Raw genomic sequence first — 57109 nt, forward strand, 5'->3', positions numbered from 1 at the left:
TAGAATAAGCAACACCAACCCCAACAAAAACTAGCTGTGATATCAGGTGGTCCGAAAGGGTAAGCAGATCCTGCTCCACAAATGGCACCCATCGTGTTGTATCTGGTAGGTCACATTCAAATATGCCAATCTCTAAATTGCTCTGTACAATCAGTCTGTCTCCAATGTCATTCTTTTTCAGTAACAAAATATTAAGATACATCCACCACTGAGAAGGTTTCTGGCATGATAAAGGCACATAAACATAAGGCAAGGAAAAATAATTTTTTTCTGATATCTTATCCACTTTTAATCTGCATCGGTGAAATAACAAATTGAAAGAATATTCTTTTCTACTTTTCTTTATACAAACTTACTGAAGTACTGTTATATTCTCTAGCATCGACTTGATTCTCAATTTTCTACTAGGTTATCAATAAATTGCTTTGATGAGCGAAGCCAGATCCCAATTTTCAGTGAATAGAATTTTTATCACAATTCTTATGACAAAATTTTTTATCAGCTGATTCTTAAGACAAACTGAACATCTACATTCTTTTTTTTACTTCCAAGTACTTTTGCAACAACAGAAAATAAATTACAACCATTACATGTTATAAGTTCTTCATGAGCAGATAAATGGTCTAATAAAGTGTTTTTGTTCATGTTCCTCTACCTGAAATCTTTAGAAATTAACATTTAACATGTATTTAGTTTCATTATTTTTCTTTGAATACCATCTCCAAAAGGTATAAAGGTCTAGTTCTGAGAAAGAAAAAAAAATAACAGGCAATATATTATATTTATTCATAAATACATCATATTGCAAAGCATTGGGTTGCATTCTTATAATCTTAGTTAAGAAACACACAACAAATTAAAAAACATATTGTTTAGTATACTCTATTCCATTTTGAACAGGTTTTTTTCCAGCTAAAACTTTTCCATGACCCAAGGAAAAAATCCATCCAAGCATATAAAGCACCAGGCTACATTACACTGGTGATAATGTAACAGTTTCTTTATCTTTTAAATCAGAAAAAGCAATTTGTCTACAAATAAGATTGATAAATAGTTTCAATCAGATGATCAGAGAGCTTAATTATTTATAAAAAAAACATTGCAAGAATTAAAAAAAAAAAAAACTTCAAGGAAAATTTAAATTGGAAAATCTCTTATAAAAGTAACATTCGGCCTTCAAAAAAATAATGTTAGCCGTTTCCCATGTTATGGTGATAAATGCTTGTTCAGCAAAAGCAAATAATCAATTTTGGCTTGTCTTGACAAAAACATTAATCATACATGTTGCACCTTTCATTTCATCAATGTCCCCTAAGCAAAAATGAAATACTCTTGGTTATTTTCATCCAAAAAGTGATAAACGCTTGGTCATCAAAAGCAAACATTCAATTTTGAGGTATATCCTGAGCTCTTGAATTATTCAATATTAACAATTGCTAATCACAGGAATGGTGAAAAGGTTTATAACATGTAACAGGCATTAAAACTTAAACATCTCAACAAAACCATAATACAAAACAATCCACATTAAAAAGACAAAACTAACAATATTAGAGACAGAACAGTAAATCATACAGTTTCCAGAATAACACAGGTTAAATAAGAACAGCTATTTGATGCATCTTACTTCTATCGCTCAAGAAGTCTTTAAAGAATATAATTATCTTTATAGTTTCTATACAATATATCATGATTCTAGATAAGATAAGATAAATAGCCAAAGGTCTGAAATTTCACTGGAATTCAATACGTTTCTTTACCTATGTGTTGCATGATTTTCAGTTTTGCCTCTTATAAAGATAGAGCACACCATGTTCTCTATAAAACTCTTCCTACAATCAAATGAATTATTCTAATTTAAACTATGACTGATTGAACAGCATTTTTTGTCATTTTTGCCATTTTGAAAGTATTTAACAAATATAGACATGAAGTGGACAACGAGTCATGTATTCTTGTCATCAAATTGTTGATTCACTTTTTATCATGTCTCTCTTTTCTCATTTTAAATGATAACAAGGAAAGAATAGTTTATTAAACAACTGTCATAATTTTACAAAAAAAACAAAAAAATCTTTTACTTTGATCTTATAACATGCATAAGTAACAAATATATTCATTACAAAAATATAAAAGAACACATTAGTGTATATAAAAAATATCACAGATTGGTTTTTTCATGTGTTCTTTAAACTTAGATATTCATGTTTTTGAGCATTGCATATTATTAACTAGTTGTTTCATACATATTTTTTTTAATTGAATTGAATTAAAGAGATGATAAAAATCTGAATTAGGTTAATGTAAATAAACAGTGTTTTACAAAATAAAAGATCCTTCCTATAGTTTTCTGACAGTATATTTATATTATAGTCTGAATTCTCTAAATCTTTAAACTGATTTATCAAAAATCCATTTTTTGTTTGTTATTACATTGCCTATTTTGCAATGTCCATCTATCTATGCATACACTTAATCCCATTAGACAGTTTCCAGTATACTATGCCTAGACCCATGCAGTATATACACTTTTTTTTAAAACTATTACATTTTATAATGATAATACTGATATAAATTACTATTTTGAAGAAAAGAATTTCAAAGATCAGATTGTATTATCTCAAAAAGTTCTGTCTTTAATGAACAGAAAAAACTCTTGAAAATAATCGTAATATTAATGCCATTCAAAAAGTCAAAATGGCCTCCAACTGAGTAAGTGAAACTTATTCTATCATAGTAAATAGTACATTCTGTTCAAATTAACCATCTTATCCTTACAAGGTAACACATTCTGCAAACAACCAACCCCTTTACAAATTTCATTTAATGATATTACTAAGAGGAATTCCCTACCTTTAAATTTATCAATTTCCATTCCAGTGATAACAAGGGGGGATAACAATAAATAATGATAACAATCTTTGCAGTGAAAATATGACAATAACAAAATGGTTCACTATAATGTTTACACAATCTCTGAGATGTACTGTTGATTAACAATTGATGGTACTATGATTCTTGTTTGGGTTGCATTCTTCTTGGTCCCCGACCTGCAGGGCCTTTTGGTTTGGCAAAGGCTTGTCTTGCAACATTCTTCTTTGGATGAACTTCATCATATATGTAGGCCTCTGTTAATTCTTTTGGATCATCTATTTCAATCTAAAATACATTTTAAAATCAATTTTAAAGTTAAAGCTATTCCAGAAAAACATGAATGAGAGAGAAGGACACCAGGATTTCTTTCTGAGGGTCAAAGGGATGGAAATGTTTAGTTTTCTAACCAAAGAATACTGATGGTAAACTGTCATTTCAATCAACTTAGTGAAATCCAAGCATTGTCACCCAAAGTGTGGCAACCATCAATTTGTTAAACTAGCTTAACTTAATATAATCAAATTGGTGTTCTATCCCTCTTTACTGAGAACATTGCATATAGAAGTTAGAACAAAAAATACCAAGCTCAAAGTCATAACAATGTGTCCATGTTGTGTGCTAAGTCATGAAGTAAAATGGAAAAGTAAGTGTATGATGCATAAATATAGATTATACCACTGCATCAATGTGATACGATATTTATCCACTCGAGACAGTTAAATTTTCAAATTTAAAACTTAACTGTCGAGAGTGGATACATATCGTATTACACGAGATTTGGTGGTGGAATCTGTTTCTCTAATGATTTTCAAACAATACGCAGGCAAACTTATTCCTTCTTTTCGAATGATCTGCAAAAAGATGTGTTCTTTCCATGTGACGTCATCAGGCATAGTCGCCTTTTTTGTGCCGTCACAATAGGAAATTCAGAGGAAAGCAAGAAAATTTTACGTCATAATCGAATTTAAACCAATGCAAAACTGAGATCAAACAAACCAAACGTTGATTAAATTTTTTTATACAATGGGTGCAGAAAGGGATAAATCAACAAAGAATTAGAGAAACAGAAGTTCATGACACAAAATCATTACACACACAAATGAAAAACCATAAGTGAAGAAATCGAACAAGTCTAAATTTATGCCACATCAATATATTCTCATCCAAAATATGGTTGAGCATTCATTATCAATCTTTACACAATCTGAAATAACCTACATAATTTATCATCAGGACCAAAAAATTGGAAAGCTAATAGTACAAATAATTTGAAAGTTTAGAGAAATCAGAGAAGTTGAATATTGGTAGTTTGTACAGTCTGTTTTACTATTGGAGATTTGTAGTGACTTCTGCTACTAGTATCCTTTTTTTTGTATTATTCAAAAGCTCGAAATAATTCTAAACAGCTGTGTCGCTCACCTTGGTCAATGTGAATATTAAACAAAGGAAGCAGATGGATTCATGACAAAATTGTGTTTTGGTGATGGTGATGTGTTTGTACATCTTACTTTACTAAACAGTCTTGCTGCTTACAATTATCTCTATCTATAATGAACTTGGCCAAGTAGTTTCAGTGGAAAATGTTAATAAAAATTTACAAATTTTATGAAAATTGTTAAAAATTGACTATAAAGGGCAATAACTCCTTAGGGGGTCAATTGACCATATCTGTCTGGTTGACTTATTTGTAAATCTTACTTTGCTGAACATTATTTCTGTTTACAGTTTATCTCTATCTATAATAATATTCAAGATAATAACCAAAAACAGCAAAATTTCCTTAAAATTACCGATTCAGGGGCAGCAACCCAACAACGGGTTGTCCGATTCATCTGAAAATTTCAGGGCAGATAGATCTTGACCTGATAAACAATTTTACCCCCATGTCAGATTTGCTCTAAATGCTTTGGTTTTTGAGTTATAAGCCAAAAACTGCATTTTACCCCTATGTTTTATTTTTAGCTGTGGCGGCCATCTTGATTTGATGGCTGGGTCACCAGACTCATTTTTTAAACTAGATACCCCAATGATGATTGTGGCCAAGTTTGGATTAATTTGGCACAGCAGTTTCAGAGGAGAAGATTTTTGTAAAAGATAACTAAGATTTACGAAAAATGGTTAAAAATTGACTATAAAGGGCAATAACTCATAAAGGGGTCAACTGATCATTTCGGTCACGCTGACTTATTTTTTAATCTTACTTTGCTGAACATTATTGCTGTTTACAGTTTATCTCTATCTATAATAATATTCAAGATAATAACCAAAAACAGCAAAATTTCCTTAAAATTACCGATTCAGGGGCAGCAACCCAACAACGGGTTGTCCGATTCATCTGAAAATTTCAGGGCAGATAGATCTTGACCTAATAAACAATTTTACCCCCCATGTCAGATTTGCTCTAAATGCTTTGGTTTTTGAGTTATAAGCCAAAAACTGCATTTTACCCCTATGTTTTAATTTTAGCCATGGTGGCCATCTTGGTTGGTTGGTCGGGTCACTGGACACATTTTTTTAAACTAGATACCCCAATGATGATTGTGGCAAAGTTTGGTTTAATTTGGTCAAGTGTTTTCAGAGGAGAAGATTTTTGTAAAAGTTATCGACGCTGGACGATAACGGACTCCCGACGCCAAGTGATGGGAAAGCTCTTTGGGCCAAGTGAGCTAAAAATGAAGTTTTAATTGAATTCTTCCATGGTCTTTTGTGATTTGTAATATCTCATTTTTTTTTTTATATGAAAAGGTTAGTTAATATAAAGTTTTATAAATAGAAATGTTTTCAAGTGTTGAAGTCAATATTAGTGAGATGAACTTTCCATCTGAACAATTACAGCTTCAGCATCTTTTAAAAATGTGTACGTTAATTCTTAATAAAATCCTAATATATCTGACCACTTGCCCCAAAAATTAATGTTTCTATAAAATATTACATTTTTTTTTACCTTGATCTATCAACTTCATAATTACAAATGATAACCAGACGCGTAGCTGCCTTTACGCAAAAAATCATTTGCTTGCACATGTTTTTCACAAAAATAAAAAATAAAAAAAATCCTGAAATAGAATTTCGAATAGTCTTTAGTCTTTCCGGATTATCGTGTCTGGCGTGTCTGTACTTGCAACTACAATCACGACACAAAGTTTAACCCCGGTAGAAATAAAAATAAAAATGAAGAAGCTAGATTTTTATTTTAGCAAGAAGGCAGCGGATAACAAAAGCCAAAACGTTTTATCTAATTCGCCCAGCAAAGATGTAAATGAGCCATGTACATCGTTTTCACAAGACGTTACTGCAAAGAAAATAACATTGTTTGACCCCCCTTATCCTGATATGTCTAGCCTAACAAATGATGAGTTGTCAAAACATGAAACAAAAGTCAACCTACTGCAGCATATCTGTGTTACAAATGACCTTCTACCGTTGTTGTAGAAACCTCTCATTTGATTTTAAAATGACCCTCGTAAGAAACACCACGGGTTTCTTGCAAGAAGCAGGACCTGCTTACCTTCGGAGCACCGGAGGTCGCCACATTTTTTCGGGGTCCGTGTTTTTCATCTGTAGTTAGTTTTCAATGTTGAAAGTTTTTGCTTGTCATTTTGTGTCTTATCTGTTCCCAGGTTTCCAAATTACGAAACCCACTAGGATGTTACTATCGTTTCTTGAAATATGGTATAGTAAGAAACAGATAGGGTATTTATCATTTTCATCATAAAATGGTCCAAAAAAATTTTCGCCTCTCTTCGCTCGGCTCAAAAAATTTTCGCCTCTCTTCGCTCGGCTCAAAAATTATGCTTGCACTTTATTTCAACTCAGCTACGCCCCTGATAACACATTCAATTGTAAATAAGATATAATGCTTACTTTGCAAGTAGTTAATGTTTTACATCCTCTAAAAGAATAGCTGTAAATTTAGACAAATCTTACAAACTCTTAGAAATACTTACATTTTTAACTACTTCTAAACCTAATTGTTGTACATTGTCAATAAATGGAGCCTTACAACTAGAATATAACATCCTTTCTTTTATAGAACACTTATAGCCTGGCATTGAATATATAAATACTGAAAAGAAAAGAATAAATCCTATAGATATGCATGGAAATAATAAAACAAAACAATTACAAATATAAGAACACAAACAATGTACACAGGTAATAAGGTAATACCTAAAGTTTCCATTATTTTCTCTTGTTAGCTTAAAAAAGTTCATTTTTGCTCATGCATGAAGTTGCCATGGAAACCAAATTTACAGGTTATAGGTGCATTGTTGTCAAATATAATTTATACATGTTTCTAAAGCTTTCGTTAACTTTCTTATAACTAAGCAATGGTATTAAATTGTCAATTTATTTTAGTTTGCAAGAAAAATCCCAATTTGTATCACAAAGATACTAAAAATCTTATTATGGAGGTATAAATTTTAAAATGTGCTAGCAAATCCTGAAATGGTCCCTTACCTATATTTTCCATGTAATCTCCTTCATGTGTATGTTTAAAATTATAAAGATGATATCTACCATGGTCTGTGGGTACATGTGCTTGCAAATCACCTACATTAACATTTTCTGCTTCTTCAAAATTTATTATTTCTTTACTGAGATCTAAACTCTGCAAATAAAACATATAAGAATATAAAATCATTTCATAAATATACAAATCCATCTGTCTTAAATAATTTCTTCATGGTATAGCAGTTTCCTGGTGATGTGATTTAAGGTGGTACCTAACACTACAGGGAGATAACTCTGTAAAATCAGCTAAACGTTTTAATTACGTTGCGTTGTTAAGGGAATATTAAGCTTTTCAATGTTCAAAATCAGTGTTTGTCAAAGTGCTATATAACCAGTGTAATTTTTCTGATCAAACGGTTTGTCAAAATTTTATGAAAATTAAACGAGCCAAATAAATTTTAGTGGAGGTGTTGGGTACCACCTTAAATAGCAATCAATCAATCAACCTTTCATATACTCTAGAGTCATATATATTTGTTAGTACCATTTTTCATGGACTAGGGAAAACTTTCATTAAGCAAAAATCTGCCTATAAAAAATATGTAGAACATATATAATTAAGTACATAATATCAGGATTCATTTTATTTTATTATTGCTATACCCAACAACACTGTGTCTAAACCACACCGGCAAAATTTGTTCGGACTCGATGGTATCTAACATCCGGCACAATGATGGAACATTAATAGACAGAAGAAAGCTAGGTTTCTCCTTATTTTCTTATTTTTTTTATGATATCGAAGAATATATATACATATACAACTATTTTCTATTGTGAGATGCAATATTTTCTACAACCGTTCTATATTAACGGAGAAATAAGTCAAAATGCATGTCAAAATGACGAATTGAGTGAACCTTGCCTCGAAATTGTTTAATTTCTCGTTAAATTGTTCACATTGTACGGAAAGAAAGGTACGGGAAGATAGATATTGACACGGAGATTGCAAATTTAGTTATTATGAGCATCTCAATAATTGTATTTTTGTGTATGGAACGAAAGAAAAGGGTCCTGTCAAATTAAAATAAACCGGTTTCGTCAATGTTGTTACTACACAATCACCCGGTTTCGTCTATATATATCACCCGGTTTTTTTTGGTTTTTTTTAACAAACAATTTATGAAAAGAAACTTTGGCACGGATCTGAACATTGTCTTTTGAGAATTTAAATATATATTTATTGTAAAGTAAACTTGGCGTGTTAAAATCTATTTTAAACGGGCACTTTTGGACATAGTTAATTATGATAATACACATTTTCCTAATGAAAGGCGTATCCCTTATTTCACTTAACTTCAAACTAATTTTAAATGGAATATAAATACTTAATAGCAAACACTGGTATCTAATTATTTTGTAACATCATTATATTTTCTTTGTTTATAATATTAGTATAAAATTGAGAAAGGAAATGGTGAATATGTCAAAGCGACAACCACCCGACCATAGAGCAAACAACAGCCGAAGGCAACCAATGGGTCTTCAATGTAGCGAGAATTCCCGCACCCGTAGGTGTCCTTCAGCTGGCCCCTAAAATATGCATAATAGTACAGTGATAATGGACGTCATACTAAACTCCGAATTATACACAAGAAACTAAAATTTAAAATCATACAAGACTAACAAAGGCCAGAGGCTCCTGACTTGGGACAGGCGCAAAATTGCGGCGGGGTTAAACATGTTTATGAGATCTCAACCCTCCCCCTATACCTCTAGCCAATGTAGAAAAGTAAAAGAATAACAATACGCACATTAAAATTCAGTTCAAGAGAAGTCCGAGTCTGATGTCAAAATGTAAAGATGAAAAATAAAAGGATGTGTTTTGATTGTGCCATAATTTTAATTTACTATATACTATATTATATACACTTAGTTTACAATATTTACTATCAATTATTAATACATTTATGCATTCAATCATTGACGAACAGTCCCAAACCGACTATAGTCTATACTGTTCTGCACAAATTAATCATGCATGCAGTCCTGCCAGATTTTCTGGTACCTTATATACTGTGTTACTTGCGCACTAAAGAGAGTTTTCACACTTAAGCATCCATAACATAGCAGTGAGATTTGTAACTTTCTCCCCGTTTCTGGTAGGCACATTTATTTTCATAGGCATGTTTTTCACATTATTTTTACAGTTCAAATTCATTTTTTGTACAGTTCAAATTCAATTGAAACTTCAAGATAACTTTCGAAAACATTATCTGACAGTTTTGTATTTTCAATGTGAATAAAAGTTGGTTTGCAAAACATGACCGTCATTTATATCTAGGTCTTATTAAGAAGAAGTGACGGTAACCACTTATCCCATAAACATTGACAATTAGACAACTTTCTTTTAGACACAAAAAATATGTTGAATTAATCAAGTTTAGGTCAGCGTATGCCTTAAACAATGAGAAAAACACACAAACTGCATGAAAGCAAGCTATAACAGGGCCCTAAACTATAAATGTAAAACAATTCAAACAAGAAAACTACCTGCCTATATAATGTTCAAAACGCATATGGTATAAAGCAACCAAAGACAACCATGGAATTACAAGCGTGTGATTCGGGAATGGACTAAGTCAAAGTGTTGTCGCTGACACAAACAGTACAACAAAAGTACAAATAATAAAAAATGATGAAAAAACCTTAACTCGTCCGATGACAGAGCCTGTATAGCAAATGCGCTATGTGTGCCAAAACTTGTATCATAGTTAAAATTATCCCTTAAATATAATAAATATACATGTATTCGCAGTTTACTATGAAGTCCACTATCACTGAACTAGTATAAATATTTATTAAGGGGCCAGCTAAAGGACGCCACCGGATGCGGGAGTTTCTCGCTTCATTGAAGACCCATTGTGGCCTTCGGCTGTTTTCTGCTCTATGGTCGGGTTGTTGTCGCTTGGAATTTGTATGAACTTTTCATGTTGATAGACATTTTTAAATAATCTGGTTTTTTTTTTATTAAGATAAGCTGTCCTGAAGTTATGGTGCGACATGTTTATGCTGGACAGACGGACGGACAGACGGACGGACCAAATGACTGATAGATGGAGGAACGGACGGATGGAAGGACGGACGGACGGACAGACGGGTGTATACAATAATACGTCCTGTCAAAATTGGGACGGGCGTGTAAAAACGCAAAGAAATGGAAAAAAAAAACTCGTAATTAAAGGTCAATAAGTTTTATTAGGATATCGGCCAAGTCGATTTCTTTGTAAATTTGTCTGCCTTATCATTTTTGCTATATAACTTTTATATATATTTGAAAAAAATGTATAGAAATCGATAAAAAGAACTTGATATTAGGCATTTATTATAATAAACATAATATAACTCACATAATCCGATTTCCCGGGTGTCCCTGTTTTCTCATTTCTTGCAATATTTTAATTCGGTATACACTTTATAAGATAAGTGGCGAATCTAGATGACGTATAGGTTGCACGCCCCGACCCCACCTTTGGTTGCCAAAACTATATTGATTCCTGTATTTAACGATTTTGTAAAGCAAAAAATAATAAAAATATTGTTCGACTCGCTACGCTCGGCGGTATGTAATAGTTGTTCGAATTACGTCCACTTTGAAATAAACTGGCTGGTTTTCTTTAGTAATGTTAACAAACTAATTATTATTGAATTTTGTCGATGACCTGAGACTATTATACTAATTTGGACATAGCAGTATAGTTACAATAAGGGATAAAAAAATTTATTTTAATGCATGGTATAGTTGTAATCCTACATTCATTTTCTATGTCGATTATGCATGCATATACAGTTGTCTTATTATCAACGTTTATCCTTAAGAAGATTTATTTTTAACGATAGTAGAAAAGATTACATACATAGAATGATTAGATTTCTTATAAAGGTGTCCATCCTTTTGTGCGAGAAAATCACATATCAATTGTGTGTTTCGATTTTTAAGACCGTAAACTTTAATTTCAAGTTTAAACATGTTCAACATATTTTCCCATAACTCATATAGAAAACGCATATTTAGAGAGCTTTAATCTCAATATGCTGTTAAAAAATTTCGGAATGCAAAGTAAATTAAAATATTTGTGTTCTATAAGAGTAGGAATTCAAGTTTTTGCTTATTATTTATTTGAATCTGAGACTCATATGAATAATAAGCCGTTGTCCGATGAACGAACTTGTTTTCCAACGACCCACAAAACACCTATTGAACGCTGAAGTTAAATAATCAATTATAATGTAATGCGATTATGATTTTTTTTATTTGACCAAACCGGGTTATGCATTTTGAAATCTATGACGAAACCGGGTTGTATATATTGACGAAACCGGCCAGTTCCATTTTGACATGACCCTTTTCTTTCGTTCCATACACAGAGATACAATTATGGAGATGCTCATAATAACTAAATTTGCAATCTCCGTGTCAATATCTATCTCCCCTTACTTTTCTTTCCGTACAATGTGGACAATTTAACGAGAAATTAAACAATTTCGAGGCACGGTTTACTCAATTCGTCATTTTGACATGCATTTTGACTTATTTATCCGTTAATATAGAACGGTTGTAGAAAATATTGCATCTCACAATAGAAAATAGTTGTATATGTATATATATTCTTCGATATCATAAAAAAAATAAGAAAATAAGGAGAAACCTAGCTTTCTTCTGTCTATTAATGTTCCGTCATTGTGCCGGATGTTAGATACCATCGAGTCCGAACAAATTTTGCCGGTGTGGTTTAGACACAGTGAACAAGTCACATTATTCCCATTACTAAAAAACACACAATAATTTCTGAAATAGATAGTATGCTGCAACTGGAAAGTCAGTAACTGCTGGTAGCCCATTGTTAATTTTTGTATAATTGTCATTTTGCCTAGTTTCTTTCATTACCTATTCTAACAATGGACTCAGACTTCTTTTAAACTGAGTTTTACTGTGCTTTTTGTTGTGTGTTGTTTTTTATATATATGGCTATGGGTAATGGGGGGGGGGGGGGGGGGGTGTTTGAGATTTCATTTCACATTTTTAACCCTGCTGCATGTTTGCGCCTGATGACTTTTGGTAGCTTTATTGTCTTGTATGATTTTTAATTTTAGTTCAGAGTTGAGTATGACGTCAATTTTCACTGAACTAGAACACATTTTTTAAGGTGACAGCTGAAGCCAGTCTATGGGTGTGAAATTTTCTTGCAATGTTGAACCTATTAATGGCCGTAAGCTGTTTTCTGCTCTTTGGTCAAGTTGTTGTCTCTACGACACATTCTCCATTTTCATTCTCAATTTTATTTGTCCTAGCTATTACACCTATTTAAGATTTTGTCACCTCATTACAGTTGCTTTAATAAACATGGCTGTATTAATTCTATTTGAAACTTTGTAACTTACCAACTGTAGATAATTAAATTGCCCCTGACCTAATGCATCAAGTTTATTCAAAGCTTGTTGTGATATAGGAAAGGCTACTCCTGATATGGTTTGCATTTTGGTATCTACACTAGCTGTATTGATCTGGAATAACATTAAAAAAAAAAATGGAGTGAGTATATTTGAAAAATATCTTATTCATTCAATGAATAATATATAATTTACCCTTGATATACATGTCAGCTAAAATAGGTCAGAAAATTAGTCAAACAAACCTGCTATAAAGTTCAACTCTATGAGATGAAAACCTGTCCGGGCATGTATCTGTACATGTATTTAGCTCTCTTTCTGTGAAATGTGTAGTAAAACTTATGCATTTTGAACTTTCAATCAAAGGTCACTGCTATTGTGAGGTCAGTTTTACCAGCCCCAAAAGGTGACCTATAACCACGGATTTAACTCTTCCATAAGTTAATCTTCTACAGTGTAGACATTTTTCAATTTTTTGAAATGAATCTAAATTACTTATAATCACAATCAAACTCTACTAATTAATGAAAATCACAACATTAGCATGATTTGTCATAAGTTGTGAACTCATTTCTAACAGCGACCATTGACAGATTTGCAATCAACCCCAAATTGACTACAAGAAAAAAAGCTTATTGTAGTGATAATTAAACTTTTCCCCCAAATCAGGTGGTGTTTACCTTGAAGTAAAAATTTCGGCAAATTTCACTGTTCTATAGAATAAATACAACAGCTACAGTTCTCTGTGGAATTCATTCAATAGAAAATTTGAATTTCTCCTTGAATAGCCAATCATTCATCTAAAATTTAGGAAAACCCTCTTTGAGATGAAAATACATCTGACTATATGCAGTATGGATTTTGATCATTGTTGAGGGCTGTAGGGTAACCTGTAGATGTTAACTCCATTAGGTCTCAGGTAGAGAGTTGACCAATTGCCAATCATACCATATAAAATGGAGAATGGAGAATAAATTCTTATTTTTATATAACCAATATTGAATAAAGATACATTGCATGTGATAGTGTAAAAATCATCAACAGAGAAAACAATACTTCAGGATTCATCAAGCAACAGGCATGATAGGGCAAAATGAAAGACAAAGCCTCATATTTTTTCTTTTTCTCAGCATTTACTCAGTGTCATGCTTAAAAGTTCCATGTGGTAAAACTACTATTTAAATCATTTTATTATCATCTAAGATATGTTTATTGATAAAATATTTTTCCTCTATGACTTATACTGACTTAGCTCCAGACCTTTAAAATATCTAGAATAGGGTAAAAGTAAATACTGATATGTTTGTTTAGCACGTTTAGCCTGGACAATTCTTACATTTCATTCAAACAATAGCTCATACCTGTAACTTGTGAGATGCAAATAACACAGGATAAATTCAAAAATTAGCAGACGCAAAAAGCACATTTGTGTTTTCATTGCATTTTGCTGACAGGAATTTTTCTTTTTTCTTTGAATCCTGTACAACGTTAAGTTGTTGTACAACAACAAAAGCAATACTTAAAAAGAGTTTTGATTTTCTAATGCACTACATATATTTTCCTTGTTAGTTGGAGAAGTATATGATTTAACAACATCAAATAATATACAAGTAAAACAATAAGGGGAAAGGGCTCAGTAGTTTCATGGCTATTCTTTATAGAGTATTGGGGGAGGTAGGAGGGGTCTTGATCCGGAAATCCCGGGCTTAAAAAACGAAATCCTGAGGTCATGAATTTAAATAAATTAAAATCCCAACATCCCGAAATTCAAAAAAAGAATTCCCAGATCTCGAAAGGGTCAATCCTCAAATTCCCGAGCTTAAAAACAGCCGATCCCGGAGTCCCGATAAAGGTCCTATATATCCCCCCTCAGTATTGAATAAACAAAAATTCTATAGTATTTTTTTCTGGGTAAATCAACCACCTTTCAATCTGAATAAACTGGGTGTTAGATAAACATTGGCTTAAACAGATTTCATGGTGCTAAATTCATATCTCCCAAGTCACTGTACCTGAGTATTGGAAAGGTTTGTAAAACCATGCAGAATATAATTCTTTGATGCAGATTACTTACATCATTTCAAGATGTACCTACCATCATTTGGACCATCTGCTATATTATAAAACATTATTACAGAACAGTCAATTCTGAAATTTTAGTTGCATTTAATATTGTGATTGATGTGCAATGAACAACATGCAAGATTTGAGGAATTGGTGGATAAAAATTATGCAAACAACATTCAAAAGGAATTTTTTTTGGTGGAAACCTATTCCATCCCAAATTTTCACAATATGAAATCTGGGTACTGGATTTTCTCACTGTGTTGACTACTAATTGGTGTTTGTGGCCTTCAGCTGTTTTCTGATCTTTGGGTGTGTTGTTGTCTCTTTGACACATTCCCCCTTTCCCAATTTTATTACAAAAAACTGAATTCATAGTACTTTCATGTATATATTAGAACGTTTTAAGGATCATTCAAACAGTAATCATCGTGATAACAATCTACTTCAATAATATACTTAACATGAATAAGCTTAGTTGAGGGGTATATTCCAATGATACATCATAATAGCAACACTAAACTTGAGTGTGTCAATAGTACAGAATTTCCCCAATCGCACTATCATTTTCTATGTTCATTGCACCATAAAATTGGGGTAAAAACTCTAATTTGGCATAAAAATTAGAAAGATCATATCGAGGGGGCATGTGTACTTAGTTTTAAGTTGATTGGACTTCAACTTCATCAAAAACTATCTTAACCAAAACCTTTTACCTGAAGCAGGACAAACGGACAAAAAAACAAACGAACAGACTGAAAAACATAATGCCCCTAGATGGGGCATACAAATAAAAGACTTTTAAAATGTTTTAGTTGAATTAAGTTCATCTCCCATGTTTAAATGATGAAATCAAGCTTTTATGTTGGAGTTAAATATCCATGTACTGTAAAACAATTACAATTTTACTTCACATAAGTCATGTAAGTGGTTCAATGAGTAAGTATAATCTGATTTTATCATAGAAGCATTCATCTAGTAACTTTTGTTGAAACCTATATACTAATCTGACATATATTACATAAAATATGAACAGTAAAAAAATAACTAAAATATGTAGGGGGAGGGTTTATCTAGTCGCAAAACACATATTAAACACTCTTTACCTCAGTTCTTTTTATATGTTGTTTTTCTTCTTCTGCTTCAGTTAATGGAGCAGGAGCATGCTGTGCTACTACATGTTTCTTGTAACCATTTAATGAGATATCTGCCTAAAAAACAAACAACATTTTACATTAAAATAATGATCTTCTATGTTCTCCTAATCATGCAGCTATCTTCTTAGTCCCATAGTCACTTGCTTCCCATTTAACATTGTTTGCGTTCAATAGCTATTAATTGTGATTACTGATCCATAAAATCACAGGTTACGGTCAGGTGAATACTGTCTGATGGATACATAGAAGTTTCAATGCATACCAAATATAATTATCCTATCTCTCATAATAATTGAGAAATTCACATGACAAAAACACTTTTTTTTAGCCGTCACTGAACCATGAAAATGAGGTCAAGGACAATGGACATAAGACAGACAGAAACTATGTCACAAAAAGTATCTGCATACAATGTATGAAGTAACCAGGTCTTCTTCCTTCTGAAATATAAAACTCTGAACAAATAGTTTAAGCTGCTGTCTACCTAGCTGCGGAACCGTAGCTCTTAGGTCCTTATGTTATTTTTTGACTATTTGCGGACAGTCAAAAAATAACATAAGGACCTAAGAGCTATGGTTCCGCAGCTACTGTCTACCCCACAAGATAGAAATACTGTAGTCTCGCATATCGCTGCAGGCAAATAAAAAACACAACAATAATAATTATGTAAATGAAAATTCTGACACAAACACAACAGAGCTACATTTTATGTCAAATTTTAACAAAACCACAACAGTAACTAGGTTTATGTCAAATTTTAAACACAAACAAAACAGGAGCTATGACAATAATTTTTCATACAAAGTTCATGTCTTAAAAGAGTATTATGACTATGCGGTATGGGCTTTGCTCATTGTTGAAGGACGTACGGTGACCTATAGTTGTTAATGTCTGTGTCATTTTGGTCTTTTGTGGATAGTTGTCTTATTGGCAATCATACCACATCTTCTTTTTTATATTATCACTTGTATGATTTTTTTGTTCTTTTTTATATTATCATTTGTATGATTTTTTTGTGAATTGAGTCCAGATCTTTACAGTCTCTGTCAAATTTGAGTTTGATACACTGTATAGACATCATTATTGTAAATGACTTTATATTGACCTCTAAACGTCCTTAAATTTCTGGTGCCTTTTATCTGACCTGTATCAAAAAAATGTGAATCAATTCAATTGAGAAAACAAACAGCCTGATTTATAAAAATATGATAAGTAAAATATTTCAGACATGAACTAATGACAACTACTGAATTACAGGCTCTTGACTTGATAAAAACTCATAATGAGAGTGACGACGTTAACCATGTTTTTAGTGTTCAACCCTCCTCTAACATAACAGACAGTAAAGTAACAGCTCAAAGCAAGAACAAACTGTAAATTCAGTTGGAAGCCACTTAACTCATTATAAAGAAAGAGGCACAAAAACAACAAATATCAAAATAAAGGACACAAAGTACCTGTCTAATACAGTGAAACCTGTTTAAACCAAAACCTCTTCGGGACTTAATATTGTGTTCGGTTTTGGCTGATGTTCGGTTTTATCAGGTTCACAATTCATACAATTTGATATAATGTGCTTAAGAACATGTTTGGTTTTAACAGGTTTTCAGTTTATACAGGATTCGGTTTAGCCAGGTTTCACTGTAGTACTGTTTTGATTTACTGTGGATTCATTTATTTTCATGGGTACCAATTTTAGTTGTTTGAGGAAGACTTGCATATTTGTGGATATATAATTTCATGGTTTGGACAAAGTCTGCCTACATTTCTTTAGAAAATTTGCAGTTCATTTAATATTTTAATTAGTGGTTCCCTTGTACCCACGAAATCCACGAAAATTGGTATCCAACAAATATTAATGAATCCACAGAAACTAGGTTTCATTGTATAATTACCTTTTCTGTACCAAACATTTCATCGTGTATCAAACCTCCACCAAATTCTTGTTTTAATGTGACTTTTGTTCCTGCATATAACATCTTCTCTTTAATCTTAAAAAGTTTTATACATTAAAAACAGACTTGTGCATATTCATTTGCAAAACTTTTAAAGGGGTTTTGAAGTGATGTCCGAGATAAAATGTGTATAGCCATTTTGGCTGTGAGCATAGATCATATTATCCCAATGTACATGCACAGATTTGCTGTATCCAAATTTGCTTTATGATCAAAAATGAAAAGGATAAAGGATCAACTTATAATAATAATTTGAATATTATCAGAAAGTATTTATAATTTCACAGATGAAATTTATGCAGTATGATAGTGCTACTGATAAAATTGCTTACAAAACTTTAAACTTATTTGAATTAGTATTACATAAATCAATCAGCATGACATGGCTGCTTCCCAAGAAATCTTATTTAGTAGTAATCCATTTATAATAATTTTCATGTGTGTTTTCAATGAATATTGTTTTTATTTTCCTAATTTTGTGTGTAAGTTTTAATATGAAATTACCATGATGACTAGCTATAGCTAGGTCCTTAGCTGTTTGTACATTTCACAATCAGTCAAAACTTACATAAGAGATGTTTATCAGAATAAACAGATGTGAAAAGGTAAGACTTAAAATATACATCATACAAACAGACAAAAAAGTTTTCTCATATTGTATGAAAACTTTTTAATTGATGTACATTTGACTACATGTACAAGGTTTTTTTTTCAGAAATAGAAATTTATAGGAAAGGACAAGAATAATATTAGGTATTTAAATGTACAATGAAACATAACACAGGAGAAATTTTAGACATCAGCATATTTAAAGTTCAAAATCAATGCAGAATGCAAGATATTATGATTAAAACATCATGAAAAGTTGGTTGGATTTAAAAAAAATTACTGACTAACAAAACAATAGGAATATTAAAACTAACAACTAACAGGGGAACATTTTCACTTTTTATTGATAAAAATATGGGACTTGACTTGTTCATCCTCTAATTTGTAATCAATGTATTACAATTTCAATGTAGTGCATTCATGTCATTTATGGCTGTAATCAATTTTTGGGTTGCTGTCTTATCAAAAAAATAGCCCAATATCTTCTTATTATATTCAAACAGAAAAGTCATAAAAAAAATCATAAAGTACACAACAATGTCAATGAAGCATGTAGCACAACAATTTCAAATAATTTCAGACAGAAAATAATTTTCATTAACACTGATTAAGGGGACATGTCCAAATATGCATTAAAATTATTTCAGAGTAAGTCTTTTCATTTCACTGCAAAATTAAAACAAGTGAAACTGCGAGCTACTGCTCACTGATGATACCCCCGCCGCAAGTGGATAATATTAATAGTGTAAAAATATGCAAGTGTTCGGTAAACAGGAAGTTGTCGAGTGATGAATCTGAAAACGCATCACACGGTATAGCTGACTTATAAAAGTCCTGAAACCAAATTTCAGAAATCCTTGTATTGTAGTTCCTGAGAAAAATGTGACGAACATTTTTAACTTGGTTATCATGTGTAAAATCATACAAGTGTTCGGTAAACAGGAAGTAGTTGAGTGATGAATCTGAAAACGCATCACACGGTATAGCTGACTTATATAAATCCTGAAACCAAATTTCAGAAATCCTTGTATTGTAGTTCCTGAGAAAAATGTGACGAAAATTTTCAACTTGGCTATCATGTGTAAAATCATACAAGAGTTCGGTAAACAGGAAGTTGTCGAGTGATGAATCTGAAAACGCATCACACGGTATAGCTGACTTATATAAATCCTGAAACCAAATTTCAGAAATCCTTGTATTGTAGTTCCTGAGAAAAATGTGACGAAAATTTTCAACTTGGCTATCATGTGTAAAATCAGACAAGTGTTCGGTAAACAGGAAGTTGTCAAGTGATGAATCTGAAAACGCATCACACGGTATGGCTGACATATATAAATGTTGATACCAAATTACAGAAAGGGTGGATGTGTAGTTCCTGAGAAAAATGTGACGAAAGTTTCATGGGACGGAATGACTGACGGACAGACTGATGGACGGACTGATGGACGGACGGACTGATGGACGGACGGACTGACAGACAGAGGTAAAACAGTATACCCCCCCTTTTTTAAAGCGGGAGTATAAAAAAAAAATTTCTTGTATTGTTTTTATTCAAAGTTGACTAAAATTTGAATTATATAGTCTTTCTCATCCTAACCAAATATAGGAAGTTCTTGAAATTGACTGTACTATTAAATTGTTATTGCAAGCCCTGTATACTTTAAAAAGAAAATAAGTTTTTCCTCCTTAAAAAAAAACAGCACTGCAACTTATCTGGTTATAATCCATTGAAAATAATTTTACAAAAAATATGGTACACTTCTCAAAGCACCCATATTAAAGACACAGGAAATGAAAAATGAAAGAAACAAAACAAGTGAAACTGCGAGCTACTGCTCACTGATGATACCCCCGCCGCAAGTGGATAATATTAATAGTGTAAAAAGATGCAAGTGTTCGGTAAACAGGAAGTTGTCGAGTGATGAATCTGAAAACGCATCACACGGTATAGCTGACTTATAAAAATCCTGAAACCAAATTTCAGAAATCCTTGTATTGTAGTTCCTGAGAAAAATGTGACGAAAATTTTTAACTTGGTTATCATGTGTAAAATCATACAAGTGTTCGGTAAACAGGAAGTAGTCGAATGATGAATCTGAAAACGCATCACACGGTATAGCTGACTTATATAAATCCTGAAACCAAATTTCAGAAATCCTTGTATTGTAGTTCCTGAGAAAAATGTGACGAAAATTTTCAACTTGGCTATCATGTGTAAAATCATACAAGTGTTCCGTAAACAGGAAGTTGTCGAGTGATGAATCTGAAAACGCATCACACGGTATAGCTGACTTATATAAATCCTGAAACCAAATTTCAGAAATCCTTGTATTGTAGTTCCTGAGAAAAATGTGACGAAAATTTTCAACTTGGCTATCATGTGTAAAATCATACAAGTGTTCCGTAAACAGGAAGTTGTCGAGTGATGAATCTGAAAACGCATCACACGGTATAGCTGACTTATATAAATCTTGAAACCAAATTTCAGAAATCCTTGTATTGTAGTTCCTGAGAAAAATGTGACGAAAATTTTCAACTTGGCTATCATGTGTAAAATCAGACAAGTGTTCGGTAAACAGGAAGTTGTCAAGTGATGAATCTGAAAACGCATTACACGGTGTGGCTGACATATATAAATGTTGATACCAAATTACAGAAAGGGTGGATGTGTAGTTCCTGAGAAAAATGTGACGAAAGTTTCATGGGACGGACTGACTGACTGACGGACGGACTGACGGACGGACTGACGGACGGACTGACGGACGGACTGATGGACGGACGGACGGACGGACTGACAGACAGAGGTAAAACAGTATACCCCCCCTTTTTTAAAGCGGGGGTATAATATGACAGATATCAAAATAATAAAAAATTAGGAGAAAGCAAGGTATATCATTTATAATACAATTCAAAAATACTATTGACCAATGCAAAATATTATATACACAATACCAGTAAACATGCTGTATACATATAGACAGTAATGAAATATACAGTTTTTTTTATACATACATCCTCTACATGAATGAGGAACTTACACTCTGTAATATAAAACATATATATGTGTCATTTGGTCTGTTGAGGCAAGGTGTCTTATTAACAATCATACCACATCTTTTTTATATACAAATATACAATTGTAGTTATGATAAATATATAAAGATAACTACACATTATATTTCATATCAGTGCAGATGTTATTCCAAGACCCCAATATCAGTCTGAGGTGTTAGATAAAGGGCGGATATGGTCCAAAAGATGATATTGGGACTGAATTGACAATCTATTCATTCTGTAATACAGAACTATTTCTATTCATCATTAAAAATGGATTAAGGTATTTAATTTGGAACTAACTTGGAAATATGAAGGCACAATGTATAAAAAAAATTGACAGAAAACAGTAATAATCCTGTGTATCCTAAAAACCAAATGAAGAAAATTAATTAGATTATCTCCCCTTTCTAAGGTTCATCAAGTAATATAACCGAATTATGTGTTTTACATATAAATTCTAAAAATAATTACAACTTACAGGTGAGAAGTCTGGAGACCAACAGATAAATATAAACTGATATCCCAAGTTGTTTTTACTGTCTAGTCTATATAGGATGTAACAGGGCTGTTTTTCTTCAAGTGCTGGTAATACAAATTTGTCGTAATGTACAATTGTTAAGGAATATTCGTCTTCAATAAATTTTATACTCTACATGTTAACTTTTTAGAATGGAGATGAAGAGGATTCAATAATGGATTTGAAGTGGATTCTACAATCTACATTTATATGAAGTTGATTCATAACTATAAATGTGATACAAACATTTTTGAATGACATTTTAAAACTGAAAATTTATTTCAAACCACGTCTTGACGAAGACATATAGATTCCTACACTGTAACAATAATATGACAGATATAATATTTCTACGGTTTATGTAGGACTCTAAAGTGCGATGGTACTCTAAAGTGCATATCCATGACTTACTCAATTTAATCATGATAAATCTTTTAATTGTTTCGCTTTAAATAATAAAATTTAACTGTCTCGAGTGGAGAAATATCGTAATACACGAGTTATAGTGTCGGAATCTGTTTCTCTAATGCTTTTTATCCTTCTTTTTCAAAGTTTCCAGAAACTTGTGTTCTTTATATGCGACGTCATCAGGCATTGTCGCCTTTTTTGATGACGTCACAATAGGAAAATTCAGAAGAAAACAAAACATTTAGACGTCATAATCAAATTTTGACTAATCATTTGCCGAGAACAGATTTTTCACTAGTGAGGAGAAATATTTTTCTAACACCAATCGAGAAATGTGAAAATAGCACAAAAATTAGAGAAAAAGTGTTTATTTATGCTCTTTGATTTAACATCTTTCATAAAATATGTCGCCACAAAAGACAACATCACTCAAATTTTCACCACATGGTATTGGTTTATTATAAGGTCGACATGTTTCACCAGCAAGAAAGACGTCCTTCTGGACAAACATATACATGAAATAAAACGGTGAAGTACACATATTAAGGTTAACAGGAAGTAATGTTGCAATAATGAATGACGACAATATCGTTAATTAAAGAAAGTGTAAGTGAAAATAAAAATATTAAGATGAATAGAAAATGAAAGTAATCCAATAAAGTTATAAACGGTGGTAAGCTGCTATTCAAACACGTCTGTAAATAGTCTTATTGGAAGTTAGTTGTAGACTTTTCTAATCATACATTTGTACATATATATATAGCAAAGGATATCATCTTCCCATGTCCCATCCACATCTTTACTGTCTTGTAGCACCAGCTCCTCTGCAAAATAATAAAAAAGTACATTTTAAAAATAATTGACTTTAACATTGTTTAAAAGAAAGAAGCGTTTTTATATACAATTTTATTCAGTTAATCTGTTTTCAATTTTGTCTATTTGATGTTTCAATTATTGATTTGTAATAACTAGCATACATAGTGTACAATAATTTAATCATGGCTATGTCAAACAAACAAAAATCATGTATCTAAGACTTAAATATTCACATTAACCATGGCTATGTCAAATGAAACTTGAAAAAATTATTTTATGCTTCTGTTGATGTACAAATGTTGTTCTAAGCAGTGATCAATGTTAAAAACTGCTTTATATCATGTATATAATTACAATGTTTAAAATTAACCATCTATAATCCCTATTGAATCCAACTAATATGCGATTTGTGTTTTCCATATTGTTGAAGGCTGTACAGTTGCCTATAACTAATAATTCCTTATGTATACACATCATTTGAACTTTGTTAAAAAGTTGTCTAATTGGCAATCATAATTCATCTCCTTTTTTTTTATAATTTATATGCTTACCATTCACTATGCCAATTTTTATCAATCGTACATGTCCCTCTTTGCATGTTGCAAAATATTCCAATAATTCCTTTCCAGCTAAAATATAAAATGCAATATTTTTTACAGATTTTATATGTAAAATGTAGTAAAAAATTTAAAAGATATACATTCGAGTAATTTTTGTACAAGTTCACAAATTCCACCCGAGTTTTTAGATGTCAAAACATACATTTTGTATCTCAGACATCTAATATTTTTATTGTTAAGCACATATCTTTTTACACCTTTTATCTCAAGAACTTGATCTCATTATAGTTATATTATTAGATTCTTGAAGAAGAGATCACATAATATGGGGACGAAGTCCCCTATTACAGTAGAAAATTCAATAAAAAAAAAAAATCGGGGAAATTTCCCGAATTTTTCATTGTACTAATGAACTCAAAATCGTTCAATTTTTTTTTTGTCGTGTTTTTTAATTTCCAGATCTGCGCAGAACACATATCTCTACTTCCTTCTTACGGTCTTGTTGTCGTGAGACTTTGATTAGTCTAGTAAAATATAGGAACTCGAGGAACACAATACCAATATTTCATTTTTAATCATTCTTTGTCTTTGGTATGAATAAACGTTAGGCCTACCTGATGCATTGCGTTTCTTTGTTTACATTGAACATGACGTCATAACTTAAATAACGTCACAAGTAAAATCCCTAACAACAGAACCAAAATCGGAAACGTTACGGTATTTCCGTATCTTTTTTTTAACAAATATTTAAAATACAAAAAAAAATAATTTAAAGAAACTTCGTCCCCATTCACAGGTAATGCCTGCCTCATATTAATATAACCCCTATTAGGAACCTTAGTACAGAGACATTTTCTAATTTTGCTGCGCTGAGAATCCCTAATAAAGTGTTATTAAGTCTATACAGGAATTGTTATGCCGACTTCCTCACCTCTATTAAACCAGTGCTCGTAGCCTCATAATGCTACATGTATGTCTGCAGCACCATTCCATACACACGAAGCAGGTAATAATTCAATACGAGTAATATTAACCTTTCATAATCCGTAAATATTTTTAAAATACCTTACCTTTAACAATAGTTACAAAATATATAGATATGTTTTGTCAAAAACAGCATTTTTGCTGATCCGTAGGCGGCGCTAAGGCCAAAATAAAAAGATTGTATGTTTGCCCAAACGCGACCGACCCAAAATAAACCCGCCGACTCAAATTCTTTTTTTGACGTTTTTTGGAAGAATTTTTTTTTTCGGATTTATTTTGGGTCCGCTCCGTCATGGTACGAAACTTAATATTTGTCATCTTTGCGTTTGAAAGTAACTGTGAATAAGATTAAAAGAAAGCGTATAAGAGACGCAGTTAATCGATATTCGATGTTCTCTGTTTTTATCTTCTGATTTAACGAACGTAAAGAAGTAAAACATGTGAAGTGGCACAGTTTTTTTACGCTGTAGTTGTTTGTACTACCAAACCCTTACCTATATGCTCAATGTTAATTTCATCGTGTTATCGAATATCTGATAAGAATATTCAGGTAGATTTGTTCAAAACCATGTGCAATCGAATATTTTCAAAGTTATTCTGACAGGAAATGAACCCGGAAGTTGCGAATTTACAATCATGCAAGAAGATTTTGTTTTTACTGAATAAAAAGGAATTATTTCTTGATAAATTGTTGTCTTTAATTATAATCTTCCTTCATCATGTAAATTAGATGCCCTTTTATTCAAATAGTTCAAATTTATAAGTCTCATTAGACAGTCAGCACGTTGCTGTTTGGGAGAATTTGATAAAACTATAATTGCTCACAGAATCAGAAATATAATCTTAACTGAATGTAGATCCTTCTAAATAATTTATTGCAATATAAATATAAATCCCTTTTGACAAGAGAAATCTGACTTTTGTCAGAAATATTTTTTCACATGTGCAAAAGTAAAAATATGTTATGGACGCCATATTGGACTTTTATACAACTTGTGAGGAAGCCTCTAGAACCATGACCTAAAAATAAAGTCTTCAGAAAACGTTAACTTTATGCAATTATATTTTATCAATAATGATTATTTTCAAAAATTTAAACTTGATTATTTAAAGAAAATAAAATTATAACAAATACGTTTTTAGTTTGGAGATTCTACAGAACATGCTTTGGTCTATTTATAGCCAAATTAGTTTACCTGTGTGATAATGTAAAATATAAATTTGTTTTCAAAACATAAAAAAGACACAAACTAAGGATGGTAGATAATAATTCATATAAATATTTTAGGACATTTAATCTATTTTAATAGAAATAGGATTTAAAAACTGCAAACAAATTTAATCATTACATAATCAGCTGATATTTTTTTTACACAAACATCGTGTTGATGGAACTGTTGAAAATCACTTCACAAATCCAACAGCCCTTTCACACAGTTAGCAATTGTCAGGGTTATAAACATATCAGGATACAAATCATATAGTAGACTAATTTATTTATAGAGGTTTTAAATTCATGGCTTTTGGTTGTCTCTACAAAGGTTTGACAGAGAAAAAAAAAGATATACTGTTTTAAGATCTTTTAATATTTTCATGCAAATTCGGATAAAAAAAAAAAAAAAAGAATTTGCCTACCTACCTACCCACACCCAGTCAACATGGGTCAGGTTTGGGCAAACTGAAATATTTTTAATTGTAGCCTAATGTTAATTTGTGTTTCTCTAATTCTCATGAATTGTTTGATTTTTGGGTCTTTTTTCATACACCTTTTTGTCAAAGGAATCATGTGTTATTGGTGGTATGGGTTGTTTTTTGCCTTCCACCATGTCCACTATTTTTCAGGTTTTTTTTATAATTTCTGTTGTCATACGACATAGTTCAATGTCCTTTTTATATATCATAATCATTTAGTGATTGTATCAAAAAAATCTCTAAAGTATCTTTCTATGTGGGTATCCTGTACATAGGCCATAAATATATATACCTGTATATGATAACTAAATACATGATTAATGTATGCCATTTGACTGTCATAGCCAAGTAAACTCTGCAAAGACCCACCCACTTTTCAAAATATATTTTTTAATATTGACGAACACAGATTTTTACTCTTTTAAATGATCTTTTTATATGTAAATGGGTCAAGCGAATCAATCTTTGAACCTAAAAACCACAACCTAATACCTGTGATTCCTGTTTGATGGGACATTTCTGTCAAATGTAACTAATATTTTCTCCAAAGCGGAAGCTAATGGGTCTTTCGGTACACTCTAGACCGGCAACTTTAGTATATCGAATGACCTAGAGGATATTCCAAATGGCTTTTGAAAGAATGTTTTTAATTTGTTAAAAATTTAGCGTTTAGCCAATAAAAAGTAGTTTAACGAAAACGTTTCGTTCAGACAACGACGGTGAAGGAAATTTAGCACGCAATTGTCTGCCACTGCTAAAGTTATTTGAGAGCAATGACATCTGTTGCACACAATTTTAAAGAAAAAGCCAGAACAGGAGATGTTTTAATTAGCGAAAATGTCAATTTTGATGGTCTTTTACTCTCAGATCCTATACTGAAAGGGCTAAAATCTGCTGGTTTTGAAAGACCTTCGCCTATTCAATTAAAAGCAATACCACTAGGAAGATGTGGACTTGGTAATGATTATAGCATCATGCACGTTTGTGTGCTGTCCTGAGCTACCAGGCCGAAGTGAAACTATGGCCAGAACTGGGAATTTTGTAAGTCCAAATAATTATGACGTCTTGAAAGGCTTTTTTTTTTACTTTGATGTGTAAGGCGTCAAAGTAAGAAAGTAAAATAGCCTTTCTAGATGTCATATTTATTTGGACTAGCCTAGGCCTGGGAACACAGTTTTTCTATAGTGCATTGTGTACAGAAAAAAACCCACAAATTATAAAAAAAAAGCACCTGCGCTCTATTTCAAAAAAGATTTTTTCAGTGAAGAGTAATCAGGGGTTTCATTATCTTTCATGTTGACTGGTACTTTCCACATTTCTAGGTGGTACTTTTCAATTTATTCCATGAATATCTTATATAAAAATTCCTACATTTAGGCGGTACTTGTCAATAGCATAGGAGGGTAAAAGTACCGGGTACCGCCTCCTAATGAATGGCCTGAGTAATATGTTTAGGATAAATTGTAAAAAAGTCTTAGAAAGGTATATCAGCTCCTACTCAGAATGTGGACAATTTTAATTTCAGGTTGTTTTTGGCACCTCCAGACATTCTTTTTTTTTACCTTTTCAAACTGGACCAAATCACTGTTTTACCTAAAATTTTATGCCCCAAACTTATTTTCAAAGTAATTTCACCCCCCTTACTATTTTATGAATACAATATAAAGAAAGAAATTTGGAAGGTGTATGATATAAATTTGCAAGTTTATAATACTGCACACTGTCAACACTGCACATTGAGAACTCTACAAAGATTTGTAGACCACGAAAATCAAAGGATAATAATTATATAACTGTATCCAAGACAATAGACTATTTTCATTCTACCGACTTTTGACTCTGGTTTATAATATTTTTCGACAGGTTACCTACGACATCCTGGTACTCGGTCAATTAAGAGCAGTCATGATCATACAATGTAATAAGAAAAATTCAAACATTTAATAGGTGTAATTTGATGGAAAATTTTACTATTTTCTGATGAGTTTGTCCTGTAAAGAAAATATGAAGCAGTATATTTTCCCCAAGAATTGTATAGATTAAAAGCTTGATGTTACTTTTTTTTATGTTGCTCTTACTTGACTTGTTACCAGTATGTCCTAGGTAACCTGGCTAAAAAAATATCAACTTCAGAGTCATAAGTCGGTAATATGAAAATAGTCTATTACAGCAGCGCTTTCATTGACCTGCTGTATCCTGCACCATAATTCTCCTGATAATATAATTATTTAATTATTATATCTTGATAACATTTGTCAATAAAAAGATAACTTCTTAGAAATAAATCAAAATTACAAATAAAGCAGTTGTTGATCGACTCAAGTCTGTACTGTACCGACCTTCTCAGAACCTTTAATTGAGTAGATTATCATTGAACAGAAGGAGATTTTTCTTGAATAGATTTTCTGTGTTCCCATGTTTGAGTTAAATCTTTAAGCCTTGTCTTAATGGCAGAGTAAACTCTCATGTTAATTATGTTAATTATGAATTTAAGAGTTTAATACGCTAATTGGAAAACTTGAAAAATACAATGTATTTCTGCATGATTTACATGATTAAGGTGGTATGTGAGTCTATATTAAAAATGATAAAATTTGTTCATACTTTGCCAAAACATAGTACATGTATATCTTAATATATGTTAAAAAATATAATAAAAATGATAGGTCAACCCACATTTTCTCAAGCTACATTACAGGTTGTGACAAAATGACACATTTTGTATGGATAATTTATACACGAAAAAAAACTATTATGTGACAAGAAGCTAATTATAAATTAAATGATAGAATTGTAAAATTAAATACAAGAAGATAGTGCCTTTTTTTCTGGCTAAAATACAAAATTGCAAATTCCATGGGATAATATTTATGTATCCTGAAAGATACACCACCCTGGCATCATGTATCCTCAAGAATGCATTCACCCTGCACATTGTGTATCCTTGAGGATGCACTTGCCGCGAATGGGTTAAATGGTAAATTACATTAAAAAAATCATAAATTTTCTTATTCATGTTATCATGGTTGTTTGTCAATATATACATCAATTATCAAGATGCTTGATTTCTTGATTGACAACATATTTGTTACGTTCGGAGGACGTGTTTTTCAACAGACTGTCGGCATTCCAATGGGAACAAACTGTGCCCCTCTACTCGCCGACTTGTTTCTTTATTATTATGAGGCTGACTTCATGCAGGAACTTCTTAAGAAGAAAGATAAGAAGTTAGCAATATCCTTTAACTCTACTTTCCGCTATATAGATGATGTTCTTTCACTAAACAATTCAAAATTTGGTGACTATGTGGAACGCATCTATCCAATCGAACTAGAGATAAAGGATACTACAGATACAGTTAAGTCGGCTTCATATCTTGACTTACATCTAGAAATTGACAATGAGGGTCGGTTGAAAACAAAACTTTACGACAAAAGAGATGATTTCAGCTTTCCAATTGTGAACTTTCCATTTCTAAGTAGCAACATTCCAGCAGCACCTGCATACGGGGTATATATCTCCCAATTGATACGATATTCCCGTGCTTGCATTTCCTATCATGATTTTCTTGATAGAGGTTTGCTGCTCACAAGGAAGCTATTAAACCAAGAGTTCCAAATGGTGAAGTTGAAATCATCCCTTCGTAAATTTTACGGACGCCATCACGAGTTGGTTGACCGTTATGGAATAACCGTTTCACAAATGATATCGGATATGTTCCTTACGTCGTAACTACAATCCCCTTCCCTTTCATGAATATGACCTACCGAATTAGACTATTTACCGGATTTGTAATCACTTAAGCAACACGACGGGTGCCACATGTGGAGCAGGATCTGCTTACCCTTCCGGAGCACCTGAGATCACCCCTAGTTTTTGGTGGGGTTCGTGTTGTTTATTCTTTAGTTTTCTATGTTGTGTCGTGTGTACTATTGTTTTTCTGTTTGTCTTTTTTATTTTTCATGTTTTTAGCCATGGCGTTGTCAGTTTATTTTAGATTTATGAGTTTGACTGTCCCTTTGGTATCTTTCGTCCCTCTTTTACATACATGACATAGTAAAAATCTTTTTTCTTCAACCAAAAAAATTAATGAACATGATGAATACACAACTTGCATATATTTATAAAATAAAAATATTTATGAATGGATGTCAGTGTACACTCTGCAAACATGGCAAATATATAGTTTTACAAGACAAAGGTTATTTTTTCTATAGGGGAATTTGGGTTCGACAGCCATTGTGAATTGGATATCACTTGATATCAACTCTTGTCTTTTTAAATTCAATTATAACTTGGTTTTTAATCACATTGATTATGAACATGTTGAAATTAAATAATTAAATGTCATTTTATATTTTGATATTTTTTAGATTTGATTGTACAAGCAAAGTCTGGTACAGGGAAAACTTGTGTATTCAGTGTAATAGCATTAGAAGGTCTTCAGCTTGACACATCTGCTCTTCAGGTCAGTATGTGTAAATGTATTTTCATGATTTTTATACGACCGCAAAATTTGAAAAAATTTTCGTCGTATATTGCTATCATGTTGGCGTCGTCGTCGTCGTCCGAATACTTTTAGTTTTCGCACTCTAACTTTAGTAAAAGTGAATGGAAATCTATGAAATTTTAACACAAGGTTTATGACCACAAAAGGAAGGTTGGTATTGATTTTGGGAGTTTTGGTCCCAACATTTTAGGAATTAGGGGCCAAAAAGGGCTCAAATAAGCATTTTCTTGGTTTTCGCACTATAACTTTAGTTTAAGTTAATAGAAATCTATGAAATTTTGACACAAGGTTTATGACCACAAAAGAACGGTTGGGATTGATTTTGGGAGTTTTGGTTTCAACAGTTTAGGAATTAGGGGCCAAAAAAGGGCCCAAATAAGCATTATTCTTGGTTTTCGCACAATAACTTTAGTTTAAGTAAATAGAAATCAATGAAATTTAAACACAATGTTAATGACTACAAAAGGAAGGTTGGTATTGATTTTGGGAGTTTAGGTCCCAACAGTTTAGGAATTAGGGGCCAAAAAAGGACCCAAATAAGCATTTTTCTTGGTTTTCGCACCATAACGTTAGTATAAGTAAATAGAAATCTATGATATTTAAACACAAGGTTTATGACCATAAAAGGAAGGTTGGTATTGATTTTGGGAGTTTTGGTCCCAACAGAATAAGGGGCCCAAAGGGTCCAAAATTAAACTTTGTTTGATTTCATCAAAATTGAATAATTGGGGTTCTTTGATATGCCGAATCTAACTGTGTATGTAGATTCTTAACTTTTGGTCCCGTTTTCAAATTGGTCTACATTAAGGTCCAAAGGGTCCAAAATTAAACTTAGTTTGATTTTGACAAAAAATGAATCAGTTAGGTTCTTTGATATGCTGAATCTAAAAATGTACTTAGATTCTTGATTATTGGCCCAGTTTTCAAGTTGGTCCAAATCAGGATCTAAAATTATTATATTAAGTATTGTGCAATAGCAAGTCTTTTCAATTGCACAGTATTGCGCAATGGCAAGAAATATCTAATTGCACAATATTGTGAAATAGCAATTTTTTTTTTAATTAGAGTTATCTTTCTTTGTCCAAAATAGTAAGCAAGAAATATCTAATTGCAAAATATTGTGCAATAGCAAGATTTTTTTTAATTGGAGTTATCTTTCTTTGTCCAGAATCAACTTAAATCTTTGTTATATACAATATACAATGACAATGTATATTCACTTTTTACTCCCAACTGATAAATTAAAATAATCTTTACCATTCAGTGATAACAAGCAGTTTTTTTACATCTTAATATTTTATGATGTATTTAAATGAGTAGTTATTGTTGCAAACTCCATTAGAAATTTTAATTGAGATTAGTTTTGGAATAAGGGAAAGGGGGATGTGATTAAAAAAATTGGGTTCAATTTTTCTCATTTGAAATTTCATAAATAAAAAAGAAAATTTCTTCAAACATTTTTTTGAGAGGATTAATATTCAACAGCATAGTGAATTGCTCTAAGAGAAAACATTCATTAAATATTTTGCTTTATATGAATTTTTTATTCTCTATGATTGCACCTTTTAATCATAATATGAATAAATGGCAGTGTAGAGTATACATCAATGAGACAGAAAATCCCCAACACACGAAATAAGACATCTATAATATAAGGTTTTCAACAATAGTCAATTGTGATTTTGTCTATAAAACATTATGACTATGAGCATGTCAAACATAAAATCCTAACAAATCTGGAAAATGTGTGAGTTATTTTTATGGGGACAATATCACATTAGCCATCAACACCAAATTTTCTCAAGGACAGAACAAAATATTGAGATACAGTGACTATAATAGAACACCACCAAGGGCAAATGACTGAACATGCTGAAGGGTTTAAGCTATTGGTTAGAAGTTATGAATCAAATTACTACCTGTAGTGAGATTGTTGTAAGTGTGTAAGCTCATAAAATATTTATGTATAGTTTGTTTGTTAAAATCAAATTTTATTAATTTTATAGGTTTTAATTCTTGCTCCAACGAGAGAAATTGCCATACAGATTTGGGATGTTGTTAAATCAATAGGTCAAACATTACCACAGCTAAGATGCCACACATTTATAGGTGGCATGCCACTTCAAGAAGATAAACAGAAACTGAAGAAATGCCACATAGCTGTTGGTACTCCAGGTATAATTTAAAATCTTACCGTAGGTACTCGCTTATAAGTCGGAAGTTTGGGAGTAAAATTCAGAATCCAGAGAGGGGTACCGACTTATAAGCGAGATCCCAAGACCAGAGGAAAAATCCAAGCTCAAGAAAGGTGGTCAGATGTGAATTTCCTGACCAAAACGACGTTTGTGATATCTAAACCTACATAAATCTCTAAATAAATAGCTTTTGTTGAAAAATGTTGCTGTTATAGACCAGGGCTCACGCTACCAGGCGACTTGGGCGAAGAAGTCGCCCTCCCGACCGTCACTTCGCTTTCCCCGACCCCCAAAAGCGAAAACAAGTCGCCCTGTTCTTGACGATAGTCGCTTTCAGTTGCTTCCGTCATCGGACATTTTCAATTTTTACCAAGTTGATGAAACATCAATTTTTTACTGATAATTAAAGAAATTCAGACATAAACTATTCATTATCTTTAGAAAAGAGGTTGAAGCATTGTCTTCGCAGTGTGTATCAGGTTATTTGATAAAAATACAACTTTTTATCACTTCGTGCATTTTCGCAAGTTCCGGTGCTTGTTCCTCGAAAACGTACATCAACCTAAATTTCGGCGGCAAAATAAGTTTGTTACTTCATTTAAACGTGATAAAAGTTGCCTCCAGTAAATGTTTAATCCATTTATTGCATTAAAACCGTCATGTTCCTTTCCAAATAACTTGTCAAACATCGTTTATTTTTGTAAATTTTCTTGCATTCGTCCGCCATTGACCGATTTCTAAACTACGGATCTGAACCGGACCAGCTATGACCGAAATCCGTACTTTTAAAATAATTACTACGGACGCACGGATGGAACAGCTGACAGAAGAATATTGATCCCAAAGGGGAAAATTATGCATCCCACACGCATTAAGAGACTTTTGGTTACATCTAATTGATTGGTGTATATAATTCCCTATATTTTTTATGAATGTTTCAAACTATTGATTAAAGTTGCTTAACTCTGAGACTATTATACTAATATCAATATATTATGGCCCAGCTTAATAACTTTTATATTTTTTTATGAGAAACACTGAATTTCATACACAAGATAATTTTTAATTAAATTGTAATTGATATAATTTCTTTACATTTTTTAAAATAAAATTATTTTTTTTAGTGCTAGATATTTAGTTGGTAGTTTCTCACAAGAACCTTAATAGTAAAACTTAAACAACTTTTAATTTCAAATGTTACTTTAATTGTAATTTTTTACTCATATGAATTGAACAACATAAAAAGAACATTATTTACATATGGCCCTTTATACTATTGTAAAATCCAAACATTGTAGCGCACCCGCGCGAATGAGCACTTCTCTTTCAAATCTCACCACTTCTCCCTATCAGTTTCAAAAAGAGAAGTCACTTCTCCCTATAATTCTGAAGTAGTGTGAGCCCTGTAGACAATGAGTAGCAACATGACTTTAATAAAACAAAAGAGGAAAAAAGTCAAGATGCTATAGATTGTTTTCTTAAAGTCTTTATGTTCTTTCATATTGAACGAAAAAATATTCCTGTTTCTCTATAGTTGATATGAATATAAACAGTTATTTGTCAAGAAAAACATTACTCAAATTGTTGTTCAAAAATTGTTACATACTATACATAATATAAGGCTAGGATTTTTACATTTGTTGGTTCACCGGTCCGCTGAACCTATTTTTCCGATTTTCAGAATAAAAATAAAATTGACATTTTATGCTCTTGTTATCTTGCTCTGACAAATATATTATCCTTGAAAAATGAATAAACAGTCTTTTTTTATGAAATGAAATGCATTAAACACTAACAGAATTGATAACACTTTGTGTTGTGAAAAAATTAAACTTCAAAAATATTCCGTATTCTGTATGTTTACGTATCTAAAAATAGACCAATCAATCATAACTGACTTTGAAATGTCGTTTGTGCACATAATTTTGCGGAACGAAACCTGTGTTTAAAACCCTTTACACAATAAGTTTGTTTCCCATATTTGTCATCTTCCCGTAAGATGTATTATCTCATAGAAAAATAGAAAATGGACTTGTCCAAACGTGGAAGACGTCAAGTTAGTGTACTAAATATAAACAAATCATTTAGAACTTTTTTGTCTCTTAGATAATAAAAAAGAAATTGACCAATTGGATATAAAAACAGGAATGCATGACAACTGATGAGCCTGATATCCTCTTTTTCCAGTGGAGGAGTCTATGACGTTTTTGACATGAATGTTGAAACTTATTTTCGTACGACTTGTTTGCATTTTTTTCTATCAATTTTCGTGCTTGAAGATCATTATTCACCAAGTTTCCTGAAATTTATAAAGAGCTAATTGGATCTGTTTTTTTCTTGTTTGTGAAATGACGATTTAATTTCGTCTTTGTTGTGGAGACAACCCCCTGTTTTTGGAAACTATTGGACGATGTAATGCAATGTTTATGACAGCTGAGCAATAATATTTGATCGAAACTAAAATTTAAGAAATTATTACAAAATAGCATACCAAACATATTGCTAAAAAGGTGAAATATATTTTTTTTTTTACATATTTTTTCTTTTTTCCTGACCAACCGACCGAACTTTTTCATGGGAAAAGTCTTTAAACCAACAAATTTAAAAAACCCTGGCCTAAAGTGTCAAGATAACTGACAAGTGTATAATAAGTGCAAAAACAGAAATGAATATATATGATGGACACATGATGGTTCAGGTAAAAAAAATTATGGTTGGTGTCAAGTGTTTCACATTGACACAACCTACTTAAGGGTGACTTACATGTACATTTTACAATGACTTGCAACCAAAATGTCTATAAAATAGATACATGTATTTTCAAGTCAAACACTCAATGAAAAGCATTCACTATGAAATAGTTCCACAAAAAAATATATTTTAACAGAATCACCCTGTTTTTACAGTAGAACATCCAGCATCTAACAAAGGGTGTGTTTGAATATACGCCTGAGGCGGCCTATGGTTACCCATAGGTACCTATGGTTTGATATTTTATACACATACATGTAGGTACCTATGGTTTGATATTTTATACACAAAGAAACAATTGCATTCACAACTCAATTCTGTGAATCAAAAATTGAAATTCCATACACAGTAATGTTTCATGTTTTTTTACAGGGAGAATGAAACAGCTGATAGAACAAGGTGTAATGAACATAGAGAATATTAGAATGTTTATATTAGATGAGGCAGACAAACTTCTAGAAGACAGTTTCCAGGAACAAATTAAGTAAGTTGCTTGGGTCAAGGCAAGTGACAGACAGCCTTTAAGTTAAAAACTTTTGTAGGAGATCTTTAAAGGACAGTTTAAGTATCAAAGTCAATCAAAATCCTGATTCAGAGAAGGGTGGTGTCATAATAAACTGCCCAGAACTTATAACTCTATAGGATTATTACAGAAAAATAACATAGATTTGTTATTGTGGACTTAAAAATCAAAGAACTGTGAAAATATATGTATGTTACATGTTTCATAGGGACAATATACATTATTAGTTTAGTTGAAATGTATACAAGTTCTATTGATATTACTAATGCCTTTATGTATACTTAACTAGAGAAAGATATATCAGTTCATAGTTTACCGATTATGCATACTACACCTGTTATTACAGAAAAAAATATGCCTGTAATAACTTAAGGATGTTCCGCTTCTCTACATCACTCCAAAGCATTTGCTCACACATACATCATTCTTTATTACAATGTTTTTGGAAAGATTAGAACTTGTTCTAAATCTTTACTTAGGCACCAGCCTCCCTATCAACAGGACAGGTTAGCTACTGTTACTAAATGTATTCACAGTGAAATATAGTTCCCTATGGTTCTCATGTATGTGCACATAATACACATATAAACTGAAAAAAACTGGGTATGTTATTGGAGCAGTTCATTCAAGAATGTATGTCATTAAGGTGTGTTGATGTGCAGGCTTTTTAAAAAACATTTTGATAAGTCAACTGGGTATTGATTCAACTAGTATGATTGACAACTGTCATTATCACTAAACATTCAGAGACAAGGTGGACCTTTAATTACAATGCCCAACCTCCTAAACTGCCAATCAAATTGACCACATTATCTATCAACCTCAGTCTTACATAATTATACAGACCACTCAGTATACATATAGTTCTTAATACACAAGTATTTGACCTCATAATTGAATACACAAATGTGTATATTAGATGTTTGATATTTATAAGGATGATAGATTTATTTATTGCCAATTACTTTTGCTCTACAGTAAATAAAGTGATTCTGTAAATTATATCTGAAAGATAAATGATTAATGGATTAACATGATCTTAAAAACAAATGAAATATGAATATAAATATGAGTAAATAAAAGGTATTCAAGTAAGGCCTATATATACTTGATAAATTTCCAATAATCATCTGTAATTAATCAACAATTAAATTAGTGCACTTTTTTTTTTATCAGGAATTGGCTTGAAACAGTTTAAAAATTTTAATTATAACAAACCATTGTTTATTAGTTTATTTCCAATCAATCATTATGTATATTTTAGTCATTTGAATTTTTATAAGAAGTGAATATATATTTTTGCAATCAAGAAAGAATCCACATGTCAATAAGATAAGTTTTTTAATTGGTTTACGTTGAAAAAGTACATTTTATATGCCCTGTGTTGAAAAATACTTCAAAAAATTGATAAAAAGGCACTCTAAAACTTTCAATCTTCAATGCCATATAACCTCTGTTTCAACTTGCAAAATGCCCCAAAACAACATTTTTCAATTTTTTTTGTTGAGACTTTAAAGTTTTAAGCTGTTGGTCCAGATTTATGTCTTACAAGGATAGTTGGTAACATTTACTAGAAGAATTTTTGAAATTTTTTGTTCTTTTGAAACATGTTCAGAACCGGCAACATAATTTCGATAAGATATAAACTGCAGTTTAAATAAAATTGTGCAAATTAAGAGACCCATATTATTTAATATGAGCTCATTTTATTTATCCTCATACTGGAAAAGCAAGTTTCCTTCTAAAGACCTGCTGTAAATGCAATTTTCAGCAATAGTGCTTTATAAATGTTCATTTTTCCCCACCATACCTTAATATGAAATAATTCAAACTACTCTTCTAATCTTTCCATGAGTGATTTCCATCACTTTGTTTTGATTTATTGTAAGAAATTGTTTTGATTTATTGTAAGAAATAATTACTAGAACAGGTAATGAGGTTCTGCACAAGCTTCCCAGTAATTCCCAAGTGGGTCATATAATAAGTTACATTTCTTCAATAGTAAGCCTTTTTATTACAGCTAAGTTTATCCCTTAAAATCTTCCTCAGGTAAGGACCTAAATATTGTCAACCGTCAATTATTAATTGGAATGAGTGTCGTAATATCATTCTGGACTCACTCCGTACCTACTGTTTGAAATGGGTAAAACGGGAAAAAGCTGACAAAAAATCTTTGGACTCTTTTTTTTTATTCAGTAATGAAGATAGTTGATATTCGAATACAACATTTTAAAGAACATTTTACTCTTAACAACAACCATAAAAACCCTATTTCGCGTATCAAACATAAACTTAAAAAACTAGTCAAGGAATTTGTTTTTGTCCCGTCTGATAAAGCTGCTAATAATATCATTATTGTTTGACATAAATTTTATATTGAGGTTCTGGAAATCACGAATTTCACCAACATTCCAACTGACTTCATTTTCAGAAAACGACATCTGTAACAAACACAAAATTTTAGCCATTTCTTTACAAGCAGAACCAAATACAATGAAAGTCTCAACTATGTACTGGCTTTCGAAGCTAAACAAAAAACCTTAAAAATATAGATTTATTTCATCTTCAAGCCATTGTTCCACTACTAAATTGTCTATTCTACTTACTAGTACACTTGGTACTATAAAAAACCTGATAATAAATTGTTCAAATAAGGCCTTTGAAAATAGTGGAATTAATTACTACTGGAGTGTCAAAAACTCGTTGGGAGTACATGATAAATTGCATGCATATATGGGTGATTTGGAATCTGTTCAAAGTTTTGATTTTTCTACCCTATATACTACTTTGCCTCATATTCTTATTAAGAAAAAATTCACATCCCTAATTAACTGGCCATTTAAAAAGTCAGAATGGGAGTACATATGTTCAAACTCTTTTAGGTCATTTTTTAGTAGCAATAAACAAAAGATCTATGTCAATTGGACATGCTTTGATACTATATATGCACTTGAATTTTTACTTGATAACATTTTTGTTTCGCTTTGGAGATTCCGTATATCGTCAATTTATTGGAATTCCAATGGGGAATAACTGTGCACCACTTATTGCGGACCTGTTTTTGTATTGTTATGAGTTACAATTTATGACTAAAATTAGCAAAGACCCATTGAAACAACATTTGATACAAAAATTTAACGATACTTTTAGATATTTGGATGATATATTGGCTCTCAATAATGATGACTTCAGTATGAATACTAAAGAAATTTATCCTGTTGAACTTACTTTAAATATAGCTAATACTAACAATAACCACTGCCCTTTTCTCGATCTTGATATTTATATCATTAACAGGAAGCCTAATACAAAAATTTATGATGAAAGAGATGATTTTTCATTTCCTATCGTTAATTATCCTTTTTTAGATGGTGACGTTCCCTTGTCACCATCTAATTGTGTTTATATATCTCAACTTGTACGATTCGCTCGTGTATGTAACAATGTATTAGATTTAAGCGACAGAAATGTACTTATTACTGAAAAATTATAACACCAGGGTTTTCGATATCACTATAACTAGTCAAAACATTTACTAAATTTTATTATTGGTATAAGGAAATAATTCGTAAATATAACTCAACATGCAGACATCTTATACGTTCAGGTATTTCACATCCAATCTTTTATGGTAATATTCTTTACAAAGCACAAAATGTCAGTATTCACCTCAAAAGCTTACAAAACCTTTAAACAGACTTATTAAGAAGGGATATAGTTACGATACTGTTGTCAGGTCATTAAAGATTGCATATTTTGGCTTTAATATTGATTCACTAATAGGGTCGGAACTAAACACATTTATTTAAAAAAAAAACCAGTTGTTGGCATGACACAGGTTATGTTCTTCTCATATATTTTATGATAGTATGATACTAAACCCCTAATGGGAGGGATTGTGCCTGATATTCATATGATGAAGACATAATCTTTCAATCAGTTTAATTGAGGTCTGGAGCTGGCATGTCAGTTAACTGCTAGTAGTCTGTTGTTTTTTATGTATTATTGTCATTTTATTTATTTTATTTTGTGACATCTTCTGACATCGGACTCTGACTTTTCTTGAACTGAATTTTAATGTGCGTATTGTTGTGTTTACTTTTCTACATAGGCTAGAGGTATATGGGGAGGGTTGAGATCTCATAAACATGTTTAACCCCGCCGCAATTTTGCACCTGTCCCAAGTCAGGAGCCTCTGGCCTTTGTTAGTCTTGTATGATTTTTATACGACAGCAAAAATTGAAAATGTTTTGGTCGTATATTGGTATCATGTTGGCGTCCCTGTGGAGCATTTGGTTAATTTTAGTTTCTTCTGTATAATTCGTTGTTTAGTTTGACGTCCATTATCACTGTACTAGTATACATATTTTTAAGGTGCCAGCTGAAGGACGCCTATGGGTGCGGGAGTTTCTCGCTACATTGAAGACCCATTGGTGGCCTTCGGCTGTTGTCTGTTCTATGGTAGGGTTGTTGTCGCTTTGACACATTCCCCATTTCCTTGCTCAATTTTACCATGGTTAATCAAAATTGGATTCATTTAATTAATACATTAGTTATCAAGGCTATGCATTTAGTTTCTGCGCAAAGTCTCAAGAGTTCCCTATAGCCAACTATAGATTAAAATATTTAGATTTTTTTTTTACAAATAAAAAACATGTATTGATATATGTTATAATTTAAGAAATAAAGAGTAGACAACTCATGAAAGTATCTGTTATAACACATGCAAGTTATTTTCTATAAAAACCCTATAGAGTTATATCCCTGACCGAAGATGTTATTTAAGAATAACTAATTGCTTATAATAGAAGACTAATAACTTTATGACACACACTCATTTAAATAAAAATTCTCCAGTGAAAATTAATTTCAGAAATTTAACATTTTGTTTTTATTGGGCTATAAGAAAAAAGACTAAAGCTAACATTAATTGTTTCAAATGGTATTCAAATAATTGATCAGTGGCCATGATATAAGAAAACCTGAAAAATCATACAGTTGAATAAGACTTGACTCATCAGATGGATTCAAAGAACAAAAAAACAAGACTAGACACAAAGAACTAACTAGACTCAAATCTGATCTAAGAATACTCATAGTTACTGAAAGCTAGCTCACAGACAATTACAACTAATGTATGAATCATGTGATGTAGTTAATTATAGAAAAAAATTCAATACCATGTATGAATAACCTCCAGTTTTTTTCAGTTGGATTTATTCAACATTACCAGACAACAAACAGATGTTAGCATTGTCAGCAACCTATCCAGAATACTTAGCAGAACATCTGACAGCTTACATGAGAAATCCCACCTTCTTACGACTCAATGTAACAGATCCAGCTTTGTTGGGTAGATACTTACTGCTTGTAATACTTTGAACTGAAGGGAGACTGTCCTAGGTTTTTCTGAAAATAATTAAAGGATACACTTCAACTTATATTCATATAGCTTTGAAGAATATTTATAGAAAATTAGAAAATTGCCCAAAAAAATAAATTCATTCTTGATTCAGACATCATAAAAATATCTACATTCAATTTGTAGATTTTACAGTAACTTGAAATATGCCAATCTCATTGACTCAAAGTTGTTGATGTTTAAACAATAAGTTGTTTTTATTGAGAATCATTATGAATGCCACATCTTCTTGTTTTCAAACTGAAATAGGGTAAATGTTACAGGTTTGTAGATCCTTAAGTTCTGTTCAAATTTTGATTTTAGCAGTGATTAGATTTTTAGGTTATAAAGATTGCATGAAATGCAATCAAAACCTTATGGGACTGACTTGATATCTAAATCTTCCAAGACTTATCACTACATTTTTTGCTACACAAAATATAGTGCATTGATCATACATCCTATCAGATATCCATGAACATTTCCAGTAATTTATCGATATAATATATGCTCAGATATTCAAGGCACAAAATGATGATACACTTGTCAAGAAATTTACATAACTTTCGCAAGGTGCAGGAATCTAAAATCTGTTCTAAAAATATAAATGAAGTCATTGGTCGAGTTCTTTTGAAACTCTTCAATCGACTTCAGAGTTAATAGATTATCACGTGAACACACTAGAGTTGATATTTGGAACATCTCTAAGCAACTCTAGGGTAAGGCCCTGACCAAGCATAAAAAATAAATATTCTCATTGGTTTGACGTCATTCAAGAGTTTCTCGAGTTTAACCCAGGCTCGGTGAGTGTTGGAACCAGGGTACGAGGGGTTAACTTGAGTGGTTCAAGTAAAATCGTTTTGTTGAAACCCGAGTTAGTAAAGTTAACTCGAGAGTTTCAAGTGAACTCTGCCATTGTTAAAGCTATCTTTAAAAATTGGAGTTATCTTCCTTTGTCTAGAATTGTTGTTTAATCAACTAAAACGAACGTAATATTTAATTTCACTTCCAACTGATAAATTGAAGCAATCTTTACCCAGTGCTTACAAGCACTGATTGAATAGCTTTTAGTGAATTTAAATCAGTATGACCAGTTAACATTCCTAGTATTTAGATAAAATGTTACCGTACTAACAACTACTAAAGTATGTTTAATGGATGGAGTAATTATAATTTCTTTCCATAACAATTTAATTTAAGGTGGTATCCAACACCTTCACTAAAATTAATTTGGCTTGTTTAATTTTCATAAAATGTGTACAAAATATTTACTTTGACTCCTTGACAAAAATATAAAAATTTCAGAAAACTTGAACCACACACTTCATTGGAATATTTTCCATGGACATATAGCAGTTTCACTAGCACCAATTATGATCAGTGAAAAGCTTAATAATTCCTTAACCATGTTAACAATAGAACTTGATTAAAACGTTCACCTGATTTTTACAGTTATCTCCCTGTAGTGTTATGAACCACCTTAAGAAAGTTTATAGAATTCTATTTCAAATTTTAATGTCTTTCCTGATGACAGGGTCTTCTTTATTAAAAAAAAAAACAGCAACAAAGGTCTAAACAAGAAAAAATACAACACAGATCAAATCCCTGCTATAAACTAATTTAAGTCCTATTCATATTACATATTATTCATTTTCAAAACATATCTATCTAGAAACTATAATATGCATATCATCTGTTTGATATTTGGAAAACAATACTGAAAAGTTCATGATCACTATTGCATATATGGTGATTACTTATGGTTAAGATTGAATCAGTGTCATGTATAACCTTTAGAATATACAGGGAAATCAATCAGTGTTAGGCATACACAAAAGATCACCACCAAAAATGAAATCATTATATGCCTCAGTTTTTCATTGAAGTTTATGTCTTAGAAACAAAACAAGGCTGTTAAACTTTCCCATTATCATATTATATAACAACATGATTTTAAAATTTATTATTTTATTCTAGGAATAAGACAGTATTACAAATCAGTGAAGTTCCATCCACTACCTAACAAGTTGTTTGAGAGTAAAGTAGAAATTGTCACAGCTCTGCTTTCATCAATAGACTTCCAACAGTGCCTGGTATTCTCTAACTTACAGACCATGTATGTTATATGTTGCTTTTTTTGCTATTTAGCTTTCCACTTTTTAATGTTGACTTTCAACAATGCCTTGCATTCTGACTTACAAACTGTATATGTTATAGGTTCTTGTTTCAAATGACTATTGCAGTAAAACATACACCATGTACACAGGACCAGCTTTAAAATTTCAACTTTGTGTGGGTGTCAAATATTATCCATGTCACCAGTATGCAACTTTTTCAGTGGTTGTCCTTTTGACATCTTATTTTTTTATCACTTAAGGAAAATGATAAAGATGGCAGATTTTTAAAGTTAATGAATTTAGTTGCAATTATTTAGACTCTTTGCTCCGACTGTTGCTTGTTTGACACGTTCCCCATTTCCGTTCTCAATTTAACAATAGAATTTTTGGACCTACCATTTTTGAAATTACCTTGAAGTATTTTTGTTTATATTTTTTTTTCTTCATATTTGCACTTTCTCTAGACAATTACAAAATCTTTGTATTTCCAGGGCACAGAACATGGCAGATGCACTGAATTCTAAAGGATGGCCTACTGCCTGTATTGCTGGTTGTCTAGATCAAAAGGACAGAAATTTGGCAATGGCTAAACTGAAAACCTTCAAATGTAGAGTTCTGATATCTACTGACTTGGTAAATACAAATGTAAATGTGGTCTTAAAAATAGGGTGCATTTTCACAATGTCCAAAAAAAATAAGATTCTTCAAATAGACTTTTTCATCACTTTAAACGATTTTTCGTTTGTTCTTGATGAATCAAAGTGTGGTCTCATTTTTAAGAGAAAGCACTTTTCAGCTTTGATTTTCTAAAGAACTTTAGATATGAATTCAGTTTTTGAGTGTTTAATGGTGATAACTGTTTTGAAATGAAATACACTTAGCATGAGACAGCATGTTATGGAGTCAACTCGCTTCCAAAACATTTTTTATACCCATTTATTATGCCCCATTTATGGGCATTATGTTTTCTGGTCTGTGGGGTCCGTTCGTCCCGCTTCAGGTTAAAGTTTTTGGTCGAGGTAGTTTTTGATGAAGTTGAAGTCCAAACAACTTGAAACTTAGTACACATGTTTCTTATGATATGATCTTTCTAATTTTAATGCCAAATCAGAGATTTTCCCCCATTTTCAGGGTCCATTGAACATATAAAATGATAGTGCAGATGGGGCATCCGTGTACTATGAACACATTCTTGTTTTTATTGTACCACTTTCCCTCTTGATCTCATATAGTTTTAACAAATGAACTCCCTTTCTTATGTTTCACAGTAAGAAAACGTTGAATTGAATTTTGAAAGACTTGATAAAGTTCCATCAGTTTAAAAAGAAAAAAAATAGGAAAGCTTTTATAACATTAAAAAATGCTAGCCTTTATTAAAAATTGAAATTGGAAATTGGGAATGTCAAAGAGACAACAACCATACCAAAGAGTAGAAACATGGCATCATTTAAGTCATATGAAACCTCCAATAAAAAAAAAAGTATGCATATGTTTTTTTATAACTCAATGGATAGTTTTCATTATAAAACTTATGTACATATACTTTTTCTGAGGAAAATTCTTTAATTTGTCCTGATTTAGAAGAAGTTTATTTATTTTTAATTGCTTGCTTCCAGGAAGCAATTCGCCGACATATTTTTCGTTTTCATAGTGACCTGAGCGTGACCCTCCTCGTAAAAATCCTGTGATCGCAATACGCATGGATCTGTCATTAAAATGAACAATTATCTGATTGAACGTGTTAAACATGTGCTCAATACCCATGCTTTTTGTTATTTGTTGTCGAGCCGGCAACTTTTTGTTTGAGAAAGCTCGACATAGAGATAGTGATCGGGCGGCGGCGGCGGTGATAGCTCACTTCTTAAAAGCTATATATTTTAGAAGGTGGAAGACCTGGATGCTTCATATTTTGTATATAGATGCCTCATGTTATGAAGTTTCCGTCAGTCACATGTCCATTGTCCTTGACCTCATTTTCATGGTTCAGTGACCACTTGGAAAAAAGTTCAGATTTTTTTTAATGTTAAATTCTCTCTTACTGAAAGTAATAGGATAACTATATTTAGTATGTGCGTACCTTGCAAGGTCCTCATGCCCGTCAGACAGTTTTCACTTGACCTCAACCTCATTTCATGGTTCAGTGAACAAGGTTAAGTTTTGATGGTCAAGTCCATATCTCAGATACTATAAGCAATAGGTCTTAGTATATTCGGTGTATGGAAGGACTGTAAGGTGTACATGTCCAACTGGCAGGTGTCATCTGACCTTGACCTCATTTTCATGGTTCAGTGGTTATAGTTAAGTTTTTATACGACCGCAAAAATTTTAATTTTTCGTCGTATATTGCTATCACGTTGGCGTCGTCGTCCGAATACTTTTAGTTTTTGCACTCTAACTTTAGTAAAAGTGAATAGAAATCTATGAAATTTTAACACAAGGTTTATAACCACAAAAGGAAGGTTGGGATTGATTTTGGGAGTTTTGGTCCCAAAATTTTAGGAATTAGGGGCCAAAAAGGGTCCAAATAAGCATTTTCTTGGTTTTCGCACTATAACTTTAGTTTTAAGTAAATAGAAATCTATGAAATTTTGACACAAGGTTTATGACCACAAAAGGAAGGTTGGTATCGATTTTGGGAGTTTTAGTTCAAACAGTTTAGGAATTAGGGGCCAAAAAAGGGCCCAAATAAGCATTATTCTTGGTTTTCGCACAATAACTTTAGTATAAGTAAATAGAAATCAATGAAATTTAAACACAAGGTTTATGACCACAAAAGGAAGGTTGGGATTGATTTTGGGAGTTGAGGTCTGAACAGTTTAGGAATTAGGGGCCAAAAAAGGGCCCAAGTAAGCATTATTCTTGGTTTTCGCACCATAACTTTAGTATAAGTAAATAGAAATCTTTGAAATTTAAACACAAGGTTTATGACCATAAAAGGAAGGTTGGGTTTAATTTTGGGAGTTTTGGTCCCAACAGGTTTTTAGGAATAAGGGGCCCAAAGGGTCCAAAATTGAACTTTGTTTGATTTCATCAAAAATTGAATAATTGGGGTTCTTTAATATGCCGGATCTAACTGTGTATGTAGATTCTTAATTTTTGGTCCCATTTTCCAATTGGTCTACATTAAGGTTCAAAGGGTCCAAAATTAAACTTAGTTTGATTTTAACAAAAATTGAATCCTTGGGGTTCTTTGATATGCTGAATCTAAAAATGTACTTAGATTTTTGATTATTGGCCCAGTTTTCAAGTTGGTCCAAATCGGGGTCCAAAATTAAACTTAGTTTGATTTCATCAAAAATTGAATAATTGGGGTTCTTTGATATGCCAAATCTAACTGTGTATGTAGATTCTTAATTTTAAGTCCCATTTTCAAATTGGTCTACATTAAATACCAAAGTGTCCAAAACTAAACTTAAGTTTGATTTTAATAAAAATTGAATTCTTTGGCTTTTTTGATATGCTGAATTTAATCATGTACTTAGATTTTTGATTATGGGCCCAGTTTTCAAGTTGGTTCAAATCAGGATCCAAAATTATTATATTAAGTATTGTGCAATAGGAAGAAATTTTCAATTGCATAGTATTCAGCAATAGCAAGAATCTTCAATATCTTCAATTGCACAGTATTGTGCAATAGCAAAAAATCTTCAATTGCACAGTATTGCACAATAGCAAGAAATATCTAATTGCACAATATTGTGCAATAGCAAGAAATTTTCAATTGATTGGAGTTATCTTTCTTTGTCCAGAATAGTAGTTGAATCAACTTAAATCATTGTTTTATACAATGCACAATGTATATATTCACTTTTACTACCAACTGATAAAATTAAAACACTCTCTACCATTCAGTGATAACAAGCACTTTTTGTTACATTTTAATATTTTATAATGTATTTAAATGAGTAGTTATTGTTGCAAACTCCATTAGAAGGGAAAGGGGGATGTGGAAAAAAAATGGTGGGGGGGGGGGTTAATTTTTCTCATTTCAGATTTCATAAATAAAAAGAAAATTTCTTCAAACATTTTTTTGAGAGGATTAATATTCAACAGCATAGTGATTGCTCAAAGACAAAAAAATTACTTTAAGTTCATTAGACCACATTCATTCTGTGTCCAAAACCTATGCTGTGTCAACTATTTAATCATAATCCAAATTTAGAGCTGAATCCAGCTTGAATGTTGTGTCCATACTTGCCCCAACCGTTCAGGGTTCAACCTATGCGGTCGTATAAAGCTGCGCCCTGCGGAGCATCTGGTTGTGTTTTGGTCTGTTTTTCTCATACTTTATACAATAGGTTTACTATATTTGTTGTATGGAATGATTGTAAGGTGTACATGTCTAGCGGGCAGATGTCATCTGACCTTGACCTCATTTTCATGGTTCAGTGGTTATAGTTAAGTTTTTGTGTTTTGGTCTGTTTTTCTCATACTTTATGCAATAGGTTTACTATATTTGTTGTTTGGAATGATTGTAAGGTGTACATGTCTAGCGGGAAGATGTCATCTGACCTTGACCTCATTTTCATGGTTCAGTGGTCAAAGATAAGTTTTTCAGTTTTGGTCTTTTTATCTAATACTATATGTCATAGGTCAACTATATTTGGTGTATGGAAATATTTTATGATCGATATGTCAGCCGTGCAGGTTTTATTTGACCTTGACCTGGTTTTCACGGTTCATTGCTCAGTGTTAAGTTTTTGTGCTTTGGTCTATTTTCTTAAACTATAAGCAATAGGTCAACTATATTTGTTGTATGGAAGCATTGTTAGCTGTACATGTCTGCCTGGCATATGGTTCAACTGACCTTGACCTCATTTTCATGGTTCATGTTAAGTTTATGTGACAGTCGTAATAAAGCTTTATATTTAGGAGTATCAACATAATATCAATGATTAGTAAAGAAGGCGAGACATTTCAGTGTGTGCACTCTTGTTTACTATAAGGTGGCAATCCGTAAACTTCTGCTTCAAAACATGGCATTTAATGAGCAGCCATATTTGTTAAATCATAATCTAGACAGAGAGAAAAAAATGACAATTATATGATATATTTGCGTAAAAAATGATAAAATCCTGCAAAGAGGTCTAAGTTTATGATATATACATGCATTGGTTCCAGAATTTGATGATCATTATTTGTCACCACTCACTTGTTTTCTTATGACTTTAATAAATGATACATTCTTTTGTTTCAGACATCCAGAGGTATAGATGCCGACAAGGTTAACTTAGTGATTAATCTTGACATACCAAAGGATCATGAGACCTACCTACACAGAATTGGTAGAGCGGGAAGATTTGGTAAGGGGTTGTCTAAAAATAATAGTATGGAATGGAGAGGGGTCTAAAAACACTACTAATTAAATAAAATGCGTGTAAGTGCTTGCTTTTTTAAGACCACAGTTGGAAATGATAACATAAAATCATTTTCATATAATCCTATTTGATCGCTGAAATCTTTATTTTTGGAGCTGATTGTAGAAAACAATAAGAAACTTATATTTTTATAGCAAATTACTAACTTGTGTATTTTAGATACTCAAACTACTCAGTTGAATTCTTGGGTTTTAAGTTAAAAAAAAATCAAATCAAATCAAATATCCTTCCTATTTTTTGCTTATAAGGAAGAGTTATTGTAAACATACATTTTCCTCCAGTTGATGACATGATACATCATGTACATGCTTTTCACTCTTTGCTATTTTATAAATGTTTTTATTAGAAATTACAACTAAAATTATATGTAAGATATGATGTAATGTGAAAAAGGAGATATTATTATATTGGGTAGGCAATATTGAGAAAATGAGTATGGTTAATCTTCCCAAAGATATGGCCTCCACACAAAAAATAATAGATCCCATAAATTATTTCAATTCTATTAGTAAATTGAGCGAATTATCACAAGAATGTCTGCTCAATTGGATAACCAAATATCAATTCCTTGTCTTTTTGTGCACAAAATGTATTATGACAGCACAATTTTCAATTCATTATTGTTAATTTTGTACTTTAACATTGTACAAACATATTAAACTCCCTCTAGGAACTAGTGGCTGTTTGAATCCTTTCAGTAGAGTTCATGAAGTGGATACCTTTGTATGCCGGGTTGTCAAAAAATGCAATTGAATGCAATTCTTAAATGATTATCCAAATTGACAACAACATTTCAAATGTTTTGCAAAAAAGTAAATAAAATTGCTGACCATTTAAAGTGTAATTGTCAATTTTGACTATTATTGTACAAACAGGTTTAATATTAAATTTGTGATATTCATTTTACACAATGTAACAAAATAAGTCATTGACTTTGATTATTGCACATATTCATTTATCTATCTAGGTGACTTTAGAGAGTAGAACTGCTGAGTCTTGCCAACATTTTTTTGAATAGTATTATTTATGTATTTTAGGAACATTTGGTGGTTGTGTGAGTATTGTTAGTGAAGGACAAGAAATGGTTAATCTTCAATCTGTAGAGAGAAAATGTAAAACCAATATCTCACTTCTTCCAGGTATGCATATAAAGCAATAAGTTTTACTTGGTATTTGTAATCAGTTGTGGATGAAATATTTATTGAAGTAGAATTTTTAGTGAACTTTAACCAGGCTTCATAAAGTCAATACTGTTATAAGTATTCAAAAATGTTTATAAACAAACTGATGATGCCTTTGCACTAAAAGAAAAGACCATAAGACAAACAGTTGACAAAATACAACATAGAAAACTAAAGACTGACCAATACCAACCCTATAATTACATTTATATAGATTTACATTTTATTCCTCTAATGAATTATTTGATTTCAAAAAATAGTATTTTGTTTGAGCATATGTCAAACATACAGTTAATCCTTGCAAATATAATTTTTCACTGTTCTATTTTAGATCCTATTCCAGTAGACTTAGTGAAGGCACAAGGAACAATAAATCTGGATGATATGGTGTCAACAGAGAAAATATTAACAGTAAAAGACAACTGTTATGTGACATTTCCTGTAAAAAACAAAGAAGAATATAAACAGTCAGAACAAACAAATTCTGTAGATAGGACTGATGTTCAGTCAGAGCAGGCTTCTGATGACAAACATAAAAATTCAAAGAATGATAAGCTGGAAGAAAACGATCAAGAATCAATTAAAATAAATGCTCGAAATAGCTCTGCAAGTTTCACCAAATTGAAGGAAGATAAGTCTGATAAAAACATTGTAAGTTCAAGAAAGGAGAAAGATATTTTGTTAAATGGAGTTTCAGATCAAAGTGATAAGGGACACATTGGTGACATATGTTCTGCAGAGAACAGTTCTAAATCTGTAATCAGTTCTATAGCTGATGAGAAAATACAAACTAAAGAAGGGTCAAGGAGAGAGGAGAATATTAAAGAGGAAGCTAAGCAGACAAAGAACAATAAAAAGAAGCATACTAGTGCTAGCTTTTGGACACAACTTATTGAAGAGAGAAATGATGATGAGGATTTTGTCAGAGAATTTCATGCTAGTCAGGTGGAAGACGACATATTTGATATTTCTACGCCTGATATTGATGAAATTGAACTAATAGAAAAGAAGTTAGAGAAAGTGAAAGTAAATGATGAAAAGGCTGAACCTATGAAACGCAAAACAGCCAAAAGAAGAAATGAAAATGAAGAAAAGAAAGGTGCTGTAACCCAATCTTCTGAGGTTGTAAAATCTACAAATGAAAATGTGGCAGACATTCAGAGCTTTACCGACCTGGAAATAAAAATTCCATCTCTAAAAGAGGTTATTGGATTAAAGAAATTGCAAAATCCACACACATACCAAACTGCTGTGGATAGTTGCAAAGCACACAAAAGTACTGCAAATAGTCTGTCAGAAAAAGTTGCAAAAATCAGTATATCAGAAGATACTAATCAGTGTAGAATCAATAATATTTGCAGAGCATTGAATTACAATGAGGGTTTATTGCAAAAAGTAAAAAAAATACTGACTATGTCACATTTAAAATTTGATCAGAAATCAGTGCAGACTTGTGAAAAAATTGAAAGTGACAAAACAACTGCTGCAGCTGCAAACCATGAAGAGGAAAAATCAAATAAAAAAGGAGAAGGCAGACACACAATTCAAGCAAAAAGAAATAATAAAAAACAGTCAAACAATTTGCCTAATCCTAAAATTTCTTTTCAATCAAAAGATCGTGCTGATATTCCACCAGTGCAAAGTTCAGAAATCCATTCTGTTGGCAATTGTGTAGAACAAAAGGCAAGTGAATTGAAAGATTTCAAACTAAAGGGAAATAATCAAAGACTGAAAGACTTCAAAGTAGGTATCCATAGTGATATTAAAGAAAAAGATGAGAAGGAAGGTGATACTTCTAATAAAAGAACAAAACAGAAAGAAACTTTAGAAAGAGTTAGCAAGGACTATAATTCAGGCAATTTGAAAAAGTCAACAAAAGAAGATAAAAGTAACAACAAAGAGGTTGGGGAAAAACCGTACAAATGTTATAGATCTGAACCATGGCAGGAAGTTAAACATGATTTGTCTGAATCTGAATGTCCTGAATCTAGTGAATCTAGTGACTATTCAGAGGAGGAGGAGTCTCAGAACCATAAACATCCACATGACTTTGGTCAGACAGGAAGTCGAAATGTGAAACAGTCACATTATAAAAAAGCTAGTTATGATTTTGAAGACGATTGTGCATCATCTACAGAAGATGACAGTTCTGGAAGTGAAAATGATTTGAATCAAAATCCATGGGCCTCATTTATGAAAAGTTACTCCACAAATTTTCCATCACACTTTCCCAAAACAAGTGGATATCATCAAAATCCTTATGCTAGCATGTATAATTACCCATTTATGAACATGCAACAGATGCCTTATATGAATATGCAACAGTATCCGTTCATGAATATGCAACAGAATCCATTCATGAATATGCAACAGAATCCGTTCATGAATTTACATCAGAATCCATATATGAGTGCATACAACCCATACTTATATCACAATCCGTATTTTCAGATGACTCAGTCACAAACTCATCATAACTATCAAAAGATGTTAAAGAACCTGCAATTGCAGCAGAAATATGTCAAAATGATGCTTAAAAAACACAAGAAAATCATGTCAAAGAACTAACTTTTTTGTAAAATGTTTGAAAGATTGTTTAAAAGACACTAGAAAATCATGTCAAGGGCCGAACTTGTTTGTTAAAAGTTTGAAAGATCTAAGTCATAGCTGCAATACAAGTATTGATCTAGTCTTGTAATAAAATGCCTTAATGGTAACTTACCTTCCTATGCATTGTATTTCTACACACTTTTTATCAGGTCACCCAATTATAACTATTATTGCTGTACTGCACTCAACATTTTCATTTCAGTCACTATGTCTTGATTGCGGCTACTTCATTGAAATGAAAGTTGGTGGTTAGGTGGGAAAGTTTTATGACTGTGGGTCATTTATGGTTGTGTATGAAAGTAAAAAGATGTGGTATAATTGTCAATGAAATAACTACCAGTAACCTAATAACCTACAATATAACAACTATCAGTTATTGTACAACCTTAAACAATGAGAAAAACTCATATGGCATAGTAAGCTATAAAAGGTCGCAAAATGAAATACATGAATGTAACACAATTCATACATTACCAATTGAGAGACTAGCATACTGATTTATGTACATAACAAATAAACAAAACTAAAATGTGATACACAACCACTGAATAACAGGCTCCTGACTAGGGACAGACATTTACACTGATATACAGGAGGTGATGGGTTTAAACATGTTTACCCGATTATTATACCATGTGTCGGGTAAAATGTTTTTGACCCATTCATTCTGTGTGTCTGTCTGTCCGTCCATCTGTCAGTCCTTCAGTCATGTTCTTGTCATCGCAACTCCTCTGAAACCACACAACAGAATTTCATGTTATTTTGTAGATAATAAGGACATACTATGTAGATGTGCATATCAACAGGAAATATTTGTCCAGTGACAATGTGTGGGGGGTAAGGGGGGGGTGTATGTGAGTGCACTCATGTAGGTTCTCTTATTACTTTCTGTTATGAAGGCAATTCAAAATCTTCTGGTTTTGTTGTGGAGTCTGGGACTTTGTTACAGAAAGCTTGACATAGGGATAGTGATTTGGGGGGGGGGGGGGGGGTGGCACAGCCTTAAATAACTTCTTAAAAGCTTCATATTTTAGAAGGTGGAAGACCTTGATGCTTTATACTTTGTCTATAGATGTCTTATGTTTCAAAGTTTCCGTCTGACACATGTCCATTGTCCTTGACCTCATTTTCATGGTTCAGTGACTGCTTGAAAAAAAAAGTTTTGTAATGTCAATATCTCTTCTATTATGCGTTATAGAATAAATATATTTGGTATGTAAGTACCTAGCAACTTCCTCATTTCGTGGATCAGTCAACAAGGTTACGTGTTGGTGGTAATGTCCATATTTCAGACACTATAAGCAATAGGTCTAAAATTGAGAGAGGAAATGGGGAATGTGTCAAAGCGACATCAACCAGACCACAGAGCAGACGACAGCCAAAAGCCACCAATGGATCTTCAATGTAGAGAGAAACTCCCACATCCGTAGGCGTCCTTCAGCTGGCCCCTTAAAAAATATGTATGCTAGTACAGTGATAATGGACGTCATACTAAACTCCGAATTATACACAAGAAACTAAAATTAAAAATACAAGACTAACAAAGGCCAGAGACTCCTAACTTGGGACAGGCGCAAAAATTGCGGTGGGTTAAAACAAGTTTATGAAATCTCAACCCTCCCCCTATACCTCTGACCAATGTAGAAAAGTAAACGCATAACAATGCGCACATCAGTGTGTATGGAAAGATTGTAAGGTGTACATGTCCAACTGACAGGTGTCATCTTAGCTTTACCTCATTTTCAAGGTTCAGTGGTTATAGTTAAGTTTTTAAGTTTTGGTCTATTTTGTCTTATAGTAATACTATATATAATAGGTCTACTTTATTTGGTGTATGGAATGATTGTAAGGTGTACATGTTCGACTGGCAGGTGTCATCTGACCTTTACCTCATTTAGTACATGGTTCAGTTGTCAAAGTTCAGTTTTTGAATTTTGGTCTTTTTTTCTAATACTATATGCAATAGGTCAACTTTTGATCAATGAGGTCAAGGTCAAACCTGTGAGACATGTACATTATAAAATATTTCCATACAAGTATATTTGTTTTATTTGACCTTGACCTCATTTTCATGATTCATTGCTCAGTGTTTATTTTTTGCCTAGCCCGCGACTTTTGTCGCAGAAAGCTCGACCTAGGGGTAGTGATCTGGCGTCGGCGGCCAATTTAGAAGATGGAAGACCTGCATGCTTCAAACTTTGTATATAAATGCCTCGTGTTACGAAGTTTACGTCAGTCTCATGTCCAATGTCCTTGACTTCATTTTCATGGTTCAGTGACTACTTGAAAAAGTAAAAAATTTTTGTAATGTTAAATTCTCTCTTATTATAAGTAATAGGATATAAAAAAGAAGATGTGGTATTATTGCCAATGAGACAACTATCCACAAAAGACCAAAATGACACAGACATTAACAACTATAGGTCACCGTACGGCCTTCAACAATGAGCAAAACCCATACCGCATAGTCAGCTATAAAAGGCCCCGATAAGACAATGTAAAACAATTCAAACGAGAAAACTAACGGCCTTATTTATGTAAAAAAAGAACGAAAAACAAATATGTAACACATAAACAAACGACAAGCACTGAATTACAGGCTCCTGACTTGGGACAGGCACATACATAAATAATGTGGCGGGGTTAAACATGTTAGCGGGATCCCAACCCTCCCTCTAACCTTGGACAGTGGTATAACAGTACAACATAAGAACGAACTATAAAAATTAATTGTGGAGAACGAACTATATTTGGAATGTGCGTGCTTTGCAAGGTCCTCATGCCCGTCAGACAGTTTTCAATTGATCTCGACCTCATTTAATGGATCAGTGAACCAGAGTTGTAGTAATTGTAATTGTAATCATTAATCAGCGGTAATTGATTAAAATTTTCCAAGTAATCAGTTTAATTATTAAACAGCAAAACATCTGATTACATGAAATTTGGTTTAATCAATTACTTTTCAAAATCCCTTGTAATCCTGATAACTTACTGATTACAATGAAAATAAATCTGAGTGAACAATGTTAATTTTTGGTGGTCAAGTCCATATCTTAGAAACTATAAGCAATATGTCTAGTGTATTAGGTGTATGGAAGGACTGTAAGTACATGTCCAACTGGTGTCAACCGACTTTGACCTCATTTTCATGGTTCAGTGGTCAAAGTTACTTTTTGAGTTTTGGTCTTTTTTTCTAATACTTTTTGCAATAAGACAACTATATTTGGTGTATGAAAATATTTTACGATCTTTATCTCAGTCGTGCAGGTTTTATTTGACCTTGACCTAATTTTTACGGTTCATTGCCCAGTGTTAAGTTTTTCTGTATCGGTCTGTTTTTCTCAAACTGTAAGCAATAAGTCAACTATATTTGTTGTATAGAAAAATTGTTAGCTGTACATGTCTGCCTGGCATGATTCACCTGACCTTGACCTCATTTTCATGGTTCATTGGTCAATGTTTAATTTTCATGGTTAATGTTAAGTTTATGTGACAGTTGTAATAAAGCTTTATATTTTAGACTATCAACATTATATCAATGATTAGTAAAGAAGGCGAGACATTTCAGCGTGTGCACTCTTGTTGTGTTTAGGTCCGTTTTTCTTAAACTATAATATATTTGACTGTTTCTTTTATTTCACATTATTTAAAGAAATATGATAGAAAAATATACTCTCTATAATGAATAAAGCAAAACTTTAAAAATATAAAAGCATACACCTCAACCATGTGTTAAACACATATTTCTGGGGAAAACTGCACCAAGTACTTTAAAAAATTCAAATTTAAAGAAAGAAAAAAAAATCGTAATGATTTTTATAATTTGGTAATTTAACTGATGTTG

General features: G+C 32.0%; 2 protein-coding genes across 2 annotated transcripts; one reads left to right on the forward strand and one right to left on the reverse strand.

The window, feature by feature from the left end:
• Positions 1 to 767: 767 nt before the first annotated feature.
• LOC139485238 (twinfilin-1-like) lies at positions 768 to 27215 on the reverse strand. Its single transcript, XM_071269529.1, has 10 exons — positions 27092 to 27215; positions 23915 to 23992; positions 23319 to 23371; positions 22101 to 22226; positions 17897 to 17992; positions 15951 to 16055; positions 12772 to 12894; positions 7336 to 7486; positions 6822 to 6940; positions 768 to 3159 (listed from the first exon to the last, which is right to left on the reverse strand). Exons 1-10 carry the CDS (start codon positions 27114 to 27116, stop codon positions 3010 to 3012), a joined length of 1026 nt encoding a protein of 341 aa, XP_071125630.1. The 5' UTR covers positions 27117 to 27215; the 3' UTR covers positions 768 to 3009.
• A 74-nt stretch (positions 27216 to 27289) lies between these two features.
• On the forward strand, positions 27290 to 53384 carry LOC139485227 (probable ATP-dependent RNA helicase DDX20). Its single transcript, XM_071269518.1, has 10 exons — positions 27290 to 27556; positions 30973 to 31067; positions 33116 to 33284; positions 36428 to 36539; positions 41789 to 41931; positions 43957 to 44095; positions 44588 to 44729; positions 49294 to 49399; positions 50512 to 50613; positions 50987 to 53384. The coding sequence occupies exons 1-10, from the start codon at positions 27373 to 27375 to the stop codon at positions 53221 to 53223; spliced, it is 3429 nt and encodes a 1142-aa protein (XP_071125619.1). The 5' UTR covers positions 27290 to 27372; the 3' UTR covers positions 53224 to 53384.
• Positions 53385 to 57109: the final 3725 nt, after the last annotated feature.

Source organism: Mytilus edulis, chromosome 1, assembly GCF_963676685.1.
Source record: "Mytilus edulis chromosome 1, xbMytEdul2.2, whole genome shotgun sequence".
NCBI classification, from domain to species: Eukaryota; Metazoa; Mollusca; class Bivalvia; order Mytilida; family Mytilidae; genus Mytilus; species Mytilus edulis.

Excerpts from the sequence above, each read along its gene's own strand:
- LOC139485238 (XM_071269529.1), bottom strand. The coding sequence starts at position 27,116 with ATGTCCCATCAAACAGGAATCACAG. Across the intron at positions 23,993-27,091 it reads CCATCAAACAGGAATCACAG|CTGGAAAGGAATTATTGGAA; the intron begins GTATTAGGTTGT and ends TTTATATTTTAG. Across the intron at positions 16,056-17,896 it reads AAATGTTTGGTACAGAAAAG|GCAGATATCTCATTAAATGG; the intron begins GTAATTATACAA and ends TTTGTTTTTTAG.
- LOC139485227 (XM_071269518.1), top strand. The coding sequence starts at position 27,373 with ATGACATCTGTTGCACACAATTTTAAAGAAAAAGCCAGAACAGGAGAT. Across the intron at positions 36,540-41,788 it reads AGTTTCCAGGAACAAATTAA|TTGGATTTATTCAACATTAC; the intron begins GTAAGTTGCTTG and ends AGTTTTTTTCAG. Across the intron at positions 44,096-44,587 it reads TTCTCTAACTTACAGACCAT|GGCACAGAACATGGCAGATG; the intron begins GTATGTTATATG and ends TTGTATTTCCAG.